The following is a 72089-nucleotide window of genomic DNA, read 5'->3' on the forward strand; positions in this document are numbered from 1 at the left end:
GACCTGAAACAATCCATCATTAAACGTATTTCCAGTACGTTTCATGTGTCGACATTTCTGCTATTTGAATATTAAAGTTACTTGCAATTCAAATCTTCGTCCAGTCTGCTATCAGTTGACTCGAAAACGATTCCGACTGGTCAGATTCGATTCACTGTAAAAGATTCGACTCTCGGGAATGATTCTTTCTTTCACGAATCTCACATCGTTAAGAGAGGAGGCATCCGCGGCTGTGTTAACCCAAAGGGAACATCTTCATCAGGGATTCTTTGATTTTTTCCCCCTCCCCTTTAAGGGGTCAAGAAAAGGCTAGCGACATTTCACCGATCATCTGGGAAGAAAGATACCTGAATTATTTGCGTTTTATAGGATCTAGATAATTATTCAAGGACTAATGCGGTCATGGCAAGTCTCGGTGTCAGCTTTATCCGATACACGCCGGCAACATCTGAAGAATATAAAGTGAAAGATAAACTATATCATTGAGTGAGTTTATCTGATCCCGGTAGATTTCATCTATGCGCATGCGAGATAACAGTTCTGCGATCTGGATATGCTGAACTGAGATAGTCTGAATGTGTGTTCAAGATAATGAGATTTTGGCTTTCCATAGACATTTTCCTCTGACTTTATCATCGGCAACTCTAAGACGGGGACTAATCTGTAACATTTGTTTTGTACAGTGTTTTAAACGGCACATTAAAGGACGGATATCTTCATCTCCCATCAGCTGACCACCTCTGAATGCATTGCATTAGAAGAGCTACACTGGAGTTTTCCTTCATTTGCGTAACGTTAAACAGAAGCTTTTTGGGGACCCTTGTGTTAAAGGTGCCTATAAGGATCGTGGTTAAAGAGTAACGGGATCTTGGAGATGTCAGGCCGGCCTAGGACCACCTCATTTGCGGAGAGCTGCAAACCATTGCCGCAGCCTTCAGCCTTTGGCAACATGAAAGTCAGCAGTAAGTATCTCCTCTATGTCTCATATCATAATCTTTCTCAGCCTAACACCATTAGAGAAACAAGAAATGCACAGTTGGCTATGATTAGGATGGATGTGTGTATGATATACAGTTTGTGAGCATCTGTCATGTAATCTATCCTCTAATGTAGTGCTGCCTGGATCTCTAGGGATGGGTCAGGTCCTGTCTTTTATTATCAGATCTGCTCAATGGAAATACATTTGCTGCATTGTGCATTAAGGAAGCACCCTGCCTGGGCATCATTGCACAGCTCAGTAGTTTTATACCAAGGAGATTGCACCTTTTTTCTGCATAGACAATGACTGTGTTTGCATGCACAAACATTAAAAGATATTAATCAGAATTGTTGTCATATACGCATCATGTAAGCACTGATTCAGAGTTGTAATGCTATACTGTTGTGTTTTATACCGTCCGGTTTTGGTTGGCACATTTACATGATGTATACATGACATACAGCTTATATCAAAGGCACAATATGTAAGATTTTTGGATTAAAATTACCACGAACCACTAGAACACTGTTATATATTTTGTTGACTTGTGTACTTATCCCAAATGTTTCCAAAAATGTTTAAATCCAGAGAAATAAGCCATTTTAACCAGGACACGGACCATGTCTGTGCGTCGCCTATCAATTACATCATACCCCCGTTACCCTCGATATAATATATGTTTTATTCAACAAGGGAACATCTTTTGAGATATATATAGACACAAAACTTTAGCAACACAAGCCATCCAGCATTTATTAATATAATATTTTAATATCGATCTAGCTTATTGCAGTGTGCAACAAGTGTCTCATAGTAGCCCAGAGAGAACGCACATTGGTCTACTCTGCTTTGATTGGTCAGATGGCCCAAATCTGTTTTAATTGGTCTACTGTGCTCTGATTGGTCAGATGGCCCAAGTCTGTTTTAATTGGTCTACTCTGCTCTGATTGGTCAATGGCCCAGTCTGGTGTGTTTGGTCTACTCTGCTCTGATTGGTCATATGTCCCACTTTATAGAAACCTTATAATATAATTTTTCAACACACTTAAATGTATCTAATATGATACAACAGTGCTGTGTTACCGGAAGAAACTGAAGCGGCAACTGTGGCATAATAAAAGCTCCACTGCTGTCGAGCCGTGCGTCACACACATCTCAATAGCGATCTCGTTCAGCTTCCACAACACTCAGTCCTGCTCTGCTTTATACTACATGAAGGTTAAAGGAACTGTATGTAAGAAATGTATTTCATTTAATCATAAAATGGTCCTGACATGTCACTAGACATTAAGAAATCATGTTAATTTAAAATTCTTCTATCACTGACAACAGCAGTCCGGCCAGGATATTGTCATGTAAAAGTTGCTGTTGCAGCCCTCAACTGATGTTGATGTTTTGGCCTGAAGCTCCACCCTCCACCTATCGACCAATCACGAAGTCAGTAGTGTTTCTGCATCCGGGTTGCCAGATCTGCTCTAGTTACCACAGCTGCAGCTACAAACGTTCCTGCTGATCCTGCAGCCTATCTGGAAACCTCGAGTCAGGGGGGAGGGGGAGAGGGGATGCACCTGCAGTACTAGTTTTGGCCACAATCTTACATACACTTCCTTTAATAATCTCATCCATGAACATGATTTCAGCCCGCGTCCCATCCCGATTCTTTTCCACCGGCTGACAACTCCCAAGATTCTGCGCTCAATCTCATCAAGCCGCTCCTTTGTTTTGAATAGGCAACCTTTAGTGCCGAAAAATTACATAGTCTAGCTTGATTCAGGATATTCCTGTGAACAGATCTGTCATTTGAGGGCTGATCTGAGATCCTCTTAGCTGGTTAGATTCATTGTTTTTAACAAGGAAGCTGTTCTTTGATGAGCTCATGGCCTGTTTTACTGCCCTGAGATCCTTGAATAGGTATTGATTTATAAGCCATGTCAACTTTTGAGTCATATAGCTTGATATCCCGCTTGCTATCTCGCTGGATGGTGTGTGCATAGCTGCACGAGCTGTAAACATGTCCATTTCCACTCTTTGAATCCGTACCCCATGGTTTGATTGACAGGCCTGTCTCCTGAGCCTCAGCCCAGCTGGATCACTCATTTCCTGCACTAATGATGTGTATCTCACCACTGTGCTCCTCAGGAAAGGAGGATCAGAGAGAGATGTGTGTGTGTGTGACTCACCTCTGACTCTATCCCTTTTCCAAATGTCTTGGCAGCCTACCTACAGTAGTGTCACAGTAAATTTAACAATAGGAGAGGACACGTGGATTGACACTTTGTCCAGCGCTTAACATATCCCTGTCAGTGGGTGCTGCGCCATAATGGAAACTCATTAGGCAGCTTGTATTTTTATTAACACCCTACACACACTTAAAAAAAAATCCATTCCACTAAAGGTTCTATATTGTGGGAAAAAGTTCTTTAGATTAATTCACACCCAGAAAAAATGGTTATTTTAAAGGGTTAGTTCACCCAAAAATGAAATTTATGTTATTAATGACTTACCCTAATGTCGTTCCACACCCGTAAGACCTCCTTTCAGAACACAGTTTAAGATATTTTATATTTAGTCCGAGAGATTTTCTGTTTCTTCAATGAAATTGTATACACACTATACTGTCCATGAACAGAAAGGGAATAAAAACATTATCAAAGGAGTCCATATGTGACATCAGTTGGTTAATTACAATCTCTTGAAGCATCAAAAATACTTTTTTGTTTTATGGAAAAAAAATATGGATTATGAAAAAAATAAATAAATAATATTTTTGGATTTTGATCCAAAAATAACAAAAACTACAACTTTATTCAGCATTGTCTTCTCTTCTGGGTTTGTTTTCAATCCTCAAATAAAGATTCGAACGGCTATGAATCAGCGTGTCAAACTGCCAAACTGTTGAAATCACGTGACATTGGCGATCCGAATCATGAATCAATACACATGTAATGAAGCTGTTTTTGACTGTAAAACGTCAGCAACGTTTTAAAGATTAACGTGTACAACAAATACATTTATTTATTCTGAACTGCTGAAACGAGTCATCAGCAATTCCAGTCTCTTTTTCTGTCACATACCTATGTAACTATGTAACAAATTTGAATAATGCCAGCATATGGTCTTCTTTATTTGCCTGCAGACAGCATCTACTTTGCCCCACCCTAAAACACTGTAGTTGCAGCTAAGGCCTGGAATAGTTTGGTTCATGTAGTCAAGAAGGTGCTGTTTTCAGCGCTGCGAATCCACTTTGCATGACAGGTATTCGCAGTTTGAAATTCTTGTCAAAAAACACACAGCAGTTGTGAATGGGGTGTCCAAGCTTACGCCAAGGGTGGCCGCACTTTGCATGCCTGGGGCGGACCTTTGGCCACTCCGCTCACAACTGCTGTGTCTTTATTGAAAACATTTTTTTGACAAGTATTGCGTTTATTTAAACTTATCAGACGCGCACTGCCGCACTCCAACTTTGTCTCAGCACCAGGTGCAAGTCAAACGAGTGTGGAAACTGTAGATTCTGAATGAGCTTCAGCAGAACAACAGTGTCTGGCGAACAGTAGATTATATACAGGTCCTTCTCAAAAAATTAGCATATGTGATAAAATTTCATTATTTTCCATAATGTACGGTAATGATACAAATTAAACTTTCATATATTTTAGATTTATTGCACACCAACTGAAATGTTTCAGGTCTTTTATTGTTTTAATACTGATGATTTTGGCATACGGCTCATGAAAACCCAAAATTCCTTTTTTTAAAGGACCTGTAGCCTACGTCAAGTTTCTCAACTGGTGGGTTGCAAGACCCTTTTGAGTGAGTCACATTATGTGCAGTCTAAGAAACAACAATAGATGTTTTTTCAAGGATTTCTGTAAGATGCTGAGAGAAACGCATTGTCCTTATTCAGTATCTGTAGTCAGATGATATGTCATCAGGCTATATACACTCACCTAAAGGATTATTAGGAACACCATACTAATACTGTGTTTGACCGCCTTTCGCCTTCAGAACTGCCTTAATTCTACGTGGCATTGATTCAACAAGGTGCTGAAAGCATTCTTTAGAAATGTTGGCACATATTGATCGGATAGCATCTTGCAGTTGATGGAGATTTGTGGGATGCACATCCAGGGCACGAAGCTCCCGTTCCACCACATCCCAAAGATGCTCTATTGGGTTTAGATCTGGTGACTGTGGGGGCCATTTTAGTACAGTGAACTCATCGTCATGTTCAAGAAACTAATTTGAAATGATTCAAGCTTTGTGACATGGTGCATTATCCTGCTGGAAGTAGCCATCAGAGGATGAGTACATGGTGGTCATAAAGGGATGGACATGGTCAGAAACAATGCTCAGGTAGGCCGTGGCATTTAAACGATGCCCAATTGGCAATAAGAGGCCTAAAGTGTGCCAAGAAAACATCCCCCACACCATTACACCACCACCACCAGTCTGCACAGTGGTAACGAGGCATGATGGATCCATGTTCTCATTCTGTTTACGCCAAATTCTGACTCTACCATCTGAATGTCTCAGCAGAAATCGAGACTCATCAGACCAGGCAACATTTTTCCAGTCTTCAACTGTCGAATTTCGTGAGCTAGTGCAAATTGTAGCCTCTTTTTCCTGTTTGTAGAGGAGATGAGTGGTACCCGGTGGGGTCTTCTGCTGTTGTAGCCCATCCGCCTTAAGGTTGTGCGTGTTGTGGCTTCACAAATGCTTTGCTGCAGACCTCAGTTGTAACGAGTGGTTATTTCAGTCAAAGTTGCTCTTCTATAAGCTTGAATCAGTCGGCCCATTCTCTTCTGACCTCTACCATCAACAAGGCATTTTCGCCCACAGGACTGCCGCATACTGGATGGTTTTCCCTTTTCACACCATTCTTTGTAAACCCTAGAAATGGTTATGCGTAAAAATCACAGTAACTGAGCAGATTGTGAAATACTCAGACCGGACCAACAGCCATGACATGCTTAAAATTGCTTAAATCACCTTTCTTTCCCATTCTGACATTCAGTTTGGAGTTCAGGAGATTGTCTTGACCAGGACCACACCCCTAAATGCATTGAAGCAACTGCCATGTGATTGGTTGATTAGATAATTGCATTAATGAAAAATTGAACAGGTGTTCCTAATAATCCTTTAGTTGAGTGTATGTCAGTAAAACTTAGGAAAACGAAATTTCCTGTCCTCAGTGGCTGCCATTATTGTGTCAATAACTCTTTAATATCACGTGCAGATGCGGCGCACTGTATATCAAACTAATTTTTATGTTAAAATAACAAAGATTTCTGTGTTATCTGCCCGGCCACCCCTATGAATTAAAAACCCTGGCTCCGCCACTGTTGCTTGCACTTTAAAAGCAGGAGGACTTGATCGTGAATTCATACAGAAAAACTGGCGGCAATGTTTCTGTTCATATCAATGTGTATGAAGCGCTGAGGAAGCCTCCGGAGCTGAAATTCAGATATGGTAATGTGTGTTTCATTGCATTGGCAGACCAATCATATCTGCGCCACTGGTCAGAGCAGAGTAGACCAATCACAACAGACTGGGCTATCTGACCAATCAGAGCAGAGTAGACCAATCAGTCTAGACCATTTTTTTTCTTTTGATAATTGGGGGTGAAGTGTTGCATTTTGGAAATTGTTCATGTATGTGAGAGTATGTACCGGTGGCGCTAACGTTAATCTAATCAGCTGACAGCAAATGACTCCCAGCATCGACTTTACCAGCTGACTCATCCTGCTGCCATTAGCAACACCCAGGCCTGAGGCAGCATGACTTCTTCCACAGGGTGGGTCCTAAAGATGGGCTACACCTGAGCATGTAATCATGTGCTCATTAACGTCATGCACCAAACATGGATGTCAGAGAACAGCAGCAGACCTTTCACAGCTGTGAAATTATATTTCAGAGCTCATATTAAAGAAAATACTGTGAACATGGCAAAGCAAATTATGGCTATAAACCTATTTAGTGCTATTTTAGACCTTATTAGGATAGAAGTCTCTTTAATGTGTATGAAAACGAGCCTGTGGGGGACAAAAGCCTGTTGGTAATTGTAGTGGTGTTAATCATTAATTCATTGTTAACATTAAAATATTATATTTTTAACACACAAAAAAAAGCACATACACAAAAAAGAATTACATATTGGAAGGGAGCCCTACCAGATATTGATAATTAATCGTGCAATTATTATCATATATATTTTTTGTATTATTTTTTATTTATTTAAGAAAAGTTATAGAATTTGAATCAGTATTTATTGGCCATAACATGAACATAAATATATCATTAATATCAGCACATCCAAGCCATTGAATGCATTAAACAAATGTGCCTGTTTTCATTTGTGTCAAGTTAATTATGATGTCCATCCTAACTAATTTTCATTATAATATAAATAAAATAAGTAAGGATTGATGTGTAGAACTTGTAGAGCTAATTATTAGATATTCATAATCAGTTAATGTTTATTCATAAACGATTAATTTTCATCTGTTCTTATCATTGCCGATGGTGAGGGATAATCATTTTGTATGTGATAATGTGATTAATGCTCTAGCTGTAATGATGAAAAGTCTCCTAGACGGGAGAGGATTAAGCTAAGCCGTGTCTTATATTAAATGCCTCAGTTTATCTGAATCGCTAAATGACGAGTCAGTTCCTCAGCTGGCTGGTGTCAGAGGAGCAGGATGGGAAGATGATCTGGCTAAGTAATGGGCCGTGACTCAATTAAAATTCCGTGCTGCGTAAGTTTGGGTGCCGAAGATCTTTATTAGCTCCTCGTGCGAGTGTGTGTTCACGCTCACGCCCTCTGACTCATCACATTTCCCTGTGCTGAACGTGCGCTCGGTCTGCACTTTACTCCACGGCTCACCTGACCTGCCACACACACACGCTATGATAGTATTTTGCTTAAATTGGATCAGATCGCCTGCAAACATGCATTTGTGTTTCCTGTTCACTGCAAAACGATTTTCTTACAGCACATCCAAACTCTAAAAAGCACATAAAAGCACCATAAATTAGCCAGTGTAACTAACTAGTGCACTGCGTTTCAAGTGTCCAGAAACTATGCGAGGAACAGACTGAAACTGTTACCTCAAGGTCCAATTCATGAACAAATCACTCTTTTTTTGACCTAGATCCTGGTCTGATTCATTCATTCAACAACAACAAAAACTGAAGGTTGAATCTTTTGAGAGTATGAGTTGAGGTTACATGCTCAATGATTCATTCTCAGGTGTTTTTCAGATATATTCAACAGTGCGATGTAGGTTACTTCGAAAAGGAATTTGTTAAAATATTGCATTACGCCCTAAAAAACAACTTGTTGCATTACTTTTTATGGAAAGTAATGCCTTGTGTTACTTTTTCTCACCTGTTTTTTTTTTTTATATCAAAAAGAAAATGGTATATTTTTGGCAAATGTAAAGCCCTTTCACACCAAAAGTGAAAGGAATAAGTCTCGGGCTAAAGGAAATGCAAATTCTCGCCTGTACACTAGAGGGCGCAGCTCAAACAAACCTTTCAGCTGTGCTGCCATGCTAATAAAAAAATAATAAAGTTATTTTTGCCTTTTAGTATGGTTGAATTGGATCATTGAAGGTCAGCACTGCAGCAAAGACATTGGTTAATAAAATGAGATTAAATAAATGTATGCAAATACATAACGCATGTTTGCATAAGAAAAAGAAATGTCAGTCAATAAATGGGAAAACCAAGTAACTTGTGTTACTGTAACTTAGATTTTTTTTGTTAATTTACTTGTAATGCGTTAATCCCCCAACACCGCTACTAAATAACGACTCATAACCAAAAAGGACTTATATGACGCATTTAAAAAGCAAACACAAACTGAGCTGCTATAATTATTCCATTTATTTTGAAGGATTATAGTTGTAACACCAATGCATTCCTGACCTAGAAGCTATGCACTGAATCATGATACTGTCTATGCTTTGAAACCTGTATGGTGAATCTGATACGTCCTTCCTTGTTCATGTTTATTAGACACTGAAGAACAGATTCAAAATTGCTTCCCTTATCATCATTTTCCAGAAACGTGTCTGCTCTAAACTAAAACATCTCATCTTTCAGAAACATAAACTTTGTTTGTTTGGTCATAAAATGAACAATTCTCATGCATAATTAAACTGTTTGTTAATGTAATCACATTATGTTGCTTTGTAAATGTACACCACCATTCAAGAACTTTTTTTCATCAAGAATGCATTAAATGGCACAAGAAGTGACAGTAAGCACATTTATGTTGCAAAATATTCATATTTCAAATGCTGTTCTTTTAAACGTTCATCAAATGTATCATGGTTTCCACAAAAAGCCTCAACTGTTTTCAACGCATGTGACGCTGAAGACTGGAGTAATGATGCTGAAAAATCACAGGAACAAATTACATTTTAAAATCTATTAAAATAGAAAACAATTATTTTTAATTGTAATAATATTTCACTGTTTTTTACAGTATTTTTAATCAAATAAATGCAGTCTTGGCGAGCAAACCTCAAACTTTTGACCGGTAGTCTAGCTTATGAGAATGTGAAGGGTTTATGTAAAATACCTCAACTTTATGGTGATAAAACGGGACAGAAGGTCACTGGTGTTATTTCCTAGTGGACATTTAGTTTCCATGACCTCAACTTTGGCCTGGACTAGATCACTTTCTAAACAGTTTCCAATTAAAATTCTCATTTCACAGATTAATGATCAACATTTACTAGCTACACAAAGTAATTATCCATAATTAAAACTCATGAAATGATTTATTTAGTCAGTTTTCCATTACTGGACTGCAGATCTGATTATACAGAGCCACGCCTTACACCAAGAAACTAGACCTTTGCTAAATTGGAGGCTCATTTAAAAAAACGTTTAATCGAGAGAAAAATACTCTTTTAATAGAAATGGAACCTCGCAGTAAAGAAGTGAGCGGTTTCAAAATATCTTTCTACTGTATGATTGAGCCCATTTTGTGCTCATATTCCTCATTATCATGTTCTCAAGCACTTGCTCAGGGGTGTGAAAACATGGTGAGGTGTGAAGCGGATGTGTTTAAGTCCAAAATGAGCTCAGGTGAATTTTGATACACATTAATGAGGATAGTGTCACCTAGAGCTCATGTGACCGTGTTAAACAGACCAGTGAATTACAAAGGGATATTCATGATGGTACATCATACTTTCTCTCTCTCCTTAGGAGATAAAGATGGCAGTAAAGTTACAACGGTGGCTGCGACCCCCGGTCAAGGTCCCGACCGACCTCAGGAGGTCAGCTACACGGACACAAAGGTCATCGGGAACGGCTCGTTTGGGGTCGTTTATCAAGCAAAGCTTTGCGACACCGGTGAGCTGGTGGCCATAAAGAAGGTGCTGCAGGATAAAAGGTTTAAGGTAAGAATGTGTGTATCATTGGTTGTGTGTTTACATCTATAAGCTCCGATTTTCTAAGGTGAGCACAAGTGCGTCAGATTTGTGTGACCAAAATAAGTTTAACCTTTAGCCTTGAGGTAAAATTTGCTAACCATTTAGCCTTTTATTGATGTCTGTTCTTATGATTATTTTCTTTTTTCTCTGGCTATACTTTTTTTTCAGAATCGTGAGTTACAGATCATGAGGAAGTTGGATCACTGTAACATCGTACGTCTGCGGTTCTTCTTCTACTCCAGTGGAGACAAAGTAAGTGCCACTTTTCTTCTCTCCATTTTTCTGAGCAGCATTATATGCCCTTATCACCAGACCAAGCTCAGTCTTTTAAAGGGTTAGCTCACCCAAAAATGAAAATGAGATGTTTATCTGCTTACCCCCCAGGGCATCCAACATGTAGGTGTCTTTGTTTTAATTCTAGAATTCATAGAAATATATATATATATATATATATATATATATATATATATATATATATATATATATATATATATATATATATATATATATATATATATAAAAATAAATTTTTTTATATATATATATATATATATATATATACTTTTCATTACTGTAATGTGAATTGACAGTTACCACCGCACACCTGTTGGTAATAGATAGGGGGTAGGATAGAGGATAAAAAATCTCATGAGTCATGACCTTATATGCCTGATGGAGGCCATGAGACCGAAATGTTGCTAATAAACAAGTTTTGATATCTTTTCCAGTTATTGATAATGTGCAGGATTTCCTTTAACTTTTGAGATCACTGTAATGTGAAAAAAATGATATATTATAACATATGTAAAGGATGTGTATATCATGGTAAAATTAATATAATATCATGGTAATCTATTTGTAATAAAATGTCACATTTAATCAATAAATAATCATAATGGTGCTTTAAATAATTTTCTGTGTGCATGCTTTAAGGGACATATTTTTTATATGTGTATATTTTTATAAACATAAATCTTTCATTGCACTAAGATTTCATAACCCAAAAGACCCCCAAAATAAATGCAATTAAATAAAAATAAATAAATTATTTTTACACCAGTCAAAAGTTTGTAATAATTATGATTTTTTTTTATTTAAAGACGTCTCTTGTGCTTAACAATGATGCATTTATTTGATCTAAAATACAGTAAAAAGCCTATTTTGAAGTATTATGGTTTAAAAATGACTGTATATAAAAAGCTGTATTTTCAGCATCATTACTCCAGTCTTCAGTGTCACATTATCCCCCAGAAATCATTCAACATATAAACAAATATTCATTTCTGGGGGAGGGGTTGACTTTTTTAATGAAATACTCTAGTATGTTATGAACAAATTTAATAAAATATCCCCAAAGGGAACTCCCTTATATGCTGCGGTACACATACACAAAACATTGTATTATATGAACAGAACTATAAATAATATGCACAGACTTACAGTATATTTAGCAGAAGACACTTGCTATCCCAACAGGGTGGTATTTTGGTTCTGATTTACAGCTCTTGCTTCTCTGGCCCTCCAGTTTTTGACCTCTGGCTGGGATTTCTGGGTAATCCTGCGATAGCCCCAGGTGCAAAGCCTGTCACAGTAGTGGCCAATGAAAGCTCAGTATGAAACTTTTGATTGATGTGAAGGTAAACTGTTTGACCAGCCCTATTTTTGCTGTATGACAAGTTCTGGCTCCTGTGTAGCCGACCATAGGAACGCTGTGTGTGTGTTTGTGTGTGCGTGTGTGTGTGTGTGGTGTGTGTGTGTCTGTCTGTGTGTTTCGAAAAGAGTTCACTGAGTTCAGACTTCCCTTTTAATGTATAATCTATACACAGATCACACAAATAGGATCAGAGTCTTGTCAAGATCGTATAACAAGAATGCTATTGCATTACATACCTGAGAGTCCGTTTTTACAGAGTAAATTTATACAAGCTGCAGACATCCAAAATCAACCACTTCTGTTTCTTTCTGTTTTTTTGGAGAAAGAAGATCAAGGTACCACACAATGTAACCTAACCCTAACCATGCTCATATATGCATAGCTTATGTCAGAGGTAGTCCGCTTCAGACATTCATATATAAATATAGATTGCAGCCTCATGCATTGCTTGTGGTTTGGGAAAGGATTGCGGTTGTGAAACTTGAGGATTTTCTGAGCAAACAGAGTCCTTTTCATCCACGTACACTTTTGTTCCCTTTACATTTTAGATTGAGTGAATTCAATTGAAGTGTCACATCAGTCAGAAAAGCAATCAAGGCCCTTTCCGTGACTAAAGGAGGGTTTAAAACTGTATATATGTTTTTTTCTTTCTCCTGGCCTCTGCCAGAAGTTTAGATTTTTACTTAAAGGTGCTCTGTTATTTTTTTGACTGTACGAATACTAAAGCATAAAAATACCATATATTTGCAGAGATGTAGGAAACATGCAAAGTTGAAATACTTGTTTCTCTGAAAAAATATTTTCGTGTCAAAATGTCTGTTTTTGTACTGTATACATCAGCTGATCCAATTATAGTGTAAAGCCTAAAGTATACTTCAGTTCCACGATGGTCCACACACTGCCCGTGTGATGTCATTTTCGTCATCTGGAGAGTCCACGGACATCCACACACCTTGCCCATGTGCAGCCCAATTTCACCTAAAAATGAAGGTCCGGCTATACTTTATTTTCCACGGTCTGCTCTGAGTGCTCTCACACGCGTGTGGTTGGGCGCTCGAGCCTTTCATATGCAGCGTCCCAATTCAGGGGATCCATCAAATGCGTCCTTCGTTGAGGATACTGCAGCTGGATCCTTTGTGGCTTTGTCTACCCCAGAATTCATTGTGCAGCAGTGACAACAGGATTTTTAAAGAAATTAAAAAAGAGAAATTCACAAAATTACACTTTTGAATGTAAGTATTGGGTTTCAACTTACTCATATCTAATGATATAAATGTAAAAAGAAAAGTGGTTCAGATTTTGACGCATTTAAAAAGCAAACACAAACACAAAAGATTCCACTTGTATCTTTCTAAGTCTAAATCTATAGTTTATACTCTTTTTCAGACAATGAAAGTTACAATATAACTTTCAAAAAAGTACAAATATTACTGTCACTCATCAATGGCATCTGTCACAGTTGCTACACTATAGAAAATTATATATAAAAAAAAATAGGTTACCTGGTTGCCTTAATTTTGAGTTTATTGAAATTAAAATTTGTAGTTAAAACAATGAACATTTTTGAGAATCGACAACCTTTATTCAAATCTTATTAAAAGATTTTGTAAACATTTGGGTAATTGTGTGTGTGTGTGTGTGTGTGTGTGTTTTATTTGTGATGACGCTGTGAGGCATGCCAAATTGTTCATGATTTATCACATTTTTTATGTGGTGTAGATAATCATATTTTGAGTTTCTATTTATTAAATCAATTAACTTCATTGTATCAACAATTTTTTTTAATTTCAATAAACTGAAAATAAGGCAACCTGGTTACTTACTTTTTTAAGTGAAACCAACAATATTTTTTTTACAGTGAACAAGAACAATCCCCTGCAGGCTAGACCGTCCCATTTAACAACGCCTCCTTGCTCTCTTAAGGTGTAGTCTCAGCCTCAGACGTCACGCCTACGAACCGTTCTGCCATCAGTCTGACTCCGTGGGACTACTGAAGGTGTGTCCTTCGAAGGATGCAGCCTCTGAATTGGTTTACAGTTTATGTATAGTCCTTTGGCCGTGAGCGTTGAAAATATTTTTTGTAGTGTGTGCGGTATTCAGTGGACTTTGTTTTCAAGCTCTCAAGTCACTCGCACATGCGCTGTTGTGAACGCAACGTCAACGCAGTCACAAAATTTGGGCAGCACGCAGACGGGGTGTGTGGATCTACAGCAGAAACATACTTTGGGCTTTAAGGCTTGTCGCTTTCCATTGTCAATCACACTCGTTTCTGTTGTGGCTCGCACATATAATAAACACATATTCTTGGCAACATATTTTTATATGTACATATTTGTATAAATATGCAGTACACTGTTTAAAAGTTTTGGGTCAGTAAGATTGTTTTTTTTTAAATATTTTTTATGAATCCTTTTAAAGGGTTAGTTCACCCAAAAATGAAAATTCTGTCATTACTCACCCTAATGTCGTTGGACACCCGTAAAACCTCCGTTCATCTTCGAAACACAAATGAAGATATTTTTGTTGAAATCCGATGGCTCAGACAGGCCTTCATTGACACCAATGTCATTTCCTCCCTCAAGACCCATAAAGGCACTAAAGACGTCGATACAAAGCCCATCTCACTACAGTGGCTCTACAATCATTTTATGAAGCCACGAGAATAGTTTTTGTGCACAAAAAAAACTAAATAACGACTTATATAGTGATGGGCCAGTTTCAAAACAGTTTCAAACCATTATGAATCAGCGTATCGTTTCATGATTCGGATTGCGTACAAACTGCTGAAATCACGTGACATTGGCGATCCGAATCATGAATCGATACTCTTTGAGAAGAGTAAAGGAAAAGGAACGGTACAGAAAATAGGATGCTGTAAGTGAATGGCCAGTCATGATGGATTAAAGAGTCACTATGGCCTGAAACACATTTTACTCCAGTGTTCTAATTCAGGACACAAATAGTTACTTGAACCAATCAAGTCCGGTCATATTTTTCCGGTCATACTGGGTTTATGGTTTAAGGATATAGGGACTTGTTTTGTAACTTGACTCGCAACAGATGAATTTGCACAAAATTTGGTCGTATGGTCTTAATTTCAACAAAAAGTTACATTAGTAGTCTCATTGTTTAAAAACCACTACTCTACGCAAGGACAAGTATTGCTAGAATTTGAAGGAAACTACTGCCCACTTGGAGCCTAGAAATCTGGACGCACCCTAGCGGCAGCAAATCTAATCTGCCCGCGATAGTCGTCTAGCAACTCTCAATACCCTTCTGAGCTGTAATCCCCTAACTCTTGCCGGGCCAATCACATTGTGTATAGAGTCGGTGGGCGGGGCCATAATGACGACGGCCGAGTTGCGTTTGCGTGCTTCAGCTTCTAGTAAACACAAAAACTGGCGAATGGCGGCGGTCTTTCGAATCAGCTTTGACCGCGACTCTGGAAGACTTGGAGTTAAGCTTTTCTCTGAGAAAAGAACAAAGAACGGCACTGAAGTCATTCTTAAAAAGGGAAGATGTGTTCGGGGTTTTGCTGACCGGATACGGCGACTGTTTAATCTATCAACAAGCTCTGTTTCACCGTCGTTGCTCTGGTTGGTTGTAGTGCTATCCTATCGCGTGCAGAGGGAGTTTGAAAGACAACCGTTTATCCCGCCCCTCGGATTGAGACCTGTCAATGGTGAGTTTCCAGACCAAACATCTTGATGTGGGTTAGGGCTGCACGATTTGGGGAAAATATATAATTGCGATTATTCTGGATAAAATTGCGATTGCGATTTAAAATGCGATTATTGTTATTATAATTTTTTTTACAAATGTAAAGTGTGTGTATATAACATTTTGTGTTTTTATATTAATGTGACTAATAATAATTATTATGATTATTATTACTGCTAAAATATTTTTAAAAAATAAGACGTATTACCATTACAATAACATTTTCATAATTACAAATAAAAAGAGCATGTCAGAATAAATATAACAATATAATACTAATAATTATTATTTTTGTAATATTTTAAAGAAAACTTATTTTATCAAAAAAAACAAAAAAACTGCTGGGTTACCTATTAATATGCAGACAGCCTATGACTAAAAACATTAGAAAGGTCTAAGCCTAAGGAGTTATGGTAAAAAAATAAAATAAAAGATGTGTGTGTGTGTGTGTGTGTGTGTGTGTGTGTGTGTGTGTGTGTGTGTGTGTGTGTGTGTGTGTGTGTGTGTGTGTGTGTGTGTGTGTGTGTGTGTGTGTGTGTGTGTGTGTGTGTGTGTGTGTGTGTGTGTGTGCGTGTTGTTTATCTGTGATTTCAATTGTCTTTAATATGAAATATGAACCTCTTGTGCATCCACTGTGGGGGAAAAAACTCCTGTACATTGAAGAAAAACATGGATTGTCCAATAAATGTATATTTTTTTAAGTTTATTAAGTTTTAAAATGTATTAAGTATAATTTTTTCTTATTATTGATTATCCAAAGTTTTTAATTCATACTGAAAGCTAGAGGGCGCCCTTGAGCGGAAAACGCCACATTTGCCTCAGAGAAGTAATGACGTTCTGTAAACAGAAGATAGAGACGCTTTGATTAAACATGACGACAATAAACACGACTGCAGCAAAATATGGTGTATTTGAGTTCTTCAAGCCGTCAAGGGTATTTTCATAATAATAAAGTGTATTATAATGCAGTGCTGATTGACATAGAATACTATAAAATAACGCCTCATCTGCCTCACTCTGATGAGAAGCCACATCAGCTCACACACACTCGACTGACGATATGAAGTGAGGTAAACATGTTATTAAACGTTGTCTTTTGTTGAACAGGTTTATGAACGCTTCACTAGTTTGTGAAGATGTTTGACTCCTGTTGCTTTTTCAAACGCACGTTATAAACGACTCAAACGCGCAGTATTTCAGACGGAGCAGCGTTGATCACAGAGCCGCTCTTCGCTAACACACTGGGCATTTATTTATTTTATTTAAATCGGCGCCTCTGAGCTTTCATAATCGCACACAAGCCAAATCGCGATTGCGGTTCGATTTCGATTAATCGTGCAGCCCTAATGTGGGTCTGACTTGTCAGGCTAGCCCACTTGAGTACTGAGAATTGTAACCACAGGATATATTAACGTGTTGATTTAGCATTCATGTCTGTACGTGCGAGTATGTTTATGACCTGTGAAGCTGATATCTATGCCCGTCTCATTGGCAGACAGCGAGAGCAGGGTTGTCCTCACCGGTTTAACCCTCCATTCCAGCATGGTGACATAGTGTCTGACCATTGAAACTCCCCTTGTGTCACAGAAACCGGATCAGTACAGTTATGTAACCCTGTCCAGACAGAACGCTCACCTATTTACATACCTGTGTACTCTCTTGGCAATGGTGTGGCTGAATCAAAGTTCATGGATATGGACTATCACGCCAGCTATAGTTAAGAACATGAGCAACCTAGACTCAATAGTATGCAACTAATATGTGCTGTCTACAACTGGCTAGTGCATCCAACAATGCAATTCACTTGTCTTGACTTTCCAAGTACTAACTGTGAATATGACTAGGGATTTGCCAGAAGCCTAATTTGGAATTTGGAAAGGCACGGAAAATGAATAACACATTCTACGGAGCCCCTGAAGGGACATTGTTAGGCTTGCTGTGCAGTACATCAGATTTCACTTTGAAGAGATGACTGACAGGACAATGTCGGAGGATTTGGTGTGCAACAGATCCTGATTGCCATTGACAAATATCTTGTAAAATGTGCGGTCAGACTCAGTACTGCCTTTCCCTATACACAAAAAAATGAGTGATTTCAATACCTCCATATTAAAAGCGGCTCCATGATGCCTATAATATGTATATGTATAGGCCTACAATAATTGCAAGTAATTCATATAAAATTATCCAACTATATAATTGCAAGAGAATGCAAAAGCATTGACTTTTTTTTCTGTAGAAAGCGTCATTTCCTTTCCGAACATATGCCGCATTCAGGGCGTGTCTTAATTACCTTAGGGTGCTTTCACATCTCTAGTTCGGTTCATTTGGTTCAAACCAAGGGCAAACAATTATACATTGTTGCATTTTTCAGCTTTTTTGGTTCCTTTTCACACCGCACTGTTTTGGTCCGAACCACTGTTTAAACGAACCAAAATGCAGGCACATGACAACATCCACATCCCTCATTGGCCATGGCGTATTTCCTAAACTGCTTTTCGATTGGTCAAAATGTACGTGTGGGAAAATTCCAACAGAAGAGGAAAAGCCAGCAAACTACACAACTATGGAGAGACGACCGCGCGGGCTGGTTTTGTCCCTGGCCATAATCTACTACATTGTGTGAATTTACCACAGTATGGAAACAATAATGAAGCGCTGATGCGACTTGAAAACAACGTTCTAATGCACTGCAAACGGCGAGCACTTCAAACGGCTCATCACTTCAAGCGGAGGCATTCATTAATTATTCTTAACTCTGACATGCTCATCTTCCAAAAATGTTGCCAACGATCTATCAGGTAATGTCATAAACATAATGTCAGCGCAGTTGGTTTAGTCCATAAATGCTCAGTACTTTTGCAGTTGGTTCTGTTCGAGGTCGGATCACGTTCTCACCACAAACAAACCACTCCAGAGTTCGCTTGAAAGCGCACCCGTTGTTTGGTCTGCTTTTGGTGCGCACCCGAGTGCGATTGCTGCTTTCACACCTGACCAAACCAACCGCACCAGAGAGGGAAACGAACTCTAGTACGATTCAACCGAACTAAATGAGGCAGGTGTGAAAGCAAAAAATAGCTAAAATTCTAAACTAAATAATCTAAATTTTAAACATCAATAACTGAAAAAAAATCTGCAAACAATATCAAACAAATAAAGAACCTGGAGAAAGATCACATTTCAATTAATTAAATAGAGAAAATATTAAACGTGAACTATGTAGTATTTTTGCAGTAAAATTAGGGGTGTGCACGAATATTCGAATAGTCGAATATTCGATCTGTAATTAACATTCGAAAACTAAAAATACTATTCGAATTTTATTTTGTTAATTGGCTGGCAGTAAATGCAGTTGTAGCGGATATCAAGTGGTACCCTCAGGACAGAAGGACAGCCAAACATGGATGAGATGAAGGATGTACATTTATTTACTTTGAAAGAAAAACTAGGTTGGAGCAAAATTAGAAAACACACACACTGGAAGGCCTACTGTCTCACTCCGCACTTCCCCGTCTGCATTCACAGTCAGACTGAGCGCGAACGCTTAAAGAGGAAGCGGCATCCTAAGGTGCGCCACTAATTAAGGCCCCACCTACAACAATTGGTAGGAACTCCCGACTGGAACCATTGAAAATTAAACATAAATAACAATGAAAGGGTAACATTAAGTTGTGATGAAGTTAAAACATTTACAAAAATATTTCTTTCAACACAAATAAGGTAAGGTAAAATAAAATAATAAAAGTAGGATGACATAAAATAAAAAGTCACAAGCAACTGGCTACACAGTGCATCCATGAGAAATCCCTCTAAATCTCGCAGTTATATCTCAATCCACTGGGTGGCGTTGTGGAGCAGGTTTATAAGTTAAGTGCATTTGATCACTATGCCGTCGTCTGCCTCGCAATGTTTGGAATTAACGTTACTTCGATGAAAATTGAAAATGCTGTTACAAAATGGAGTTACTTTTGATGAAATCAATTACTGAAACTGAGTTATAATAATATCACCACCACAAACGAGAATCACATGAAATCCAAACACCAGTGGAATGAGCGATCACTGCTCAGGTAAGCTCATCTGTCACAGCTACCCCGAGTGAGATAACTTATGATAGCAAAATGATCTCGAGACAAATGCTTCCTTTAAAGTTCTTTGAGGGTTTATGAACAGAAAACACAAAGTTCTTCACTCAAACTTCACTTAACCGTTATCTTTGTCTCCGCAACGCCTGTCAGTGGCGCATTTTCTCACCCGAGAATAATATCATAATCCAATAATATTATAGTTTCTCTCTACATGAAAATGTGAAACAATACAAAGTAAACACATCAGCCATATCAAACACACACACACACAGGTCGGTAGGCTATAGCCTATTGACGTGTGTGTGTGTGTGTGTGTGTGTGTGTGTGTGTGTGTGTTTGTACGTCACGCTAACTGACGCGCTCTGCGCTCGTGCTTCTTGAGCTTATAATGCTTTTGTTCTTTAGGCATTTTTTTACACACTGTTTAATGTTTTAAAAACCTTAAGATATAACGTAAGCGTGTTGTGTACATTGCCTAATCATAAGCTTGTTCAGAAATGGTGACGACATGTTTAGAGAAAAAAAGAAAGAAACATTTCTCATTTTCTCAAAATACCTAATTTAAATAAACGAATATTCGAATATTCGATTTTTATGAGCCCAAATATTCGAATACAATATTTTGGGAAAATGCCCATCCCTAAGTAAAATATCCAAAAACCACTAGGCCGGTGTTATATATTTTGTTCAGTTGAGTACCTACAATATCCCAGATGTTTCCAACTATTTGTAAATTGTGAGAAAATTGCTATTTTAACTAAGGACAGGGACGTTTCAGCATTGCGTTTGAGGGAGTCGCCTGTCAATTGCGTCATATCTGCGTTACCCTCGGTTTTTATTTGGCAGGAGCGCTTTACTCTTAGCAGTGTGAACAAGTGAACGCACAGAGTAACGTCATAACATCGTTTTGAACACACTTAAATGTATCTAATATGATAAACAGAACATTACCTTAAAATCATAACCGGAAGAGCGGATCAGTGCAGGCGCCCGGCGAATGTGTCCCGTCCCGTCATAATAAAAGTCTCGGTATTCGCGAGGCGGGTATTTGTTTAACAATCGCTCCAGCAGCTGTGCTCAGGTCCATAACACTCGGTCCTGCTCTGCTTTACACTACAGTAACGTTAATAACCGCATGCATGAACGTGATTTCTGCCCGAGTCCTATTTTCCACCGGCTGTGATGAGAAGACCACATCTCCCAAGATGCTGCGCTCACACTTTGCGTCATCAAACTACGATTTATTTTGAATAGGCGCCCTCCAGTGGATGAAAGCTGCATAGTGCACCTTTAATAAAAATAAATTATTTGTTGTTTGTTGTTTTATAGGAATGAAGTCAATGTGAGTAATTGTGGGAACATTGCCACAATCAATCAATCAATCAGTCAGTCAATTAATCAATCGATCAATCATCCAATCAGCCAGACAATCAGACGATTAATTGTTTAATCAATAAATTAATGATTCAATCAATCAATAAAATAATCAATAAAATAATCAATCAATCAGTCAATCAATCGATCAGTCAATCAATCAATCAATCAATCAATCAAATAATCAATCAAATAATCTATATTTCTATCAGTCAATCAATCACTCGATTAATCAATCAATCAATCAATCAGTCAATCAATCGATCAGTCAATCAATCAATAAATAAATCAATCAATCAAATAATCAATCACTCGATTAATCAATCAATCAATCAATTAAATAACCAATCAATCAATTAAATAATCAATCAATTAAATAAATAATCAATCAATCAGTCAACCAATCACCCAATCAATCAGTCAATCAACCAACCAATCAATCAATCAATCAATCAATCAATCAATCCGTCAATCAATCAATCTGTCAATCAGTCAATCTTAATGGTGCTATAATCATTTTCTGTATGCATATTTTAGCTACATATTTTAATGTGTATATTGTGGGAACTTGCTACATCTTGAACAATGTAGCAAACTGCAATTTAAAAAAGTTTATCATTGCATATTTTGCAGTTTTACAAACAGTTTAAAAAATAGTGTGCACAGACATTATGCAGTATGCTAGTATTAAAGAGGTTTTTTCTTCTTCTTTACAGATGTTACTATGTCATGCATTTAGGCATGATTGGAGTGCTGTACTGACCAATCAGCTGTAATAGCATCAAGCTATTGTTTATTAATTCTAAAATGATCATGTATTGTTAAATGCTTGTCATTAGTTATTACCTGTATGAAAGCACCAGCATTGAGCCTTTGATATCAATATTTATCATTTAGCAGCCTCTTTTATCTTAGAATTAGAAGTCTGTGTGCATGAACAACAAATCACAGCACAACTCAGAAAACAACCGGCCAATCACGAGCCAATTGCAGAGCTGATCTCACTGTTGCGAAGCAGGAATTGGCTCAGGTTCATTTTCCAGCTACATTAAGGAGTTCTTGTCTCTGGGGGAATAGAGAGAGAAAAAAATGACTGTTCTAATAGTCAGTGTGTCTCATGTGTGATGAGTCTCAGACCCCTGAATAGAAAGTCCACCACCAGATGTTTATTATCTTCAGTAAATGTCTCGGTGGAGATGGGAATGGTTTAGGGGTGGGTGGTACTATATGATCAAAACCCCAAAAAACAGTTGAGTAACATTATACTACCATTCAAAAGATTGGGGTCTGTAATATTTTTTAAATCAAAAACTGTAATATTGTGAAATAATAACAACAATAACTGTTTTCTATTTGAATATATTTCAAATGTCATTTATTTATGTGATGCAAAGCTGAATTTTCATCATCATTACTTCAGTCTTCAGTTTTTAATATGATTGGAAGCTCAAGAAACAGTTCTTATTATTATCAATGTTGAAAAGTCTTTACTGATCCTAAACTTTAGGACAGTAGTGTATATCAGTGGACCGGTATGTTATATTTTAAATTCAACCAAAATATTTAGGATAACCTAGCAAACCACTCTCGATGCGGTTGTATGTACACACCTGAGACCGTACGTCTATTTTGCTCATTGCTTGTGTAACCCATAAATAACCTAAAGATGCTTTCTAGATCTCAAACACTCTCTTTTGTCCCTCCCTCGTCTTCTTCTTCACTTCCTCAGAAGGACGAGGTGTATCTGAATTTGGTGATGGACTACGTGCCTGAAAACGTGTACCGAGTGGCCAGACACTACAGCAGAGCCAAGCAGAATCTGCCCATGGTCTATGTGAAGGTAACACGTCTTAATAGAGTCTGACATTACCCACTAATCCCAGATGTGTGATTTTCTAAGTTGGTTTGGTGTATTTCTAGAACATAGACAATTAGTTATCCAGTCAACAATGGGCTTTCTAATGTAACTTGGTCGACCATGGTTGTATTGCTGGTTTAGAGGTCTTATGACCTCAAGATATGATTGATATGACAATCTTTATTAAGTTCTGAGCTTTTTGTGGATTAATTTGTAAATTTGTCTCAGCTTGTAATTTCTGCTTTAATAAAGTCACGGTTTTGTGTGTTTTCAGCTATATATGTACCAGCTGTTCCGCAGCTTGGCGTACATCCACTCGTATGGGATCTGCCATCGAGACATCAAGCCGCAGAACCTCCTGCTCGACCCAGAGACAGCTGTACTCAAACTTTGTGACTTTGGAAGGTAAGACGGGGAAATTAGGTTCCTTCATACCTATAAGCTCCTGCTGTAAAGTTAACAGCACTTGTTCATACCGAGAACTTCAGTAAAAGATAGTTGAGAAAAATTGGGCCAGATTTACTAAACACGGCAAATTAGTGTGAAGCGCAGTTCCATTAAAGCACAAACACTAAAAAAATATTTTAAAAGTAAGTTACCTGGTTGCCTTAAAATTTGAGTTCATTGAAATTAAAAAAAATTGTAAATACAATGAACATTTTTGAGAATTGACATCACTTTTTATTCAAGTAGTATTAAAATATTTTGTAAGCATATAGCGTAATTGTGTTTTATTTGTAATAATGCAGTGAAATTTATGAAAAAAAATTATTTATGTGGTTCAGATACAATAATATTTTGAGTTTATATTTATTAAACCAATTCCCTTCATTGTATTAACTCATTTTTTTTATTTTATTTCAAGGCAACCAGGTTACTTTGTTTAAGTTAAACCAACAATATATATATATATATTTTTTTTTTATAGTGAATGGAAAAGTTCTATGAGTGATCTACTGACAACACGCAAATTAAAGGGTTACTTCAGCGATTAGCATATGGCTTTGTATCAGTAGAAACCCTGGAGTATATTCAAATGATTGTGCTTTCCCCCCTCATATCTCCCTGAGACAAGAGATTTATGCATTTTATTTCTAGAAAAATTCCTCCTATGATGCAAATTGACGATTTTTGCATCATAGGAGGAATGTTTGCCCAAAGGCTAAAGACTACAGCCAGCAGAGGGAGCCATTTCCGCATGTTTTGAACTCGCGCGTGGGGGATGGGAGATAACAGTCAGCTTGCAGGGAGAGCTCAGCTGGCAGGCACTCATTTAAACGGAGCTATGGTGTGCAATGTAAGTCTTTTAACTTCTCAAATTAATTTCTATGAAAGTTAAGCTTGTAAAGGCATGAACTGAAACGCGCCAGACTGAACTCACGTTGTGAATGTATGCCGTGAGTGTAGTCGCGATTACCTCAGCTCTTATCACTCGTGCAGTTAGTGCTCAGTGCTGTGATACTCGCGCGGTGACTCACTCATTATATTGAACACATTTTAATTGTAGTGTCTTCTCTAACTCAGTCACTGTAATCAAGCTGGTGGCGTTGGGGAATGGCACAGGGCAGCGAAGCATTCTGGGAATTGTAGTCTTTCATCCCCATGGGACAAAAATACATTTTCTGTCTTTTCTCAGTCTAGAAAGCACCAAATTCAAAAATAATTTCACATTTCTACTGCATTGATGACCCAGTTCAAATACAGATTCATCTTCCCAGCGCTGAAGTACCCCTTTAAAGAACACAGACCCAGCCAGATCATTTCCATAATGACCCGTGCAATCTACCAATAGCAGCAAATTAGCGTCTCCGTCTGGGTTTTTTTTTTTTTTTTTTTTTGGGCCGGTAAATAATGGCACAAACATCAGTAAATTAATGAGAGCAAATCTTAGTAAATAACATTGTGTGATTCATTTAAATACTCTCCTCCCATAAATTTTGCATCTGAAAGGGAAACTCCTACAAATGCAAATGAATTAAGGTCAGCCGCCAAGATAACACATTTTCCACTGTGTGTCTTTAGTAATTCTGTCAGGACCACTATCATCAAAGATGATTGATTGATTATTAGCATATAGTTTGGATTGGTGGTATGTATGGTTCTGTTCTGGGCAAGGACTCCCTGCACATCCATGCAGCCTAGCATGTATAAAAGCAGGGAAAGCAGCGATAACCCCCCTTAGGGTAAACAGAAAATAATTAATATGATGTATTGCAGATATCATTTATGTTGATATTAAATGTACAAAATAATTGAGGAATTTAGTCTGATTCAAGGGGAAGTAGATCAATTTATTTGATCAAAAGTGACAGTTAAGACATTTATAAAGAATGTTACAAAGGTTTTTTTTAACATTGATAATAATAAGACATACTTGAGCATCAAATCATATCAGAATGATTTCTGAAGGATCATGTGACACTTAAGACTGGAGTAATGCAGCTTACAGGAAAAAAATTACATTTTTAAAATATATTATAAACTTATATTTCAAATAGTAATAATATTTTACAATATTACTGTTTTACTGTATTTTTGAACAAGGCAGAAGAATACCTATGTATTTCTTTACAAATTGATTATTTGGAGATGTTAGTGAAGGAAAGCATGAAACGTGTTCATCTTATACACTATTTCAACTCATTGTATGCTGTTTATAAAGCATCCCTGGATGCCCCTCATGAGGTTGCTTGAAGGAATGAGGGCATTTTGGTGGTGGTGTGTGAATGGCTGCCGTATAAAACAAAATGTAGAAAAACTTTGCTTGTGTGAAAAACAGATGTACCTTTACCGGAAAACTTCATCTGGCAATTTCACGGCAATTGAACAAGTCTCATGACGTGTGAAAGGGACTATTTTACAGATCAAATCCCACACATTTAACTTTGTGCATTCTGATCTGAATCTGCGTTTGACTTTATCTGAATAAACTGCTTATAAATACAGTATAAACACAGTTTTAAAGTTCCTCTATCGTTAACAAACTTTGGCTCTAGTTAATTGGTGTTTGGTGATAATGATTATGATTACTGTTCTTATGATGATAATGATGGCTGTTTTGATGTACACTGTTGTTGGTATAATTTCTGGTTTCATTATGTCTAATTCTCTCTGTCTGTCTCTTGCGTTTTGTTCGTTTCTTTCTGTCTCCCGTAGTGCTAAGCAGCTGGTGCGTGGTGAGCCTAATGTTTCCTACATCTGCTCGCGGTACTACAGAGCCCCTGAGCTCATTTTTGGAGCCACAGACTACACTTCCAGCATTGGTATTCTACTGCACTTTGTACTCTAAAACTTTTTTTATAATACACCATCACACTCCAAAAATGTATTTATTTTATTTTATTATTTACACATTTCAATTAATAGTAAAATCCCATCTAATGGAATTAAATAGTCTTTACATATTTAGTGCTGTCAAATCGATTAATTGCGATTAATCGCATCCGAAACAAAAGTTTGTTTTTACATAATATATGTGTGTGTACTGTGTATAATTATTATGTATAAATACACACTTATGGATGTATAAATTTAAGAATTGTTTTTATATTTATTTATAAAAAATGTATACTATATTGTTTTGGATGCGATTAATCACGATTAATCGATTTGACAGCAAGGATTATTCAATTGAATTAGATGGGATTAAAATTACTATTAATTGAAATTCATAAATTTTAAACAAAGGCTTATAAATAATAAAATATATTTCCTAATGTATCCATTTATTTCTTCAGATAATGTGTGATGTGTGATTTAAAAACATGAATTGACATATTTTCATGGTTACAGTTACATGCATCATTAAATGATATTGTATCAGTTTTCTAAATGCTTCAGTAAATCAAACCTCCAATATAGTTGTTGTGTAATGCTTAGAGAACTCAAAAACAACTCTGAGGCATGCTAAAGAAATGTGATTGAATATCTGTGACGTAAGAAGTGTGTGTGCTGTAATATGCAGTGTTTACCTTTGTCTTTCTGTGCAGACATTTGGTCGGCTGGTTGTGTACTGGCCGAGCTGCTTCTTGGACAGCCAATTTTTCCAGGTGACAGCGGCGTCGATCAGCTCGTTGAAATTATCAAGGTGTGGACGTGTGTGTGTTGCATGGGTGTTTTCATAAATAATCTTGAAATTTTGATTGCTTCAACTTATCTTGTAATTGCTGAACTGAAGTGTCTCAGTTGAATGGCATTATGCACTTTTCTTAGAGGCTGTTAGTGTTTTTTCAGGAACGCAAAGTCTTTCTCCTAATTTAAAGCAGAATCCTCTCAGTATAAAAAAAAGTGTAAAAAAAGACTTTTTACTGCAGCTAACTGAAATAAAGTACTAAAATCACTAAACCTGAAACTGAAATAAAAATTTATAATTATAAATATTTTTGTTTTTAAATAGCAAAACAACAAAATTGCTAAGACTTTGACTAAAATGAAAACTTAAAATAAAAAAAAATTCTAAATAAAAATAGATGCTATAATAGTATATTATTTATAGTAAACCACTGCTATAAAGATAGCAGTGTAATAAAATATGAATAGAAATATATATATATATATATATATATATATATATATATATATATATATATATATATATATATATATATCAAAATAAATTGCTAAAACTTTGACTAAAATGAAAACTGAAAATATACAAATACAAACTAGTTGCAAATTATTAAAGTTACTATAATAGTATGCTATTAATAGTAAAATAGCACTGCTATAAAGATAACTATATTAGCATTCACACCAATGAACAGTACATTTATGTTTATTCTAAGATTTTGATTGGCTGTCATTGTTGTTGTTGTTGTCAATCATCAGCCGGAAATAAATTGCTCTGAAAGTGATCCCAATGCTATTGTTCCTCTGTATCTTGTATAATAATTGTTGTTGTGTGGAAAAGAAAGAAAGAAATGGTGTCATTGTTCAGCTGAGGTCAGTTCACTGTTGATTTGGGCTGTGCTATATATTGCAAATGGAGAATAAGAAAACTTGTTTCCTCCAGGTGCTGGGAACTCCTACACGAGAGCAGATTCGAGAGATGAACCCAAATTACACGGAATTCAAGTTTCCACAGATAAAGGCGCACCCGTGGACTAAGGTTTGCATGAGTTTCTCCATGTGTTTCATGCTTTTATTCCTTCTCTTTTCTCCTTTCTTTAGTTCTAGCCTTCTATCTTTATAGCTATATTGCTGTCTTTACACTCTTCTTATAATGCCTTATAAAATTGCTATTGCCAACATTTTCCTCAACTTTGTATATAGCACTAATAAAGCTGTTGTTGTCCATATGTTAGGTTTTCCGCCCTCGGACCCCTCCAGAGGCAATAGCCCTGTGTTCCCGATTGTTGGAGTACACACCCACGGCTCGATTCACTCCTCTCGAGGCCTGCGCTCACACTTTCTTCGACGAGCTCCGTGAGCCCATCCTGAAGCTCCCGAATGGACGAGAGCGGCCTGTGCTCTTTAATTTCACTACGCAGGGTACGTGGCTTCACACTTTCAGACCTGTAGATCTTTTGCTTTGCAATTTCTTCTTGTTTCGGTTCCCTTTCACAAGGCATCATTTATACTGTAAAAAAAAAAGTCAGTGACTGATCACATCTACATTTTTCAGCTGGCCGAATTTAATTTCTGTGAATTAAATTGCATCAATTCACAGAATTTCAATTCGGGCCAACTGAAAAATGTAGATGTGATCAGTCACTAGAAAATGTTCAATTGGAGACTTTTTTTTTACATTGTATAAATGGACAAATATGTGTTTACAAAATTAAATTTTTATGCTTAAATGGTATAAAAGGCATAATTTCAGTTAGGGGGTGAAAGCTGGCTCGTCTCCTGAGGCCACAAGAGGAAACAATGAGCACAATATTAATGCACCACATTAAATAGTTTATTAAAAGCAAGGAAATAGCACAACTGTCCAGTGTTGGGAGTAGCTGACTATAAAAAGCTAACTAACTTGCTACATTTTGAATTAGCTTAACAGTAGCTCAGTTGCTTTTAAAACAGTGTAACTTTTCCAGTAACTACTTTTCGCAGCAAGGAGTAGTTTAGCACGACTAAAAGCTACGTTCCATTTTGCGTTTTGAAGAGCCTGCAATGCATTAAAGCAGCGTTGTCTTATTAGATCACAAAAATTGTGCATTACTGCCATCTATTGTTTCATTATGCATCTTGTGGCTTCATAGTTCAATGAGAAGAGATCGCCTGTCCCTGATGATTATGTAAAGAAAGTAACTTACATTCAAGATTTCAAATGAACCGACTAAAGATTACACTTTTGTATGTACTTCATCCAAGCTAAAGATTAGAACGCTGTATGCATCAAATATTTTTATTTAAATAAATATTTAGAATAAGCAGAGATTTCTCTCATTTTAAGAATATAAATAAAGGGAGTTTTTACACTGGCAGTTTAATTCAGAACAGGGTACAGTTCGTATGAAAAATTGGTTATGTGAAAGCTGTCATGCGGACCTGAGAGCGCACCAGAACCACACCATACCTGGAGGAGGTTCATATTCCATATACAGAATATGTAGGAGGAGGTCCATATAGAGTAGAAATAGAGTGTGGCCCCTTTAAGAGATGCATGTTCCCTATTGAAATGCCAGTATTTTATGTGTGTGTGCCTGTGTGTGTGTAACTGTGCGGCGATTAACACGAACAGTGTGAGTAACACGGACTTGGGAGCGCCCTTGTTCAGTAAAGTTACCTGGTCTGCGTATTAGTTTTAGCCGATTGTAATGTATTTAGTTTAATAAAACACTTGTACTTTAAGTGGTGATGGTGTTAAAGGTGCCCTAGAATGAAACATTGAATTAACCTTGCCATAGTGAAATAATAAGAGTACATGGACATCACATACTGTGAGTCTCAAACACCATTGCCTCCTACTTCATATATAAATCTCGTAAAACAAAAACTCCAACTCTCAACATAAACCCAACTGTGAGGATCATTTATATGCACGCCCCCTCATTTGCATATTTCCAAACAAGCCAAATCTACTGATGGAAAGACACTCGAAGATAGCAAAAACGGCTTTCACGACACATGGTTGAGGTTTATCATAATCGGATACCACAAACATTTAATTCAAGATTGTTCGTTTGTTCGGCCCATTTCAAGCAAGCTTCACTCAGCGTCTTAAACTGAAGAAAGGGGCAACTATATTCCTGCAAGCATTAAATAGTAGTGATTGTCCACTTATTGACTGTTTAAACAATTTCTGATTAAATTGAAAGTTTCTTAGAGAGACAGCATTGTCTAGATAACGCAAGATGCTAGTACAGTAACAATAGGAAACTCCAAGTACCATACCAAACTAAATAGTGTGTCTAATGACAAAGGGTCATATTATTTTGTATTAAAAAATACAAACGCAGATACTTTGCTTACAGATCGTTCACTCAATCCTTCTAGCAAACGTCACCTTTTCCACCATAAGTTAAAACGATAGTCAATGGAGATTGATAAAATGCAGCTTACTTGTTTATTGGTGTTTTCAGATCATCTGTGCTCGAGAGAGAGAGCTCGCGTGCACATGGTTGCCAGATTGGACATGTTTAGGTAAAAAAACGGATAGTACGTGTTCTTTTCACAGAAAAGCGGTTTGGAGGATTTTATTACTGAAATCTGGCAACCGCACAAACGCGAGCTCTTTCCCGCGCGCGGATGATCTGAAAACACCAATAAACAAGTGAGCTGCATTTTATCAATATCCATTTGAGATGCTCTGCTTAAAGTGTCATTCAGTCGGTCTGTGTTCTGTCAGGACGGTCAGGACTCACGAGACGCTTCACTGAACTGCTGTGAGCTGCTGAAATAAGCCAATCAGAGCAAAGCTCAACATTAATATTCATGACCCTTCTAAATACGGCAAAAACAGAGCATTACATCCTAGGGACAATTAATAGGGTTGTCAATGGACCTGTAAAACTGTATCTGGACAAATTTTACCCTTAAATAATCCACATACCCTCTATGTAGATATCAGAGAACAATTTAACATTGTTTCAAATCATTCTAGGGCACCTTTACTGATTTACCTCAGACATGAGCGAGGGCAGTGCATCGCGCTCCAACTGCGTTAATTGTGCATTAATAAATGTAGTGCTTTTAAAATGAATTTGCATTAACGCGTTATTAACGCATTCATTTTGACAGCCCTAGTTGGAAAAAACGTTGTTAGTTCATGTTAGCTCAGGTCCATTAAATATTATTAACCAGCACAAATTTGGATTGTAATAATGTATTAGTAAAAGTGAAGTGTGAAGTGTTGCACTAATATCATATGCATTTATTGATCAGAGTTGTCCAGTAACCCCTCGCTGGCCTCCGTCCTCATCCCTGCACATGCCCAGAACCAGGTGGAAAACTCCGCCCAGTCCTCTACGGCTGCAACAGGTAGGATTTTTTTTTACTTTCAGCCTCTCATAAACCCCGAGACTGTTCTCACAACCACTTTTTATGTTCATCTCTAACTGTTCCAGGTGTCATCAGTGGTCCGAACGCCAACGCTGCCTCTGCCGCCACTAATCCTTCAACTTGAACGCCGTCCACCTGCCAATGGGCCAACGCTGCTGCTTATTAGCCACGCTCACTCCCGGGAATCAAGGGCGTGGCTAAAACGAAACGAAAAGCTCATGATGTGATGGATGCGCCAACCAAACCTTCCCCCAGCCATTGTCTTTGTTTTTATTATTAGTGTTTTAATTTATTCACCCTAAAGGACATGAGGGCTCAAAAACACGCCTCAGGACTGCCTGCGGTGATGTCTAAAAATTCTTTCTCTCTCTCTCTCTCTCTCTCTCTCTCTCTCTCTCTCTCTCTCTCTCTCTCTCTCTCTCTCTCTCTCTCTCTCATACATATATATATGTATGTATTCACACAATAATATAAACAGTTACACTACAAATGTGTTTTCACATGTCTACTTTGACATTTTTAAATCATCTCTAGCCCCTTCCTAGTCACCTACGGGCAGAGACAAAGACTGTCACGGACAGGTGGTTTCTGATTGGCCCAATGCGACCGAACCGGTTCAGCGACATGGACAGATTTCCAGGGTTTGTGTACATTCTGTAGACTAAATGAAATATATGCTCATGACTTTTGCCTTTTCCCTCCGTGTTGGGCGGGTATGTTGTATGCTTAAGCTGTATGCTGCTGTGTACCTCTTTCTTTTTGACCCCTTTTGAAGGAGTGACATTATCCATTCGTTTCCTGCTCGTCTTCCTCCTTCCTGTTGCATAGTACTGAACACACACATAATATCGGATCATTTTCTGTGAGCGAGAGCGGGTGTACGGGAGTGCATGTTGTGCGTCTTATGTCTATAAATGCTGTATGCTGATTGTTGTTAGTGAGCTAAGAAACGAGCACGAATCTGATAATCAGGACCTTAATGCCGAACACTTGAGCAGGTTTCTACACCACAAATCCCAGCTGAAAGAAAGATGGCGTGGGTCTTGAAATCATGTCAGTTGTGTTAGAATTTAGCGGGAATGAGCGGCTGAAAACAGTATGAAACCTTTAACCATCTGGACTGCTCCATCAGGGAATTGACACTAATGATGTGGCGGGAGAAAATGAAGATCACTAAAGTACCTTTGCTTCCATTTCTTGATGTTTTTCTTCCTCATGTCCTCTTTAGTGCCCCCTAGTGTTTGTGGAAGTGTACAACTGAGGCTGTATTTCTGTTCCCTATAAGATGGGAATCTGCACAGAGTATGTACCTCCCGAAAGTTCTGTTGAAGGAATATTCATATGTTCTGTTGTCAACTTAAAATGATAGTTCCCCCAAAATATGAAAATCATCATTGTTTACTCACTATCAAATGGAAGCCCATTTCCACCACATAAGGGGGAAAATAATCATGCTTTTGTGAAAATTAAGGACATTATGAATAACGACAAAAGTCAAAATATGAGATGAAAAGTCAAAATTCTAACTTAATGTTGAAATTGACAAAACATTAAAGGTTTATATATTAGCTTAATATATTTATAGCATAGAAAGTCAATTTTGACTTTATCTTATAATTGACTCTAGTATGTCAATTTGGCCTTTTTATCTTATAACTATGACTTGGTATGTAATAATTTCAACTTTTTATGTCATAATTCAGCTTTACGCAGGCTTTTTTAAATCTGTAAATCTGAATTTATGTCAATTTCCACATTGTTAGAATTTTATATTTTTCTTTTGTCATTATTCATAATGTCATTCCTTTTCACAAAAGCATTATTTTTTGTCTTATGTGATGGAAACAGGCTTATATTTGAGAGTGAGTAAACAATGATGATTTTCATATTTGGGTGAACTATCATTTTAAGGTTCTTTTTTATGTGGCAGAAATGGGCTTCCTCATGCTGTTTCAAACCCAAATGATATTCTTTCTTCCATAGGACCCAGAAGGAAATGTTACGTTCACACTGATATTTTCTATACAGTGAAAGGGATATCAATCCATATGATTTGCACAATATTCAAAGTGTTCTGAAGTCATACACTCGTTCTATGTGAGGAAAGTTAACTACTAATAATTCCTTTCTGACGTTATGTATAGTCTTCAGTCTGAATATGCACATATTCAGAAGTGTTATTTTCTCACTTTAAGGTCTTTTGTAATCTCAATTGTATGGACATGATTCAGCATATAACAAAAAGTATTATTATTTAGTTCCATGAACAATATGAAGCTGAGTAAATGATAAGATCATTGAAGTTTTTGGGGTGAACTGTTCCTTTAACTGACCCTTCTGTAAACTTTTGTTGTTCTTTTGAACCAGATTAATTGGCAACTATAAGAAAAAAAATGATATTATACAGTATAAAGATGCTCTATTACTCTAATTATGTATTTAAAAAATCATGTATGCTAGGAAAATGGAAATTGAATTGAAACTGCTGAGATCTTGAACAGGTCAGTTCACTATCAGAGCAAGGATATGTTTTTTCATTTTCTTTTCCCCTTTTTTATACTTTTTAAGTTTCTGACTTTTTCTTAATCATCCTCTTGTTGCAGGAATTTCTTGTATGTTCTTAAAATTGTGATGGTAACTCTTACATTTACAGATTTTTTTAATGACTTACATTTTTTATGATTATGAACGATACATATAGTGTCATGTATCTGCAGTATTAACTAATTATTTGCAATAATATATTTTTGATTTGTGTTTGAGGTCTTGTTAAATACTTTCAGCAGCACTTAAAGAGATTGATGTCATGTAGCACTACAACTTTTTTAAATGTTGCAAAGCTTTATTGGAATATGTTTTTATGTCCATCCTTACATATTTAGCCATTGCCGTTAGGAGTCACGTAACTTTCCTCAGATTTCCTCAGCATGTAAAGAAACACCTTTCTCAGTGACGAATATGAGATGAAAGGGGAAAAAAGGAGAAATGACAAAAGTCAACTTTTAAGTAGCCATAATACACAGCCACTGATCACCTGAAACATAGTATATTTGTTTTGTTTTGTTCAGTTTTTTTTTTCTTGTTTTTTTTCCGTCCAGTTCTGATTTGTCTTGTTTGTTATGGGTTTTGTTTGGTTCCGTTTTCTTCTTCTTTTTCTTCGGTTTTGTTTTTGTCATTCTGTTTTGATTTGGTTTTTGTTCTGTTTTGTCTTTTTTGTTATGGGGTTTGTTTGGTTCTGCTTTTTTTCTCTTGTTCTGTTTTGTCTTGTTTTTTGGGTTCTGTTCTGTTCTGTTTTGATTTAGGTTTTGTTTGGTTCTGTTTGGTTCTGTTTTGGGTTTTGTTTGGTTCTGTTTTGGGTTTTGTTTGGTTCTGTTTTGGGTTTTGTTTGGTTCTGTTTTGGGTTTTGTTTTTGGTCTGTTTTGTCTTTTGTTCAGTTTTGTTTTGTTTTGTTATGGGTTCATTTTTAGTTCTGTATTTTATCGTTGTTGTTTTTTTTAGTTTTTTTTATGGGTTTTGTTTGGTTATGTTTTGTTTTTGTTCTTGTTTTGCTATGTTTTTTTTTGTTTGTTTGTTTTGTCTTGTTTGTTTATGGGTTCTGTTCTGCTTTGTTTTGTTTTTGTTTTTGTTTTTCTTTTCCCATGCCAGTATGCCGAACGTCTCTTCTTCTTTATACCGATGTGCGTTCTGTCACTTGTGTGTTCTGGTTCAGAGAAGTTACCTGATACTCTACTGCATTGAATAAAGTGTAGTTTACCCTCACTCCATCACACTGCTTCTCTCTTTATTGCTAAATATTTTAATTTCCTTTACTAAAAACATTTTCCCTCTCAGGATAAGGTAATATCTGAACGGTCTGATTCAGTATTAGTAAACGCTTTCACTCTCAAGTTGTTCCAAACCTGTATGACTTAATGCGTAACTCAAAATATATTATGAAGAACGTTGGTAAACAAACCATTTTGGGGACCATTGACTTCCACTCTATGAACAAAAAGAAAGTCATACAGCTTTTGAACCACACAAGGGTGAGTAAATGACACAATTTTGCTTTTGGGTGAACTATCTTTAAAATTACGTGATTTCAATACTAATTCTTGATTATATACTAATTATTAATTATATACTAATTCTTGATTATATACTAATTCTTGAATCATCAGGTAAACAATGGTAGGTTTTTTACTTAAACTGTCTGATATATTGTTATTTAATGTATTCAGGATTTTCACTGCAGCTCACACTAACAGTTAAAGTAGCAAAATAAAGTATTCATTTGTCAGCTCATTCTTTTGTTTGTTAGTTTATAACAACTTGTCAGTTATGATTACCAAATGACAAGATTACAAATGTTGCTGGACTCCCTCTGTATGACCTTGGCAGCATAAACATGAATTTCACTGGACTTGTCTTGGGTCATAATGTACCATCAAATAATGATGCCTTTGTGATGTTTCCCAAATAATGTAAACTCACACTACTGCTGCACAAATGTAACAAATCCTTATTAATTGGAACAATGTAAAAAATAATGTTCCACTGTGTTCGGATCATGCATTGCCACAGCATAAAGCAATAAAAAATGGCTGATTTTGCTAATAAAAAGAAAATACACATTTTCATGCAAAACATTAGCTAATGTATTTAAGTACTTTTGATAAATTTCATTCATAAATTAGAAGTATTTTCTATTGTATATTTTTTAACATTAAATATATATATATATATATATATATATATATATATATATATATATATATATATATATATATATATATATATATATATATATACACAGAACAAAATGTCTTACCCATTTAACAACCCCAGCAGCAAAGAATAAAATGACGCACACTTCAGGATAGGAAAAACCTCCCACTAACTAAATGTATCAGTCCACTTGTGTCTATCTGCAGAGTGAGATACATCCCACAGCAGTCATCTAGGTGGTGAGACTGACATTTATCCGTTTATTTTCCCTCATGTTGTTGAATTTTAACCAGTTTCATATTTACTCTGTAATTATCTGTTACGTTTTTCTTCCAGATATACAAGTTTCAGCGAGAAATGAAGTCGTTCTGTGCTGTTTGCATCCTAATGATTCTTACTCATGGTAAGCTTGTTTGTTGTTCAAATTGTTATGGTCTAACAGATGTCTTTCACACATAAAGGTGCATAAAATATTGCTATCACAATGGAAGTTCTAATCTCAGTGTTGGGGGTATAACACATTACACTTTTTTCCAAGTAATTCACTACTTTTAAATTTACAACAAAATATCTGAGTTACTTTTTCAAATAAGCAGGTTACTTTTCCCCCCATTTATTTGTTTAATGACACCTGAAATGAACAGGGAGTTGCAGTGGCGCTTTGTGTGCCGGGCTTAGTTCTTTAACTAAATGTGAGGATTTACTCATCTCGGACAACAACAGATTCAGGGCCCTATTTTAATCTTCTGAGCACATGGCGCAGGTGCACATTGTCCAAGTCTCTTAATGAGTCATGGCTGTGTTTTGGGTTTAACATGCAATAAACCAATCTCATCTCCCATTCCCTAAAAGCCAGTTGAACTTACACCCTGGCAGATTCGGTATTTACATGGCAGAATTTGCAAGCAGAAGGACTCTCCATGAGGAAAACATTTTTTTTTTTTATATTTAAAAATGTTTGTGTGCTGCTTTGCATCCCTGTGTGTGTAATAAGCAGAGAGTATGTGTGTTGTCGAGCCTATAGGCGCATATTACTAACACACTCTTGAGAAAAAAAGAAAAAAAAAACCTGCCTTATTGACTTTAGACCACTTTTTTTGTGGTCAAAGGCGCAGTCCTTTTCAGTTCCTCAAAACAGCAACGCGCCAACAATGCGCCTGAACACACCTGGTTTTCAGACCAGCACGCCCATGCATGAACAGATGGGGGATTGGGGGCGAGTGCATTTGCTATTTCGTTAATTGCACTGGGTGTAGCCTATGAAAGCACCCTCAATATTCTTTAAAATGATTAAAAACCCTAAAGCGCACACTCCGAATATTACACAAACCTGCAATAATTAAATATGCTAAATTACACAAATATAGCCTACTTTATGTAGGCCTATTTAATCTCACTTTGTTTCCCATTGTCTTTGCTGCTCACCTTCAATGATCAAACTCAACCTGCCAATAAGCAAAAATGGATGCAATATTGTAAAGCATAGCTTTTTTCAAAATAACTTTCCACAACACTGCACTGCATGTCAGTCTCATGCAAATGCAATAGGCCTATGCTATGTAAAATAAATAAATAAATAAATAAATAAATAAATAAATAAATAAATAAATAAATAAATAAATAAATAAATAAATAAAAGTCTATTCGCAATGCCTAATTAATATCCTTCTCCTTGTCTTATTTCTTTTCTGTCCCAGATCTTACCCACTTTTCTTTCGGGGCAATGGCGTTGCGGTGTAACCTGTGTGTTTCCAAAGGGTTTAAGAATCCGTGCACTCCATCAGTGCAGATATGTCGGCCTCATATCACGAACTGTGGACATCTCATATTCAAGCCTGATTTATTGGGTGAGTTGATCATCAAAACCCATTAAAACAGATACGACAGAAGTTAGTCAAATCATTTTTTTTTTTAGTTAATTAGCCTACATTAAACGTTGTTTCCGCAGGTTATCCCGTAATCCGTTCCTGTATGGCCTTGGAGACCTGCTGGGACTACATAGATGCTGAAGTTGTGACGGCTAAGTGCTGCAAGACTGACCTCTGCAACTGAGCAAACAAACAGCTATCATATCCAGCTGCCATAACCTTAGCGTGTGATTGTATTTAATTGTAGGCTACTAACCGCTTAAAGGCTAAAAAAGTCAGAAGTAACAAATATTATTGCAACAAAATATAACAAACAGCAATGATAATACCTTTTTTTGCAAGCAACAATAAAAGCTGTCAAGCAGTCATGTGTCTCTTTCTATGAGATAGGCCTAGCCTACAATCGGTCACACAAAATGAACTAACAATAGGCTACAATATCACTTAAGAATAAAGTTCGTAACTAATAATATTTTGGGGCATCTGAGGATTGAACATTGATATCAGATTAAAAAGGCACGTGATTGCTTTTCAATGACCTGGAAAATGCTGCCTTCGAAGGACACATTTGAAGGCAGGAAGGGATCAAGCCTTCACTTCCTGTCACCTGTGATACCTTCATCTGATCGATTTTTGAAGGCAACATGCATGTATCCCACAATCCTGTGCTTTCCATTCAGTGACAGTTGAGCTGTGAAAATAAGTCCGAAAACTGCGTTTGCTGATCAGTTTGTATGTAAATGTATGTTTTTTACTAATATATATATATTACTTCTGATGTACTTTCTAGTGAGAAATGACTAATGTAATTGAATATGTGTTTAGTTCTCTCTCTATTTTGCTGTAGATTATTAAACTGCTACACAGCTGCCTCAGAAGTCTGTCCGAAATCGTTTCGTGAGGTGCCTTCATGCACAAAACGCTGCCAAGCCGTTGTCTCATAAGGCAGCCGGAGAACCAGTCAGCTGCCTAGGTTTTCGGACGCAGCCATTGACATGTTGCCTTGGGTCACTATTGCAAACTGGAGTCAAATGTTTGTTACAGGCACCATTAGGCACCATGCACAGACTCCGCTTTGAGACTGAAGGTTAGGATGAGGAATTTTTCCGTGAAGGAAAAGCTACTTTTATATTCTGTGTTAAGAACTAAGCGACTGGTATAAAGTGTCAACCGAAGTTTGACTATCGCTATCAACCACACCACAGTATCATGCCTGTTTCCGATGGCGCCATCTATTGGTCAATAAACAAAGGACACGTGTAAGAGGATGGAGCTTTTTCGCGCAACTGATACTCAAAATGAAATTAAAAAAATATTTATATAAATAAATAAGGTTCTCAATTTTTTTTTTACAAAATAATCACATAAGTGGGTCTATATGTTAATGAGTCAGGTTAGCTATTATTCTTCAAATAGTTTTGGTACACTTAGGCTATGTAAATGTTACACGTAGCCTATAATTTAGCAATATAATAATAATAATAATAATAATAATAATAATAATAATAATAATAATAATGTATTTAAACATTTAGCTAAGCTTAATGATAACTTGATTGGACCAGCTGGTTTGGTAGCCTATATCAATAACTGATGAAAAATTGTCTAACTGACTGAATGGATTGATGGATGAGAATTTCCTGAATTGTATTTAAATTGTAATTGAGGTATAGCAAACAAGACAAACTTTTCTTTGAAAGTTAAAGAAAAAAAGTTTAAAATTTGCATTTTGTATGTTTAGACAGACAGACATAGAGGCCTATTGATAATGTGTCTTTCATTTGTATTTCAGTAAGTGTAAAAATTGTGATTAGTTAACAAATAAATACATTATGTATATCTTCCTATACATTTTCATGCCAAACATTAGCTAAAAATTACTTTGATTCATTTCACTTAATTCATGAATTGGAAGTATTTCTATTATTGTTAACTTTTTTGTAACGGTTGTTCCTTCATAATTTCACTTAGTTTTTATGCAACATTAACTATTTTTTTTTAACTAATCGCAAATTTTACACTTACTGATATACAAGTGAAAGAGACTAATTATATATATATATATATATATATATATATATATATATATATATATATATATATATATATATATATATATATATATATATATATATATATATATATATATATATATATATATATATATATATATATATATATATATATATATATATATATATATATATATATATATATATATATAATTAGGCTACTGTGCGAGAAATGAATAGAAAGAAAGTTTAGGTTATAAACGGAGCATGTTGATATAGGCTACTGGTTGTTTATCCTTAATATTCCCATCAGATATCAAATAAATATATAAATAGGCCTAGATACGGACATTTAAATAAGCCTTTTTTTTAACGGCTTCAAAGATGCTAAATACATGTCATTGAAAAAAAAACAAGAAAAATGGGTTGTATCAATGTCAGATATGCCTCTAATAAAAATATGACGTTCAAAAATCAGACGATAAAACAAAAGGATAAGGTTAAATTTAAGAAAGAATATTTTTATTTTAAACTAATAAATATTTGGTCTTTCAAGGCACTTCCAACATAAGGCCAATAAGTACTTCTCCTGACGGATAGCATCCGTGTCAGATGATCTTAAAAGAGTTACACAGCATCTATACCTGCTCTACAAGAGCATGTCAGTATATACAACAACAACAACAACAACAACAACAACAACAACAACACACGCGATCGATATAACTACAGCAGCTCCTTCCGTCAGCTCGCGTGGCTCTACAGGGGATTCATGGGTTCAAACGAAACGTGACGCGCAATTACGCGGTTCCTCTGAAAAATAATTACATGTTGTTCGTTAGTATTATTCAGCACTTAGTTGTGCAATTGACAAGAACAATCATGTAAATGTGACCAATCATAGCAATTTTCCCTGCGATTCTGTGTAAACATGGATAGGTTATTTGCGCAAAGAAAGTCATTTCAGAGTGGAAGAAGCCGTCAGGTAAAAGTTTTGTTTTATGATAAATAATACATCCCATAGGACACGGGTCCGTTAAATAGTCCTGGCATCGGAACGGGCCGCGGGAAGGAGGCTGGATGTCCATAGAGAGATGATGGGGATCCCAGAGGGAACGGCAGCGCGAACGGGGCCAGAAGCGGCTTGGAGGCGCATTTGAACTTTTCCAGCTCGGCCTCCTGAAGTCTCTTGGCCTTCGCCCTCCGGTTCTGGAACCAGATCTTGACCTGGGTCTCGGTGAGGTTGAGGGAGTTGGAGAACTCGGCCCGTTCGGCGATGGAGAGGTACTGTTTCTGTCTGAACTTGCGCTCGAGGGATAGCAGCTGGGAGGTGCTGAAGGGCGTGCGCGGCTTCCGGTTCGTCTTGTGCTTGCGTAAGGTGCACGGCGGTGGGCTCGGGAGACCTGGAGGAAACCGGGAACAAACGGTTATTTCTTTAGAAGTCAGGAAAAAGTCGGGGATCTGTTTCTAAATGCCTCCTGCGTGCATTTTTCTGGACTATCCTCTTTTGTTTCCTTCTTTCAGAATTCACTGAAATCTTTTTCTTTTTGAGTTTGCAACTTTCTTCTTCTTCTTCTCCTTGTTTTTTTAAACACTTTAAAATTATTATTTTGCTAGCGAACAAATGGTTTCGAACGCAAATATTATTTCTTAATTGTAATTTCTTAAAAAAACGATTTGTCTATTACCAAATGTTTTAAATTCATTCAGCCTACTAATTAACTAGCCATTTGCTATTACAAATGTCTAATAGATGAATATTGTTGTTAATGGTTGGCTATTATTATTATCAATAGCAAGCGCCTGCAATAGGCCTATGAGAAAGATTTGATGCTTGGGTTAATCTTTTTAAAAATGTGCTTTAAACATTTCTTTCTTTCTTTCTTTCTTTCTTTCTTTCTTTCTTTCTTTCTTTCTTTCTTTCTTTCTTTCTTTCTTTCTTTCTTTCGAGTTTATTATTTAGCTACCTTGCAAGAACTTTTGTTTAGTCATTTAGGTTAACGTTTATAATAACATTAGCCTATTTAAATTAAATATAGGCTATTTGTAATATTTGTTTCGCTTTTAAACGATTATTATAGCCTGAATAATAGGCTATATAGGCCTATTAAAATAAATGTAGGCTATATCTGTAGCCTAACGTAAATAATGAGAAATGGGAAGGGGCTTTTTTAATAATTATTTTTTATAATTATTTTTTATAATTATCATTTTAGTTAAATGTCAAAATGTGTAATTCAGTTCTAAATATGCATCAAAATGTACACTGTTTTGAAAGCAAAATAATAGCCTAATGAACAAACTCAGCAAAGACTGTAAACGGCTGCAATACTTACGAGGGGGAGATGTGAAAGACGAAGAGTTTGGCCAAGTGCTCTGTTCCTTATCGCTTAAATCTTCACTGTCGTCGTTTAGGCTGTCCGAAACGCTTGACAAAGTGTCCACAGAAACTTTGGATTTCTCTACAAAGTAAGTCCGTACTAAGTCCTGTCCCAATCCCAGCCTCTGGTGCTGGAGAGCCGGAGTACACGCGACCTGGCAGCTCGACTTGGCCATCAGGGATTCAACGCTGAACGGGAGGTAAGTCTTCTTTACTTTATGTCCCGTGTCAGTGGTCATATCTTTCGGCTTTTGACTTTCCTCGCTGTCCGAGTCCGATTTTTCCTGAGCTGTCGCTTCAACTGGTCCCTTTGGAGAACTCATCGTAAACCATCCGCCGCGAGTGGTTTCATACACAACTGTCACGTCTCAACAACTTCCAACAGGCTGTCTTGAGCTGCCTCAGAACACTTATAATAGCTCGCAAACTCCGCTCCACCAATCAGGGTGTGCGCTCAACCAGCTGACTTACAAAAGCCTGGATTTGATTGGTCCCGAACGTTCCCCTGGGGCAGGCTCGGACCAACCAAAAGCAAACCCTCAGAAGTCATGTGGTCAAGTTGACACCAAGACATCAAGGGGATGTTGAGAAAAATGAGTACTTAATCGCGGATGTCTTGCTGAGATGATGTATAGATGTCCTCGGGGCTCTTGACTCTTTGGAGCACAAAGTAGACCAATTTTAGCCCAATTAAACAGTGGGGAAGCTCTCAAAGTATCTGTATCCGACTGTTGAGAAGTCATTGAAAAGGCACAATGGAATTACTCCACACCAAAACTTTGGTCAAAAGGAATACACGGTAAACAAGAAAACCGGACTGTCTTGTTTGCAAAGTTTCTCGGAAATAGTAGCTTAAATGTTGTTTTTAATAGAGTATTGGAAGGTACAATACTACCACATGGCTAAATAATTAAATATTGTCTAGCTAATAAAAAAAAATGATGGGGTGTTTGGGTTCAATATGGACAAACCCAACCATTGAGTTTAAAATGTAATTCAAAATTTTAAACCTATAACGGTCGTGTTTTTGACAACCCAGCATTTTTTTAGAGGCTTTGCAAAAACAACATGAATATAATAGCCTATGCCTTAGCTAACCGTCTACATTTATAGGCTACTCTTTTTTTTTATAATCTCTTAATGAACGTTTAATATTTGTTACTATACAGTTTAATTATGATGATCATTAAAAGGCAAAAAAAAAAAGGCTAAAAAAGTTACATTAACCAAATTGGCAGGCTAATCTTTTAATACCTATAATTTCTTTTTAAAAAAAAGGTTCCTAAGCTATAAATTTAGATAGGCTTGGCTATTATCAGAAGTTTGTTTTATAAAGTTTTATTCTTGAAAGAAACATATATAAAGTAGGCCTATATGGAAACTTTTCATGGTTGCTTTATTGAGAAAAGCTTTTGTCAAGGCAGAAATTGATTCGAAAGGGCTGTAAGTTACACAATACTTAGGCAATTTAAGGCATGTCACGGGATTTTAAGGTTACAAAAGGCTCAGCTGAGAAGCGAGCGCAGTTTTCTTCTCTCTCATTTAGAGAGCCAGACGAGCTGCGTTTTGGAAGGCGCCAGAGACGGTGGGATCAAAAGAGAAGGTACCTCGAGGAGGAAAAGGCAACAGTTTAACTCCACTTAACCAATTGTCTTCAAAATATGTAGTCCTGAGCATAGCTGCAAGGCCAAACGGTGACGTCAAGAAAATGAACCAGTACTTTCCCAAACCGAAAAGAAGAAGAAGAATAAAAAAAAGAAAAACAAGAAAAGAAAAGAAAAGAAAAGAAAAACATTGTCAAAGTGAACTCTTTAGTGTTCATATGTTGGAGACTCACTCCTCTTTCCAAAACAACAACCTACCAGAATAACAAAACATAATATTATTATTATTATTATTATTATTATTATTATTATTATTGCGTAATAGGCCTAGCCTAGCCTATATCAATAATCCCCGGGAGGTAAATACATTTCGCTGACAATTTTTATTGCGCATTCTTGGCGGCACCTTGCACCGATTTGGCAGACGATCTCATGTTTGCTCTAATATTCTCTAAATTAAAGAACTGTTTTTCCTCTTGCGAGTGATATATCTGTCATGGTGGGTAGCCTATCAAACGCGCTGGTCTCCCTTAGAAAGTCCCCCTGCATTAAACTCCACCCCAGCTAGCAATTAGGATCGGGCCGCTTCCGTAAAACCTGCGGCGCTGTCGGCTGAGTCGCGGCATCGGCTGAGTCATGGCAACCGCATTTGGGCCAATTCATTTTGCCATCTGCAGACAGGCAACTTAATTTTGTCTAGTCTAACAATGATGGGAAACATGCTGGCCAAAATATTTTTCTGCTGCCCAAAATAATTTTTAAGATGTAAAAAAAAAATATTTTTCTACTGGCCAAAATAATTTTTAGATGTGATGATAGACTATAATTCGTGACTATAATTACAGGATTTGTACTCTTGTGTGTTAAACGTCTTGTTATCAATATAGTCTGCAATTCATGTTACTGTCCAATTAAAAAAAAATTACCAGCAAGTCTGTTAAACTCGGTACACTCGGCTCAGAACATTTTTAGCAGAATGAAGCCGATTTCAACCGTTACTGCAGCAAGCGTCACATACGCGCTCGTCATCACTGGAGTGACGTGAGCACGCACGTTGGGTGATATAAAAGCCAACACATCTCATCCCCTTTTGATCCTGCGCCATTACGGTGAACTTGAGGTAAGTTAAGTCTTGTGTTCCAGTTCCTTAAAAAGTCAACATTTTCACGCAAAGTATGGTTTCAATCGAGTTCCCTCACTAAAGTTACGTTGCTGAGGTCATTATCATGCGTTTAAACTTTATTTGTGTAACTTACGACATAATTATGACTCGTGATTTGCACATGACTCGTGAAATAATGCTTCCCTCCAGATGAAATGGAAAAAAAAGTAACTTTAGTGCAAGCTGGGATAATATGAAAGTGTTGCGAACGAAGCTAACTAACGTTAACATGTATGCAGGAAACATTGACTAGCTTGGCTGTCAGCTGGTTTCTTAGATGCTTGGCAAAGAATTCGTCGCACATTTGTGGTAGATCTGCATCGTTAAAAAAATCCTAAATGACCACGAGTTTCTTATGCTCGTGTTTCACATCACGGGCGTCAGCTGAGCATGAACAGCGTACCCATGGGCGTGTCCCCCGCACTTTAAGTAAAACATGCAAGTTATTTGTTAACCTAAAAACTTTCAATGTAAATGTCATTTATTAATATGTATTCGTGTCAATATGACATCTAAACTTTTATTTTGCCTTGGAAACGCTTCCAAACGCTTTCGCGTGAAAAATAGTCTTCACTTCTATATTAGCATGCACGCCTATCCGCGTGGGTCACACGGACAAACTAATGGGAGCCGAAATAAAAACGGACACTACACGCAGCCAACACGCTCACCGTCCTTACTCGCATCTTTCTTACTTGCCTACGTCTGTTACACGGGCAAGTGTATTTACGTAGAGGCGATCTGAACCATAGATATCCATAATAATGGCTAAGTCACCATCGTCATCTCCGGCGGCCATTTTGTCACAGGCAAGCTGTCGGGCACTGTACCTGTGTAACTGTTACCTCTGTGAACCTGATGCAAGGTGAGTGATATGTACGAACTCTTATCTCACTGAAATCTTGACGGATTTACAAATGGTTTGGTTTCTTACAAATGTTATTAACATGGCTACAAATCTGGATGCTTTAATACTTTGAAATTGCAGCTTTTCATTTCGATAAACGACTTAATCGTGCAGTTGTGTATCACGGCTAACTACGTGCACGTTATCAAGGCTGAGACCACAATCGAGCTCTTCAATTATTATTATAAAAGTGTGTGTATGTATAGAAATATTTAGGAAAAAATAATCATGACTGATAAACGCCAATTGCCACAATATATCGTTTTTCAATCCATCTCAAGGTATTTATTAACAAATTAATATTTGAATAGCCTTTTTAATGTTTATTGTATCTTGTGCTCACCAAGGTTGCATTTATTTAATCAAAAATAGTTAATATTGTGAAATATCTCTAATTAAACGGCTGTTTTCTATGTGAATGTATAGTAAAGAGTATTTTATTCCTGTGATCAAAGCTGCATTTGTCAACATTACTCAAGTCTTCAGTGTCACATGGTCCTTCACAATAAATTCTTATGAGATGATCAACAAACATATGATTTATACGGTAATCATTGTTGAAAACAGTCCTGCTGCTAAATGTTGTGGAAACCATGATTCATTTTATTTTTTAGGATTCTTTATTGCATAGGAAGTTAAATGAACAGCATTTATTAAAGCATGTATTAAATATAAATATATGTATTATAATTGCCACTTGTGATCAATTTAATGTGTTTGATGAATACAATTTGTTATTGAATGTTATAATGAATGTTTGAATACTATCATGGTTTCCACAAAAATGAAGCAGCACAACTGTTTTCAACCCTGATAATCATGTTTGTTGAGCATAAAATCACATTTGAATGATTTCTGAAGGGTTATTTGACACTGAAGACTTATTGATTAATGATGCTAAAAATTCAGCTTTGATCACAGGAACAAATTACAATAAAAAAACTATATTCACATAGATAACAGCTGCTTTAGATTGGGATAATATTTCATTGTTTTACCTTTGTAATGCATTTTTATTAAATTAAATCCCATGGTGAGCAGAAGACTTCTTACCTATCAGCAACTGTAATGTAGATAGGGGCTATATTTTCCTTGTATATTTGCCTTGTTCAGTTACATTAATATATATACATACACATGTATGTATGTGTGTGTAAAAAGCAAGAGATGAGAAATGTAATCTGTCAATTAGACATTCTATAGCTGGTGGGGGGAGGAATACTTTGGTATATGAATGATGAGATTACAAAATATATTTCTTTCTTTCCTTTAGCACACCCCACAAATATATGACACACAAAACAGGTCTTGTGAGGGGACTGTGCCCACAGGTAGGATTTCAGTAGGTCAGTGGGCTTCTCCCTCTTCAGTGAACAACACACCAGCTAATCCACCACCGTGGTCTCCAGTCTCCACTACAAACAGCCCGGTAGCCCCAACCCATGCAGCAGCTGGCAGAAGTCACTCATCAGGCCAAACTGTTTATCAAGTAAGAAGGGAAAGAAATCTGTTCAATAGCTTATGGAAACAAAAAATCACTTTTCTATATGTGTGACGAGATTAAAGCATCGAATAATTTTTTTTTTTTTAAATTTTTTTTTTTTAAGAACACCCCACAAGTGCATGACATGCAAAACAGGTCTTCTTGGGAGGCTGTGCCAACAGGTGGGAATTCTACAAGTGATCTCTCTTAGTTTACTCTGACATATCTATGTACAATGTTTTGCTACTAATCTGCTCTGCTTGTTTTTACGTGTGTTTTACAGCAATTGCCAAGGAGATTTTAGTACAACTTGAATCTATCAAAGAGCAGCAGTTGCACATCTTGTTGCAGCTTCAAAAAATTTCCAGCAGTCAAGCAATTCCAAACACCACACCAGACCCAACACATTTTAAGCTCCCAGTTTCAACTATTGAGGAGCTACAATGTTTGGAAGAGACATTAAAGAATCCAGAGGAGAAGATGAATTTGGTTAGTTAAATGATGCATCAGATCATTCCTAAAATCAGTCCCCACTCTCACTCATGCTTCGAGATGTGATTAATTCTGGATTAATCCAGAAGAAAAGACCCACGTGAATCAGAATGCACAGCAGTAATATTTAAAAAAACAGTACAAGGGTTGGTGAGGGTCCACACATATGCTGGTTACTGCATGAGGATTAAAATTGCAAAATACCCTTAATATGGATTTATTGATCTAATTAATATTAATATTGGAATTTGATGGACTTAAAAAGGAGAGAAATTAATACTTCAGTTCATCATGCATTAAAGAGATGTTTAAAATCTTTACAAAATATTTATATTTAATAAATATTAAATACATTTAATATTTTTGATAAATAACAATAAATAATGTTCATTCAACTTAAAAAAAAAAAGTATTATAATTTTCAAGAAATCCTGAAAAAATATCACCCTTTCCACAAAAATATGAAGCAGCAAAACTGTTTTCAGCAATGATAATCAAATGTTTGAGCATGAAATCAAATGGTAATGATTTCTGAAAGATCATGTGACGGGTTAAAAATTCAGCATTGCATCACCGGAATAAATAATTTCAGTATATTAAAATTGTAATTTTTAAAAAAAAAATTGTATCAATTTCACAATATTGGTGTTTTACTGTATTTTTTGATCAAATAAATGCAGCCTTTGTGAGCAGAAGAGAATTTAATAATAATTCTTTAATTTAACCAAGTTGATTCGTGTAGCACTGAAAACCGAAAGCTAGTATTTTAGTCTATAAATGTTTAAATATGGATATTTTTATTACACAAATGCACTGCTTCAGAAGGCCTTTATTAACCCCCTGGAGCTGTGTGGATCAGTTATATGATGGTTAGATGCACTTTTATGGACCAACAAAAGGCACTGGCATTTTAAAGCTGGGAAGAGCCAGGACTTTTTTAAATATAAATTTAAATAACTCAGATTTTATTAATTTGAAAAAAGAATGTCATATACACTTGGGATGACTTGAGGGTGAGTAAATCATGGGCTAATTTTCATTTGTAGGTAAACTGGGCCCACAAACACAGTAGATCCCACAACCCCCACAAACAATTTACATTTTAATAAGGGAAGACTTGAAAACCCAGTTTGTGAGCCTAGCGATTTGTAAAAACTGTATTTTATTTTAATTTGGCAGGGCAAATCCCAGCATCTTCTCTAGTTTATATGAGAAGGGTTCTGCCACATTGGTAGTTTGAGCTCTATTGGCCTGTGGTTCACAAACTGGTTTTTCAAGTCTTCCCTTATTGAAATGTAAATTGTGAGTGGGGGGTTGTGGGGGTTGAAGAGAGAAACATACAGGCGTCGTGATTTACTATCTAACAGGGGACCTGAGTCAGTGTGTGTGTGTGTAACGTAATCACTATTCAATAATGACCTGCAATTAATACATTAGAGAGCTATCTCTGCTTAATTTAACCCTTTAAACTCAGGTATTGCTGTAAAAACTCTAAATCTTTACAGTGTGTTTGTGGTGATTAGAAATGTCACAGCAAACACACAGGCGTCGTGATTTACAATCGGGGACAGATTTTACTCCTTTAAAAAAAAAAAAAATCTAGCGGATCACATGCCTGCATGCTATATTCCTTAAATAACTAATGATTTACATGTCTTTTGTTTCAGACTGTTCTCCTTGGAATGGTCGGAGGCATGACTCTTAAAGACACCAAGGGGCGGGTCTTGAAAAGAACAATGAGTACCTCACTGGCGAGACTCGTTAATTGGAGTGGGGCCAACCGAAAGCCTGCATTCAAAGGGCTTATTTTAAAAAGTGTGGTTCTGGGTGAGTGTCAGTGCTGGACAACTGCAATGTGGTGACATCCAAACTAAGTTTTGGTGGTTGCTGAGTAACATCACGTGGCGACGCTATCACTTTTTCTGTCATGTTTTTCTCAGATGCAGTCCGCCGGAATGCCCTCACCAAAGATTCTTCCGAAAAGGAAATAGAGCTCCTCATCACCAGGTGGCTGCAGCTAGCCTCTGATAGGGATGGTGGCAGAAGCCAGAGGGCGATGAGACAGACCACGTAGACAACTCAGAACTGCGGTGTACCAGAATTAAATGTTTCAAAGTTGAAAATATTGAGGCACTCCTTGATTTTACATTAAAGGGTTAGTTCATCCAAAAACGAAAATTCTGTCAATAAGTACTTACCCTAATGTTGATGGACACCCGTCAGACCTCCGTTCATCTTCAGCCACAAATGAAGATAGGCCTTCATTTACACCAATGTCATTTCCTCTCTCAAGACCCATAAAAGGCACTAAAGCCGTTACAAAGCCATCTCACTACAGTGATTCTACAATAATTGATGCAACGAGAATAGTTTTTGTGCGCAAAAAAACAACAACTAAATAACTACTTGTATAGTGATGGGCGGAATTCAAAACAGTTTTGAACTGTCAGTGTAATAATTCAGATCGCCGATGTCACATGATTTCAGCAGTTATCCGCGTAATAAATCACAATGCTGATTCATAAAGGTTTGAAACTTTGTTTTGAAATCTGCCCATCACATTATAGTCGTTAGTTTTTCTGTGCAAAAAAACTAAATATTCTCGTTGCTTCATAAAATGATTGTAGAGCCACTGTAGTGAGATGGGCTTTGTAACGACGTCTTTAGTGCCTTTATGGGTCTTGAGAGAGGAAATGACATTGGTGTAAATGAAGGCCTATCTTTGTCTGAAGATGAACGGAGGTCTGACGGGTGTCCAACGACATGAGGGTAAGTAATGACATAATTTTCGTTTTTGAGTGAATTAACCCTTTAATGCTGTTGTGATATTTTAATATCTGTTATTAAAAATGTGAGTTGTGAGCAGTGTTTGATAAATGAAAGACGTTATGGGAGCGTGTATGCTCCAGCAGCTCCAATAAAAAGCATTAAACATGAAAACTGTCTTGTGATGTTTTATTTTAAGTGTATCTTGCATAATAAACGGCTGCTCAGCCGTTTAAGTATTAATGAATGGAAATCCATAATGTTTAATTCAGCCCAAACATTTGAGAGTGGTTTGGAGGGGGGCTTTACTTTCTCTCACTCGGGCCGCGTTATATCCGAGCACTCGGGCCGCGTTATATCCGAGCACTCGGGCCGCGTTATATCCGAACACTCGGGCCGCGTTATATCCGAACACTCGGGCCGCGTTATAACCGAGCACTCGGGCCGCGTTATATCCGAACACTCGGGCCGCGTTATATCCGAGCACTCGGGCCGCGTTATATCCGAGCACTCGGGCCGCGTTATAACCGAGCACTCGCAGAGCAATCGGACCTAGATTCATGCCGAGGATCGGCCGAGTGTTTTAGCCTTAATTGGGCCGCTTTCGGCCCGCACAAATTTTGCTACCTGGGACCAATCTAAATGATAAATAATTGAAATGATCACGGGAGATCCATTACTAGCACATTTTAATAGCTGTAATGACGATAGTTTATGTGAAACGGATTGAGTCGACTCTCTTTAGTAATTTAAAACTCGTTTGAAACAAACAGATGAGGACAGCCGAGATATCTGGACAAAACTGAAGCCTTAATTTAATCTAATTGGATAGGCTACAGGAGAGATGCTGGCAAGAGATAGATAGATAGATAGATAGATAGATAGATAGATAGATAGATAGATAGATAGATAGATAGATGGATGGATGGATGGATGGATGGATGGATGGATGGATGGATGGATGGATGGATGGATGGATGGATGGATAGATAGATAGATAGATAGATGGATGGATGGATGGATGGATGGATGGATGGATGGATGGATGGATAGATGGATGGATGGATGGATAGATGGATGGATAGAAGAATGATTGCATAGATAGATAGATAGATAGATAGATAGATAGATAGATAGATAGATAGATAGATAGATGGATGGATGGATGGATGGATGGATGGATGGATGGATGGATGGATGGATGGATGGATGGATAGATAGATAGATAGATAGATAGATAGATAGATAGATAGATAGATGGATGGATGGATAGAAGAATGATTGCATAGATAGATAGATAGATAGATAGATAGATAGATGGATGGATGGATGGATGGATGGATGGATGGATGGATGGATGGATGGATGGATGGATGGATGGATGGATGGATGGATGGATGGATGGATAGATAGATAGATAGATAGATAGATAGATAGATAGATAGATAGATAGATAGATAGATAGATAGATAGATAGATAGATGGATGGATAGATGGATAGATGGATGGATAGAAGAATGATTGCATAGATAGATAGATAGATAGATAGATAGATAGATAGATAGATAGATAGATAGATAGATGGATGGATGGATGGATGGATGGATGGATGGATGGATGGATGGATAGATAGATAGATAGATAGATAGATAGATAGATAGATAGATAGATAGATAGATAGATAGATAGATAGATAGATAGATAGATAGATAGATAGATAGATAGATAGATAGATAGATAGATAGATAGATAGATAGATAGATAGATAGATAGATAGATAGATAGATAGATAGATAGATAGATAGATAGATAGATGGATGGATGGATAGATGGATGGATAGAAGAATGATTGCATAGATAGATAGATAGATAGATAGATAGATAGATAGATAGATAGATAGATAGATAAATAGATAGATAGATAGATATGGATAGATGGATAGATAGATAGATAGGTAGATAGATAGATAGATAGATAGATAGATAGATAGATAGATAGATAGATAGATAGATAGATAGATGGATGGATGGATGGATGGATGGATGGATGGATGGATGGATGGATAGATAGATAGATAGATAGATAGATAGATAGATAGATAGATGGATGGATGGATGGATGGATGGATGGATGGATGGATGGATGGATGGATGATGGATGCAGTAAGCTTTATGTCTGTTTATATATTCTGTATTATATATTCACATCCACAAACGAGCACATGATGATGGTAATTAACACAAAAGGATGTGGTTTCTGTCAGCAGTCTCTGCAGCAGATCTGCCCTCTCAAGTTTGGGCTTTTGCAGGAGGCATAATTTATATAGCCAATAACGGCTCTTTTCACATGGAGTCACTTCCAATCATTTTCAAGCTTGGTTGAAACCACTCAGTCAGTTCATAAAACCAGAGGCCAAGTCAAATTTAGCAGCATCAGAGCAGCGCGCTAGCCCTTTAACTGTTGGTCATTGTGTGCTTGACATTCCAGGAATTCTCTGTCTATTTGAGCATTTATGTCTCACTGCTCATCCAGATTTCAGATAATCAGACAGTCCTCTCCCTTTTTGTTTGATCTTTAAATGGTAAAGCTAGTTGTTACGTAATATTTTAATATTGGTATATATTTTAAACACAATTAATATATTTTATAAATGAGAAATCTCCAAAATACCAATATAATTTAGGAGGTGTGTAATTCAAAATGGCTATTCATAATTCATACTGTTGAATGAAGCAAGACAATACCACACCTTTACTGAAAAATGGAAGGGAATTTTTTTTTTCCCGATCTTGCACGACCTTCTTCAGGGCATCCAGCTATACTACTACTAATAATATAATAATAATAATACTTGATGATGCATTCTTACCAAAGTGACACACACACACACACACACAGACACACACACATACACACACATACACACACACACACACACACACACACACACACACACACACACACACACACACACACACACACACACACACACACACACACACACACACACACACACACACACACACACACACACACACACACGTCGTGTTTCCATGTTTATGGGGACTTTCCATAGGCGTAATGGATTTCATACTGTACAAACTGTACATCCTATCCCCTTACACTGCCCCTGCCCCTAAACCTACCCATCACAGGAAACATTCTGCATTTTTACTTTCTCAAAAAAACTTCTTCTGTGTGATTTATAAGATGTTTTCCTCATGGGGACCTAAAAATGTCCCCACAAGGACAAGGATTTCGGATATTGCCATCTTTGTGGGGACATTTTGTCCCCATAACGTAGGGATTACCAGGTCACACACACACACACACACACACACACACACACACACACACACACACACACACACACACACACACACACACACACACACACACACACACACACACACACACACACACACACACACACACGCTCGAGACTACAGGTTGAGACACAGACAGTGACTAATGCTTGAAGAGAGAGATAAGGGGAAAAGAGCTGACACTGTTCTCAAACAGATGACAGATGAGGGTTTATATTTGTCCAGCGCTGAATACACTGGGCGTATTCTCCTCATTACAGTAATGTCTCCGCAACAAAGGCTTAAACCCACCAACAGACAGATCGATTATTTTTTGCAACAAAACTCATTGTGTGCAGTGACTGATAGAAGTGCCCTAGTGTACAGACGGTTTTGTCCATTGACTAGCACATTAGTTTACTTCAGGCTCTTCAATATTATTAAATTTAAATAATATAAAATGTATTTGGCATTTAATTAATTTAATACAAATAAATGTAATAATAAAACAATAATAAACACAACATTAGTTTAGTAAATGTGGTAACACTTTACAATAAGGTCTCATTTGTTAACATTAGTTAATGCCTTAACTAGCATGAACTAACAATAAGCAATACATTTGTTACAATAGTTATACATTTTTGTTAGTATTAGTTAATAAAAATCCAGCTGTCATGTAGTAGAATTATTGCTCATTGATTCTTAGTTCATGTTAACTAAAGTAGGCCTATAACTATAAAAAACCTTATTGTAAAATGTTACAAAATGTCATACATTTTGTAAGCTGCCTACAGAGGGTGTATTTTAAGTCATCAGATGTGCTACAGGTCTTTTTATATTCTTAAATGAATTATTAAAATGATTGTTGTATTTAATAAATGTATCACAAATGAATGCAATAATAACAACTTACAGCTTTTCTCAGTCGCTTTGGTACATTTCTCAGATCAGAATTGAAATTCTCAAAACTACCTGTTCAATTCTCACATCATTGTGTCACTTGTGCACATCAAAAAACAGTTTCTCATTTCTTTGAACAAGTTGCAAATGCTTTGGTACATCCATGCAAAGGATTATGTCCAATTCTCTGTTGTTTCCGAAATTATCAGTTGCTTGTTGATCAAAATGTATTATATTGGGTCTCTGTTGAATAGTCTCGCCCCCCACAACATTTAGGCACAAGCTCATAGCATAGCAAGTCTTTACATGCAAAATGGTTGAACAAGTTATCATAATATGTCAAGCATATTTCGATACTTTCTATATTTCCATTAGACTTTTTTTCTAAATCTGTCCTGAATTGGTAAATTGCTCCCCGGTGAATCTTGACTTTCTCTAACGAAGGTGCTTCTCATTAAACATCAACTAGCAGATATATATATACAGCACCGCATGTACAGTTTTTCCTATGTTCACATTTCTTCTTTAGTTTTTTTGTGTGTGTTTGTGTGCTATTCAGTGCTGTCTTTTCATTTTTGTATCTCAATGACATGTTCTGTCAATAAAATAAAGTACAAACAGTAAGAGTGTAAATTTCATATTTTCCATTCTCTTGCAATTACACTCACACATACACTAAGATGTAACTTACAATTGACAATAATTGTCATCAAAACTTTAGCCATATTTCCATCAGAACATCCCTCCAGAGTAAACTGTTATATTGACAACATGACTAAACAATCTGTCTTATCTGTACACAATGACACAAGGACTTGTCATTCTGATAGCACTGACATGTTCATTGACACAGATATTTACTTTTGAGAGATGAACTAAGGATTTTGAGTAAGAGAGTGGCTTTTGCAGGTTATCCATGGTGTTTTGCTATTTGTACAAATTGTTTTGAGAAATGCACGTACTGTTTTGCAAATTGTAAGTTTGATTCAAGAAATGTACCAAAGCGACTGAGAAAAACTGTAATACATTTAATAAATATCATTATAATTGAATCAATTTTACAAGCTGCCTACAGAGGGAGTGTTTTAAGTCATCATTGCTACAGGTCTTTTTATTTCTTAAATTTAAGTAACACACTGTAAAAAATATTTAGAAAAAAAGTTACCTGGTTGCCTTAAAATTTTGAGTTCATTAAAAAAATTAAAATTTTTGAGTTAATACAATGAACATCTTTTTGAGATTCGACAGCCTTTATTAAAATATTATTAAAAGATTTTGTAAGCATATTGGGTAATTATGTGTGTGTTATTTGTGATGACGCAGTGAAACAAAAATATTTTGAGTTTCTATTTGTTAAACTAATTTCCTTCATTGTATCAACTCAAATTTTTAATTTCAATAAACTCAAAATTAAGGCAACCAGGTTACTTACTTTTTTTTAAGTTAAACCAACAAAAACCACCACAATTTTTTACAGCGCACACATAAATGTAATAATAAAATCTACATTAAAATATTTTTTTAAGCTGTCTACATATATTTTTATATTCTTAAATTTAATCAATTAAAAATTAATATAAGTATTTTAGTTCCCTTCAGACTATTTAATATTCTTAAATTATATTAATTAAATGCATTTTACATACAAATAAAAGTAGCTTGCTTTTAAATTAGTAACTAATTTAATACAAACAAATAATAAATTAATAAATATCCTTTTAGTTTAATATATCACAGGTCTTTTTTATATTTTCATATTTTATACCAAATATAATATATTTATAAATGCAAATATTTACAAATATAATATATTTATTATTAAATAAAATATAATTATATCAAATATAATCAAATATATTTATATATTCATAATTTATATCAAATAAATTTCCTTAATACAGAAGGCAATCCCAGAATGCACTGCAAAAAAGAAGATGGCAGACGAAACAAATACTTTCTAAAAAGGGCATACATTCATCCTCTATATTGTGGTCACCTTCGCAACATTTCATATTGTATTGTCGCTCCTGTCCATCCACTTTGTTGCCTAAGTAGAGCGCATTTCAGTCAGGCAGCTCACTGGGTTTGATACAGAGCCTATATATGTATTCTATATTCACACCAATCAATCATGAATGGATTTGTGTGTGTGTGTCTACATACACGCCACTGTGGCGACTCCATGGTCACTCATACTAACCAGGAATGTCTCTCTCCACACTTTCATAGGTAGTTAGTGGCCAAAGACGCACTGTTATTTCTCATGAAGACTCCCACAGCTGCCTAAATTACGCTTTAACTGCTGGGGTCACGTCTCAACCGCCAGCTATTGTATGAATTCCAGCACTTGGAAGGACTCAGAGTGAGTATTTTTCCTTCGGCTCTGCACTTGAGTAAGATATTGCGATATGAAACCATGCTTATTTGTGGCACAAGTTATGTATACAAATTGACCTGCAGTTTCTGCCGATTTGTTCCTGTTGGACTTTTCGGGCCTGATTTGAGAGTAACCTCTTCAGTGCAGTATGAGAGGAGGCATGTGTGTTGTGCTTTTAAATGTTTTACACAAATAAAAAAAAAGCTTTGTTCAGTGTTACTAATCTAAAAGTTTCGGTAGAGGCTGGATGGATCGCTTCAGGGCTAAAAATCCCAAACCTTCTGAGGGTTAAGCATTTTTAGAGGCTCGTAAAATTACTTTTATATTCTTGGGTATTCTTATGATGGCATTTTATTTTCCTCTTTTATAGGTCCACTGGCACGTCCTTGGGCTTGCCATCTGGTGTCATTTGATTATGTGGGAGATCAGGCATGAACAAATATGTGTGCTTGGTTCTCCTGAGATTACAATTTGAAAGTTTTACCATGAAAAAGCCAGGCACCAGGGGGCCGGTGGGTTGAAATGACTCTTTGAATAAACACTCTTTGGTCTCTCTCAATGAGAATAGAGAGGGAGCGCTGAGCTTTTAACAATGTTCACAGGACACGAGGCAGGAGGTCGGAGCCGCTGTCTCTGGGCAGATGTCTGTTTCACAGTGTCCACACTGATCCTAGACCAGTTTCGCAGAGTTTCTTCTCAGTCGACGGTTTGATTTCTGAATCAGGTGAGACAGAAGTCGCTTCTAGAGGAGTATAAAAGATCAGCCTCCACAGAGCCAAGCTTATTTCATTAGTTACTAAAACCAAAGGCTGAGGGGAAAGTTTTCCCTATATTCGAACTAAAGAAGACAAAGTTTCTCTGGGATTTAGCTTGAGTGAGGGATCTACACTGTTTGAACATTTTAAGTACAATCGACTTGGATGTTTAAGTTATTTCAAATTAGATTATGTTAAAGTGACTTTAAATGTAGTTGCATCTTGTATAACTTATAACAAAAAAGTTTAACATTTCTTAACTTTAAAAAAAGTATACTTAACTTTAAAAAAAAGTTAAAAGAAAATGTAAAAACATAAGTTGTCATAACTTATTGAACATATAATTTCTTACAGTGTATATCCCCAAAAAATATTTTTATATTCATATACCCAGTAACAGGCCTGTATAAATCAACAGAATCATAAAAACTAAATGAAATATATTTATATGTTTTTAAAAAGTATTTAATTGAAGTTTAATTTAATCATTTAAAATAAGATTAATCAGTAATAAATAATCAAAATAACTAAATAAAATATATGTTAATAAGATTTTATTATATGTTAAGTATTACATGTAATATTTAGTCATTAAAAAACTCTGGGTGAATTACAATTTAGATAAATAAAAAATAATAATAAATATGAAATAAAATGCATTAATGTTATTAATGAATGTATTAGTATTAAAATTAATATTTGTGTAAAACATTTACATGTATTTATACATTAATAAATACATTAATGTAGATAAATACATTCAAATATAAAATATTTAATTTATTTCAATTCAATAATTAAAACAATTCCTCACAAGGAATAAATAAAAATAAATAAATAAATAAATAAATAAATAAATAAATAAATAAATAAATAAATAAATAAATAAATAAATAAATAAATAATAAATTCTTTTTTTCTGTTGATTTTTTAAAATCTTAAATTGATCAAAATTGTCAGGTAATACATTTTCCACATCAATATTAAGCAGCAAACTGTTTTCAACATTGATAATAATAATAATATTTCTTGAACATCAAGTCACCATACCAGAATGATTTCTGAAGGGTCATGTGACGCTGAAGAATGATGCTGAAAATTCAGCTTTGATCACAGGAATGACTTACATTTTAAAATATACAGAAATAGAAAACGGCTATTTTAAATAGTAATAATATTTCACAATATGACAGTTTTTACTTATTTTTGATCAGATAAATGCAGCCTTTGTGAGAAGAAGAGACTTCTTTCAAATCAGAAAACATTAAAAAGATCTTACAGACTGACTGCAGACTCGCTCTAAAGAAGGCTGGGTTAAAAACAACTCAAATTGGGTTGAAAATGGACAAAATTGGGTTGGAATAGGTCCATTCACTGGGTTCAAACAACCCAATTTCTGGGGTTGTCCATTTTCAACCTAACTTGAGTTGTTTTTAACCCAGCATTTTTTTTAGAGTGCTTTTAAAAGCTAGTGTTAGGGTGCTTCAAAAGAGCTTTAGAGTTTCCCTGTTTTACTTTTTCCTTCCACCTCTCTTAGACAGAAGGTGTGCGGGAAAGAGAGGGTGAAGCGAGCGAAGGGGAGAGGGAACCAGGGGCTTTGTTGTTCTATTGCTTAATGAGGTAGAAAACACAATTGCACTTTTCTGAGTGTGATAATTGTCTGCGGGGCGATGTAAATGAGATGCGTGGGTAATGCCTTAAAGGGATGCGAGTCTTGCTGTGTGAGGAGAATGAGGCGGAGAGGGAGGGGAGGGTCGAGAGGAAGATCACAGGGCCAGTAAGCTTACATTAATCCACCTTACAGGTAATTGACTTGTTGCATTTCAAAGGCTCTTCTGAGTTCTGTTATCAAGAGTTGGGTAATTAGCAGTGGCTATGAGGAATTGATTAAGAGATTATGACTGCTTTCACATCAGCATGAAGTGTCACAGTGGCTGAAGTTGTGCTACTGTGTGTGTGAGTAGCAAATATTTCACTTACAGGTTAAAGGAGGTGATCCACCACTGAGATGCGAGGCACACTTATGACAGACATTTTGGCTACATTTTAAGGCTGTAAAACATGTGAAATATTAGTTTAATTATTATAGTAAATATTATATACGTTTTCGACTTGAGTATATTAGAACGTAATTTATTCCTGCGATGCAAAGCTGCATTTTTAGCGTCAGTCTTCAGTGTCGCACGATCCTTCAGAAATCATTCAAATATGACGATTTACTGCTCAAGAAACATTTCTGATTATTATCAATGTTGAAAACAGTTGTGCTACGTAATATACGGACCACAAAACCAGTCATAAGTCGCATGGGTTTTGTGGAAATACCCAACAATACATTGTATGTGTCAAAATCTTCCATTTTTCATTTATACCAAAAATCATTAGGGAAAAAGAACATGTTCCATAAAGACATTTTGTACATATCCTACCGTTAATATATATATATATATATATATATATATATATATATATATATAAATGTATTATAATTAGTAATAAGCATTGCTAAGGACTTCATTTGGACAACTTTAAAGGCGATTCGATTTTATTGCACCCTCAGATTCCAGATTTTCTCGGCCAAACATCGTCCTATCCTAACATATACATCAATGGAAAGCTTATTTAGTCATAAAAGACTAAAGACTTTTGTGGTCCATGGTCACATATACAGTAGTCCTTTAAATAATAGAAGGCTCAAAAGAACAGCTTTTATTTGAAACAAATCTTTTGTAACATTATAAATGTCTTTAATGTCATTTTTGAGCCATTTAATGCACCCTTTCTGAGTTTTAATTTCTTTCTTTCAAAAAAAGAAAAAGAAAAATCTTTTGAACCGGAGCTACTGAGTTCAGCCAATACCGCACAATGACTTGTTGTTATGAAAACAATACTTTTTTTCTATTTTATTAGGTCATTATTATTCATAACAAACCTACCATTCACCTTCAGATCCCAAACAAACATAATTAGCCCATTATGCTGAAGTGGTTTGTCAGACTGTTCTCACACTACAAATTTCCTTTGTCCGCAAGCGTTTCTAAAGTTTTTCCACTCAGCATCTGCCTTGTATGACCCTTTATGCTGATATCTGCATTCTAATAGATTTCGCCCTGCTGAGACATTCATTTCTGTGTCCTGTCTGTCCACACGTCCGTCTGCACGTCTCTCTACGGCTATATTTCAGCCGCTGCGCTTGTTTTGTCCCATTTGACGTTTGCTATTAGACCCATATATAACGCAGTAAGAAAGAGACCTCTAATATTTAGTTGCACGGGGATTTGTCTTTGCCATTCCGCAAGCTTTTCCACAAGGCTGCTGTTACTAAGTGGCGGTGAACTGAAAGGCCTCGCATCCTCTTTTCTTCTTCTCCATAGGGCGCTTTGGCTAACAGCTCTGGCAGCTGCTGTGATCTCTATTTGCCCACTGAGCTCTATAGTCCTCTCTCCACAGGTGAGGCAGGACTCAAAGGACTCTCTAATAATCTCTCTCTCTCTCAAACTCAACGGTTGCTGACTTTGTGGGTACCGTTCTCTCTCAATAGCCGGGTGCACGCTGAAAAAATGTGTTGTTGCATCAAAGTACAAAAAAAAAAATTGTTTCAAGTAACTTGTTGCAAGTAATCGGATTACTTTTGCTCAACAAAAAAAAAAGTAACTTCAAATTCAGTTGAAACTGAAAATGCTCATTCAATCAAACGTATTAAATGATCACTAAACTCATTTTGATCAAAAAAATAAATAAATAACATTTTATTTTAAGTTATAGAGGTATGGTAAGGGTTTGGTTTAGGGTTAGTTACTTGTAATTATGCATAATTTACTGTTATTACTATACATATACTAGTACATAATGTGTAACTATTTCATCTTACAATAAAGTGGTACCATAACCGGTTAAATATGAAAATATTACGCAATCATTTTAGACATGTCACCTTATCTATAACCTTTTTGGCATAAAGGGTTCTTTAAAATTGAGTCAAGAACGCTGGGTTCTATAAAACTCCTTGGGTAGGGTACAACAGTTAAAAGTGCCTGGTTTTACATTCAAGAATAGATGAAATGTTACCGAATTCAAATGTTGCTCTTAATAGGTGATTATTCCATTGGCTGGGAAATTACAGGCAGTTGCCGGGCTTGTTTGGTGGAACGTTTGGATGAGGTGTGGTATATCTCCCTCAAAGCAATTCTGTTTTCCTCCCAGAATGCTCCCCGGCAAGACAATCTATTCATACGGTTACTTAAGTGTAATTGCCTCTCTTTGAAGCCTCTGAGAAGCAAATGATTTGCTTTGCCCCGGGGGCGGCCATGGTCAAATACCCATCCCATCCCTGTCCCGTCCTCACGCCTCCCTCCCCGAAGGGTTGACACTGCCGGCCTGCCCAGCGAGAGGGCTGCTCCCTCACAGAGAAGAAATAATACAGCCCGGGCTGCTCAATTTCTCCTCCTTTTCATCCTCCTCCTTTAAAGTTTTATTAACAACAGCTTTTTCTCGTACGGTGGCGGGGTGCGGGGGCGACGGGACGGCGGGTGGCTCCTGGCGAACCCTCAGGTGCTCTCGCTGGTCCCTCAATGGCTCCTCATGTGTGCTGACAGGTCAGCGATGCTCTTTAGCGAAGACCCCGTGTTCAGGAATGCGCTAAATTCGGCCGTTATTTTTGAGATGCGATCACAACATCAATTGCTCACTCAAATAAATGCTGGGTTGTTATAACACTGTAAAAAAATATTGGTTTAACTTAAAAAAGTAAGTAACCTGTTTGCCTTAAATTTTTGAGTTTATTGAAATTAAAAATATGAGTTGATACAATGAAGTAAATTGGTTTAATAAATAGAAACTCTAAATATTATTGTATCTGAACTATATAAAACATTTGATAAATCATGAAAACAGCACAATTTGGCATGTCTCACTGCGTCATCACAAATTAAACACACACTTACCCAATATGCTTACAACATCTTTTAATAATATTTGAATAAAGGTTGTCAATTCTCAGAAAGTGTATTAACTTTTTAATTTAAATGAACTCAAAATTTTAAGGCAACCAGGTAACTTATTTTGACCAAATTTTTTTGGTCAAATATGGACAAGCTCAACTGTTAGGTTTAAACATTTTATCTATAAATTTAAACCATCGGTTGACCATATTTAACTCAACCATGAGTTACAGAAAACCCAGCATTTTATAGATATCAAGAACTATTTGCCAATAGTTACCATTAAAACGATTAATAATAATAATAATAATAATAATAATAATAATAATAATAATAATAATAATAATAATAATAATAATAATAATGATAAAAGATTTACTTATTTAATTATATTAAATGCACAATTTTAGTCAAAATTTTACAAAAAAATAACTAGGCAGTTATAAAGCACTATTGTCATATTTCTATTCTTTGTAGTTCTTTATTTTTAGATTTTTATATAAATCTACTTTAAACAATTTGTAATGTGAAAAGTGCTAATTAAATAAGAATTAATAATACTACTTATCAAAACTTATCATACATACATACATCATATTATCATGCAACATGCATATCATGTTTGTATTTCTAATTTCTAATCAAAAAGATTAATCAAATAATAATTTTAAATAAAACACACACACACACGCACGCACGCACGCACGCACGCACGCACGCACGCACGCACACACACAATATTTGCATAAATATATATACACATTGTTTTTTAAAAATATAATTTTCTTTATAAAATGAAACTATGAATTATCTATATTTTATTACTTTGTTCACCATCTCATTGCAATGCACTACGGGAGTTATAGATAATATATATATATATAATATATTATATATATATATATATATATATATATATATATATATATATATATATATATATATATATATTTATATACATTGAAAAATTAATATATTATTTATGTATTTTTGCATTTGTAGCTGTTTTGCTGATTGACTGATTTATTCATTCATTCTTACTCTTTTATTACTACCTTTATTTACTTTTCAGCCATACTCTGGGTATTTTGAGGATTTCAAGAGGATTTGCTGTAATTACAAGCTCAATACAGGCTGACAGTATAGCAGCCTTTGCTTATTTTTTTAAACCTAATTATGAGTAGCAACAACTAATGCAGAAAAGAGTCCTGGCTCCACAAAGATCCCTCCGACCCAGATGCCAGAACGCGGCATTATCTCAGGCTCGCTATTCCTGGGAGCCTGCGAGCGCTTGTGTGTGTGTGCGTAAGCGTCCAGCAACACTAAACCAGGTTATGAACATGGCATTTTCCTTGTATCATTTGCTTTGAGGTTTTTAAGAGAGAAGCATTCCCCAATGTCAGTCCAGATGGTAACGATTCTGGAGCGAATTACGAGGCCAAGCAACATACCTGTGGGCGATGTTTTTTTCACAGCTCCATAAAGAGCTCAGTAATGTAATTTTGATCTCATTTATCTAATATCACTCCAGCACGGGGTACTTTACGTGAAACTCGGCTTCTCGCTGGGCACATATCTTCTTGATCTCCTGTGTTGAAATAGCTTGTATTATTTAACTCGGAGGATCCAAAGAGGGTCAAGCTGGCTGGAGACGTGGTGGGTTAGCTTTGAATTTACTTAATGGATGTCCCTGGGCACTTGGGATTTTACAATAATATGCTTCTCCACAGAGGTAGACTACTATGCTTGCGTGCCTAGTAATGAAGCCCGAAGAACTCTGTGGACTCACTTGAACGTTACAATAGTGAATCTGGGTTTCATAATAAACTACACTCTTAAAAATCAAGGTTCCAAATGGGGGCTTTCGCAGCGATGCCATTTTTTGGTTCCCCAAAGAATCTCTCAGTGAACAGTTCTTAGCATGCTTTTCTTAGTATGAAAAACTTTTTAATATATAACCATAATAAAGAACCTTCTGAGTAATCGAAAAATTCCACACTCTTAAAAATAGGTTCAAAATAGGTACAAAACCAACCCATTGGGCCACTGAATCTGCATTAACGACAACAGCTGGGGCAACAGCCTTAGTCCTAATGGGTTGTTATCATAGCTATCAAAATCCAGTGTTCGGCACTTTGCGTACGTGAGTTTTTGTTGTAGATGTCTGTCTTTAAAAAAAAAAAAAAACAATTGTTGTGTATTGTGCTAATTAATTGAGATTTCTTACTGCTCTTACAGGTTGTTGGCCTTGTCTGTTCCGTTGCTTCTATTACTCTCCCCTTTTTTGTAAGTCACTTTGGATAAAAGCGTCTGCTAAATGATTAAATGTAAAATGTAAATGTAAATGTTCCAAAAGAGGGTTTATGTAATGATATTCGCCCACTGAAGAACCATTTTTCTTAAAAGTTCTTAAAAGAACCTCTTTTTTTTAGTGTGAAAAACATTAATAATCTGGTGAATCTTTTTCCACTATAAAGAACCTTTTGTGTAATCAAAAGATTCCACACATTTAAAAATAAACATTCCAAAAGTCGGTTTCAAAGTGATCCATCAAAGAACCATATTTGGTTCCCCAAAGACCCTTTCTGTAAACAGTTCAACCATTTTTCTTCTTAGTGTGAAGAACATTTTAATGATCCAAAGAACCATTTTCCTAAAGAACACTGTAAAAAAGTATTATGATTTTAACGGTAAAAGATTGCAAAAATGCTACCGTAAAAAAAACTGTCAATTGGTTTATAGAAAGTTTTCATATAAATGGTGAATAACTGTAATAGATCTAACCGTACATTTAAGTTAACAGTAAAATACCATTAAATTGTTTTTGGAAGTAAAAAAGAACAAATTGTATAATTTACAGCAAAACACACACAGACACACACACACACAGACACACACACACACACAGACACACACACACACACACACACACACACACACACACACACACACACACACACACACACACACACACACACACACATGTTGGTCTATGTGGTTTACAGAGACTCTCTATAGGCGTAATGGTTTTTATACCGTACAAACCATACTTTCTATCCCCCTACACTGCCCCTGCCCCTAAACCTACCCATCACAGGAAACATGCTGCATTGTTTCTTTCTCAAAAAAACATCATTTAGTATGTTTTTAAGGCCATTTGAATTATGAGGACATTTGATATGTCCTCATAAACCACATTTATAGTGTAATACCAGTGTAATACCCATGTAGTTATACAAATTTGTGTCCTCATAAACCACATAAACAGGCTCACACACACACACACACACACACACACACACACACACACACACACACACACACACACACACACACACACACACACACACACACACACACACACACACACACACACGTATATTAACATTCCCAGAATTCCCTGTGACACTTCACATTTGATGCCTTTTTGTTCTTAGTTAATTTTTTTTTTTTATATATACATTTGGGTTTTATGTAATCTTGTTAAATGAATGTTTATTGCATTTTTTATGTCGTGTGTTACTATGATGGTGTTCACCTTCTAGCCTATATATTAGTTTACTTTCTCTGCTTGTGGAAAAGCTGCTTGTGATGAGCTTTGATTCATCACCACCTGTTTTTGGTGGTTTCCAGTGTACTACAAAGGTACAAATAAGATATTAGTCATTCGGTAAATGAACATTATATCAGTTAATTAAATGTTTTTTTTTTTATTTATTTTTTTACTGTAAATTTAAGTTAAATTTGTAAAAACCTAAAATGTACATTTCCAGCAACCACAGCTGCCGTTTTTTTCATTGTTGAAGTTTTTTTTTTTTTTTTTTTTTTTTTTTTTTTACAGTGAATCATGGATGTTAAAGGTTCTTCGTGAATAAAATACTTTTAGGGTACATTTACACGACAACAGTGTACTAAAAACTGAAATGTTTTTCCTTCGCATTTTATGCGTACAGACGACAGCATTGTCAAAGCGATGCCGTTTACACGGATACATAAAAAGGTCCAAAAGTGCTGCATTATTCATGCCAGGCCAGTAGTTGGCGATGTCACTTTGTAAAGATGCACAATGCGCCGATAGACTGAACATGCGCATGACGTCACCATTTTCACTTATATACGTTTTTGTAGTTTGTTTTTCAAAGTTTGCATTTTTAGGCCCCCAAAACACTTTTGTTGTGTAAATAAAAATGTCAAAACACTGTTTTTTTTAGTTGAACGTGTGTAACCACCCCCTTAAAAGCTCTTCATTGAACCATAAGTATGGCCAATTTGGCTCCTTTTGGATATGATGTGGTGGCTCCAGTTTTGCCTCGAGCAACTGTGATCTGTCCATGTTAATGCCTATGAACGGCCATCAGTCATCGGGCTTCTTCATGTATATACGCCTGGGTTATGTAAACGCAGGTTTCTTTTACTTTCTACTAATTATCTGCGTTACGTGTCATCCTTCCTATTAGCAACTTAAGTACAAGATGGAAAAGCAATAAACCCCACAACAAGCCTGAATGACTGAACATTTTTAGCTCAACATTTCCATTAGCGGTTGTTGTTTTTTTCCAGTGATGAGGGAACTTGTGCAGGACTGGCAACCTGCTGTGTGAAATCACTCACTCTAATGGCACAACACACGTGTTTGTTACAGGAAATCGCACAGCCGCTCTATAAGTATTTCGTCGGTGATAAAACCAAATTGCATCATGATGTTGGGTCAAATAAATGAGAAAACGGCCTCCTCCCCCCGTGTAATTAGCTCCAGGAGAAGTTGCTCTTCCACGCTGATTTTGAACCGGCTCCTCCTGCTCGACTCCTAGTCGCAAACATTAACAAGAGCAACCGCAGAACTTGGAAACAAATACTCCTGATATGAGCCAAATGATTGTACTGAAAAGTAATTGCACAATTAAATCGAACTGGATAAACTTGTTGAAGAAGTTGCTCTTTAAAGCTCACCACTGTGTTGCTGTTTGACTTTTGATGATTAGGACTGGGATTTGGAAACTAGTCCTTGTTCAATAAAACAACAGACTCCCCTCAAGCAGTTGACTTGTTGCTATTATCCCAACAAATATAAACTCAAAATACCCTCAGCGCACCAATTATTGTAAATTAAAGAACCTAGCGACCCTAATGAAACTGTTGCAGTGCTGAGGAGGACTATTTTTATGTGTAAGGTGTGCTGCTAAACAAGCCATTTGATAGGACTAATTTGTGCAATGTGTTTAAATGTGCATTAGACCAATACTTTTTTCAGAAACCAAGAAAAATCTATCCAAATTGATCTGTGGAAAAAAAAGTTAATTTTTGAAGAGCATCCACTATTTTAAATGCACCTTAAAATGGTTAACTTCATGATTGATAACCACAAAAGAAAAGCCATAAACCTAGTATACTGATTATTTTCAAACAGATCTTTTAAACGAATCAGTTCATTCAGTTCAGATTTTCAAATGACTCAATGACCCAGTGATTCGTTTACTATGAATAAATGAAAATTCTGTGTGAGCTTCCTGAACCAGCCATAAGCCACGTTTCCGAGGCGGATCGTTTCCGATTCCAGACGATCTTGATATGCTTCTTATTTAATATAATTGAAACATCGATCAAAATTAAAATACAATTTATTCAAAACGAAATACATTTTTAAGAAAGTTTTTCTAGAAAATAAAACTCGAAGTGGTCAAAATCATGTTATATGTTATATTTTACTCATACTGCTCACTTTTCATAATCAACATATAAATTAAAATAATAATATTACAGGCTAATGTTTAGTCCTAAACGTAGGCTATTAGCTATGTTTTATTTAACCCACAGCCGACGAATGCCAACAATTTTTTTTTTCTTTCTTCCCTTAAGACAACGGAAACAACTCGCAATACTCCATAATTTTTAGCCATACAGAAAAGACATAATAATAAACTATAAACTGTCTACTTTTATTTGTGGACTCAGGGATTATTTTGCATGCTCTGACTCCTAACGCTGTCTTCATTTCAAAAAATGATTTCGCTTATTAAACGGCGAAAGGAAAATTTAAAGTTTTTCATTTCAAAAGCATTTCTAAATTCAGTTCATATTTCCAACAAATTAAATTTCTTGCGAACATAACGAAGTGGTAAAAAACAAAAACAACCTTTGTGTTACCACCATGCAAATTCAAACATTTGGCTTTTCTCTATATGCGTCAACCTGGCGCGCGTAAAAGTCGATCATTCTTTACAGATGACGGTTTGTTTGGCGAGAAGACGAGACAGAGTTATTTATTAAACTCATTAAAGAAAAGAGAATTACAGGAATACTGATTCTAAACACAGAAATACCACATTATCATGAAGACCTTGAGGTAGATCTGAGAGAGCCGCTTAAGTAACCTAAGGGGCTTTCCTTACCATTAATTCTTGGATAAAACACACGTCTCCTTGCAATAAAAATAATGGCTAGTGCAGGGATATACAAACTTACGAAGTATCATTTTGGAATGACCTATCGCAAGAGGAAAATAATACGGTTTAGTCACATAACTGGAAACGCTGTCATTTCGCGATAGCTTTTTATCGACATTTAGAAAATATTGAAAAGTTTTGCGCAAATCTGTAATGGAAACGTGGCTATAGACTCCAAAATCATCGCGACTTTCAAGACCCAGAAAGGTAGTAAAGACATCGTTAAAATAGTCCATGTGGCAATGGCCACATAACCTTAATGTTATGAAGTAACAGATAATGCTTTTTTTTGAAAAAGAAAAACTACAATAAAGACTTAATTCAACTATTTCTTCCCTTCTATGTCATTCTCTTGCGCAGTTGACGTTGTATACACAGTGCAGCACTTCAGGGTTCTATGGCAGAACGGCGGCTCACCATTGGCTAGCTCCTCCATCATGTGAACAGCGTCGGCCAATGGTAATCTGCCGTTCTGACATAGAACCTGGAAGTGCTGCAAAGGTTTTAAAGGGGATTACACAGACGAGAAGAAATTTTGTTTTTTTTGCACACAAAAAGTATTCTCATTGCTTCATAAAATTAAAGTTGAACCACAAGTCACATGGACTATTTTAGCAATGTTTTTACTACCTTTCTGGGCCTTGAAAGTGGCAATGACGTTGTGGCTGGGGCTGGATCAGCAGCCTCAGATTTCATCAAAATATCTTGGTTTGTTTTGAAGATGAACAAAGGTTTTACGGGTTTGGAACGACATTAGGGTGAGGGATTAACTACACGATTTTCCTTTTTGTGTGAACTAACCCTTTAACCGCTCGCTGGAGGGGAATATTCAAAAGGGAATAGTTGCATCTATATGATGATCCTCATTTGTAAATTGCTTGAGTTAAAATAATCTGCTTAATGGATAAATGTCAATGAAAATTTCTGTTTCTCACACAAAGCTATTGAATGACTTCTGAAGATGTGGAATATGATGCTTTTATAGTCCTCTTGTATCCTTTTGAAGCTTGAATACATCATTCAACACAGAACAACCTAAGACCACAAGATCAAGACTGCTATTTGTGTGTGTGTGTGTGTGTGTGTGTGTGTGTGGTGGTGGTGGTGGTGGGGGATGTCAACAAACTCATTTAGTTTGTATGCAACTGATCTGACATTCAGTTCACAGATACTACGAGTACTATAGTAAACAAACAATGATTATAGAACAGCTCTCAAAGGACTGCAGGATGTTGTAATAAAAGTCATTTAGATGTTCATCCATTGCTCTTCTTCATCATGCTGTTTTTCCTTACAGATGTTTCTCAGATGACAAACAAACTGTAACATGATGGTACAAAAGGAAACTAGAGAGCATTTCAACACACACAAACTCAGTCTTGTCTGGTTCTGTTTTCATAGGGTTTATGAAGCCAATCTTTCTTCTTTCTCCTGACTGTGTGCATTAGACTTAAGTTAACCAAACAGTCTTCATCCCTCAAAATCCTGGATACAGTAGGGCAAAATCCAGGAACATGCCTCCTCCTTTGACCCTGTCAGGATTTTTTTTGTATTGTTGGTGGTATGTCTTTGTAATTCACTGGAGAGTCTTTTAAGTCTACTGAAAACTGAAAGATTCCCTGGGAGAAGAACAATGAAGGGGCCATGGTGATTTTTTTGGGGGGGAAACCTGATAATGATTCATGACTGAAATAAGACACAAAAAGCTTTGCAATAAGGAGGGAAGTAAATTCAATTCTTGATGTCAGAGGACATCAAAGGTCTTAAAGGGATCGTTCACCTAAAAAAATTAAATTCTGTCATCATGTATTCATCCTCATGTCGTTCCAAACCTGTATGCATTTCTTTTTCCCTGGAACACAACGTAGATGCTAAGCTGAATATTTACACAAAGCTTTTCCTTTCAATTCAAGTATACAGTAACCAGGGTACTTGGAATATACCCCTTGAAATATTTGCTATAATTGATACATTTTTTAATATAAACAAACTAGATCCCAATGAAATAAAATAGTACATAGTAAAACCTCAAATTGAAACATCCAATAACTTTAATTGAGACATTATGATACGACACTGTCTGGCAATAGATCTGATTCTCTCCAGCGGGGGGATTTCCTGAGACTTTTAAAATACTTTCTCTCATTCCCTGTTTTTCCAAAGAACGCAGTATTTCTTTAGTGGAAATAATTGCTTCTCTTGGGCCTGAAAACAATATAAACACACAGAACAATAGGAGCTGGGGTGTTTGGTCTACTCTATTGTCTGTGGCTTCTGCAGGCCCATAATCATGTTGTTTGGGGTTATATAGAGCTCATCCTACTTTTATTCTCCCGAACTGTGTCTCAAACACTGGGATATGGCTCAGTAACACAGTTCAATAATACCACATATGCAGTCGGCTCTGCTATTTTTGTTTG

At 36.3% G+C, this 72089-nt stretch overlaps 2 protein-coding genes across 2 annotated transcripts; one reads left to right on the forward strand and one right to left on the reverse strand.

Annotated features, from left to right (window-relative positions):
* The first annotated feature begins 221 nt into the window (after positions 1-221).
* On the forward strand, positions 222-34836 carry gsk3bb (glycogen synthase kinase 3 beta, genome duplicate b). The gene is made up of 12 exons (XM_067440996.1): positions 222-486; positions 684-962; positions 10202-10395; positions 10597-10680; positions 22994-23104; positions 23397-23527; positions 26279-26385; positions 27112-27209; positions 28134-28229; positions 28426-28612; positions 31448-31543; positions 31630-34836. The coding sequence occupies exons 2-12, from the start codon at positions 875-877 to the stop codon at positions 31686-31688; spliced, it is 1251 nt and encodes a 416-aa protein (XP_067297097.1). The 5' UTR covers positions 222-486; positions 684-874; the 3' UTR covers positions 31689-34836.
* A 5810-nt stretch (positions 34837-40646) lies between these two features.
* msx1b (muscle segment homeobox 1b) lies at positions 40647-42900 on the reverse strand. The gene is made up of 2 exons (XM_067440997.1): positions 42488-42900; positions 40647-41554 (listed from the first exon to the last, which is right to left on the reverse strand). Exons 1-2 carry the CDS (start codon positions 42852-42854, stop codon positions 41151-41153), a joined length of 771 nt encoding a protein of 256 aa, XP_067297098.1. The 5' UTR covers positions 42855-42900; the 3' UTR covers positions 40647-41150.
* Positions 42901-72089: the final 29189 nt, after the last annotated feature.

Source organism: Pseudorasbora parva, chromosome 4, assembly GCF_024679245.1.
Source record: "Pseudorasbora parva isolate DD20220531a chromosome 4, ASM2467924v1, whole genome shotgun sequence".
Classification (NCBI taxonomy): domain Eukaryota; kingdom Metazoa; phylum Chordata; class Actinopteri; order Cypriniformes; family Gobionidae; genus Pseudorasbora; species Pseudorasbora parva.

What these genes read in the sequence shown, in the direction of transcription:
- msx1b (XM_067440997.1), bottom strand. Translation starts at nt 42,854, where the DNA reads ATGAGTTCTCCAAAGGGACCAGTTGAAGCGACAGCTCAGGAAAAATCG. An exon ending in GTCTTTCACATCTCCCCCTC is followed by an intron (nt 41,555 to 42,487) that starts GTAAGTATTGCA and finishes GGTTTCCTCCAG; the next exon opens with GTCTCCCGAGCCCACCGCCG.
- gsk3bb (XM_067440996.1), top strand. Translation starts at nt 875, where the DNA reads ATGTCAGGCCGGCCTAGGACCACCTCATTTGCGGAGAGCTGCAAACCA. An exon ending in TGCAGGATAAAAGGTTTAAG is followed by an intron (nt 10,396 to 10,596) that starts GTAAGAATGTGT and finishes CTTTTTTTTCAG; the next exon opens with AATCGTGAGTTACAGATCAT. An exon ending in AGGCGCACCCGTGGACTAAG is followed by an intron (nt 28,230 to 28,425) that starts GTTTGCATGAGT and finishes TCCATATGTTAG; the next exon opens with GTTTTCCGCCCTCGGACCCC.